Raw genomic sequence first — 60948 nt, 5'->3', positions numbered from 1 at the left:
TAAACTGTATGTTGTCACCCATAAAAAAAAGTTCCCTAGCTGAAGTTCCCTCAAACTCTGAAACCTGTCTGCTCAGGGCAGGTGGGTGGGCCTTTGACACTCAGTAAATGTGTTCCTTCATCATTCCGCCTCCACTGTGGTCTGGCCAGTCTTATCCTGCCTAATAAACATTGATTAGTCCACATAATCAATGCACTCAATGACAATGATTCAGTGCACTGCATAAATGTATCGACTGCAATCAGCTATAAACAGCAGCCCTTTTTTTCATGCATTTTCTGCCTTTTATTAGCCATGTTCTGATGGAACAATAATTGTATGATTCTCTGTAGAGTTAAGAGACATATTTCATTAAGTGATGCCGAGATGAGATAAAAATCTATCGACCATCTGTCTAGATTTTTTTTAATTAAATAAATAATTGTATGAAAAAGCACAGTAGTGTGACCCTTCACAGCCACCACAAGGTGGCAATGTTTAGCTGCTGTTGGCATCAAAGCACTGACAGCTCTTTGTTGCTTTTTTACTGTGAAAGGTTGCACAAGAAATTATATTTTCTGTATCTTAGCAGAGGTGAGTGAACTGAATAAAACATTAACCATGAGAAGAAATCTGACTTTTCCAGGCTTAAGATTCAGTTATGAGCAGGGGGTTCAAATCAGGAAATGAAGTAGAAAAACTGTTGGATATTGTAACACAAAACTAGTTTAGCCACCTGCATTCAGGTTCAACATGTAAAAACACATCTAGTCTGTCAGTCTGGGTGAGGAAAAGTTTTTGGGGATTACCATAACACACCTATCTGCTCATGCACAACACCATCTAAGATCCAAAAGATGTATCATCTTTCACTAAACAGTTGAATTCAAGGAAGAGGTGCAGCAGGAAAACCCCAGTGTGAAGCATGTAACTTTGCCGCTCCTGGTTCCCGTGGCCATGCATGACCAGGTCATGTAATGAATGTTGATAAAGTAGAAAAGCCCGTTTAATCAGGACGGATCACTGTGCAGAGGTGGAGAATGTCAGAGAGAGCAGGCACAGCTGCTTAGTGAGAAATCCAATATTGACTGTCGGGATAAATGTCCTGCATATTCTCTCATCTGTCCCAGGGGCCGCGGTATTATGCCTCTCACGTTAGCACTCCTAATTGGATTAAAAATGGCTTGTTATTGGGAGAAAAATGACTGAGAAAACTATCATGATTATTGCCTCTCAACAATGTTGGCTCCCAAAGCTGAAGAGGTGAAGTGATTGTCATGGTTTTGGAAAATGTCAGAATCGGGCGATGCAGTTTGTGTTGAAACACACAGCTGCTTTGATTGATTGCGTTTTAAGATCAAACCAATGCAGTCACATTCAGAGCCTTATTCATTGTCTTAGTCTGGGGATAAAACATCACATCAAAGTGGAGCATTTATGACATTTACATGCAAAGTTTCATACTTTTCAAATGGTTATATAATCAGCTAAACATGTAGTGTATGCATGCACACATAGCTGTGAATGCATGCGTAAACAGAAATGAAACAGACATATCCATCAGACGTCCACTGGGTTTTGGTTTGTATACCACCAGGAGCACCCATTAACAGAAAATAAATGCCTGACGCCATAAAGCTGACAGTGTCTCATTCATACTGACACGCTGGCTAAATTACACATAAAAGCACTGATAACATCATCATTAAATATTGATTTTAAGGGTGGTTGAAACGAAAACACATCCACACATTCTGTAGATGAGGGGATTTGGATGGGAGTCAAATCAGATTTAGCAGAGTGGTTAAAAAAAAAAAGGCAGCTGCCGTGGCTTCTTGTGGGAAAAAGATGGACAGGAGAGAAGCAGAAGAAGAAAAGGAGAGAGTAAGAAAGAGGGAGAGGAGGTGAAGAGTAGAGGGAGGTAAGGGGTTGGGGGGGTAGAAAGAGATTTAAGGCTGAGGCTCAGAGCAGATGTTAGTGTTGATGATGATGGATGCAGGTTGTTGAGATGCAGAGTTGTTATCATGAGAGGCACTCGCAGCCTCCTCACAGCACACTTTCCCCCCAGATGTCACTGTGTATCTGTGTGTGTGTGTGTGTGTGTGTGTGTGTGTGTGTGTGTGTGTGTGTGTGTGTGTGTGTGTGTGTGTACGCGTGTGTGCATGTGCGTGTGTGTGTGTGTGTGTGTTGCACAGCAGTGCAGAGGGAGATGCTGAAATGAGCATGCCACATGCCCAAATTAGGTTAACACTAAATCTACTTCATCTATGTTGGTTTTTTATGAAGTTATAGATTGAAAATTCTTTTAATGCAAGAAATTTCCTCTTCAGTCTGAACTTAGATCAACTACAAGCTATCAAAACAATAAACAGAAGCAATGAGACACTACAATGGAGAGTTTAGAGACTGATTGTGTCACAGACGATGCTAATGAACAGCTATCTTAACAATAACACTGTATGGCAGGGACATCGTAAAAAACAACTTCCTCTAAAGGCACAAATTGGACTAAGTTGAGGATTTTTCACCTTTATCTCATTGAAGAGACTGTTTTTGCATCACACCTATCACTGGGCTACCACGTACACCCCTGCAATAATCCAGATACACTAAAATCACACACTTGCCACACACACACACACACACACACACACACACACAGGCAGCAGGTGGTGTGTGTGTGTGTGTGTATGAATGGGACATGTTGAGTGGTAACCTGCTCTACACTCTAACCAGATAAAAGGTGCAGGACAGAAACATGTTGGTAATTGATTGCTAATTAGTTCTTTTGTTGTCGTCCATTGTGTCCTGACAGAGCTTTGCCCCGGGCTGTCTATTCAGCCGCAGACTCTGTGGCCTCACAGCAAGGAAATAAGCATAGCCAGTCCATAATGAGACACACTCATGTAACCCCGGCAGACGACAGAAGCCGCTTCTGTTATTGAACTCTTGGATGTAAATAACAAAAGACTTGACAGTGTAAAGGGTGGATTTTTTTTTACCTGTTCACTTCTCGTGATTTTTTTCAGACAGAGAGAAAATGGGTCAAGGAATACCATACTGTAGAAGATGTTCATCTTTTCTTACCCATGCCTCTAAAGTGCTGGTGACAGAAGCACTAGTTTTATCTCACTTTGATTACTGCTCAGCAGTCTGGTCGAGTGCAACCAAAAAAGATCGGTCTAAGCTCCAAATAGCTCAGATAAGGCAGCGAGGCTCACACTGCCCTGCTTGTTAGGTGTGAAGGCAGAATATAGAGAGAATGCATGCCAGTCTCTCAGAGCTCAGAGCTGAGGATCGGCTGGCATGCAATCTGATGAGTTTCTTTAGGAATATCTGTTTTAGTCAACAACCAAATTGTCTACAATAAATTATGTGAGAGACCAAGTAGGGCTGGACGATAGAGAACATGGACGAATTATGAGACAATGGGCCTCTGGGCAAAGACATGCAAAACATCTCCTTCAAGAAATAATACCCAACACATTGTCACTCTGACCTCGTCACATATTTCAATTTTGGTCATGGACTTTTACACGTCCACATACACCATGCAAGGTACCCTGGGTGCGTTGGTTGTTGATGTTCTGGAACACCGTGTCAAGTTCTGCCTGTTACATGCATTGTCTTCTTTCAAAATACACTTCTGTTTTCACAGGATATTTAACGTTTACATACAGTCTCTTTCGAAATAAAAGCACTACGTCGGTACAAGACCTCAAATTGGCGTTTTTTTTCCCTTCAACAGCAAACACACATGGTTGGGTTTAAGCAACAAAAGCTCGTGGTTAGGTTTAGGAAAAAAGAATAGGGTTTGGCTTTAGAATCTTACAGGACACGAGCACTGCTCTCTCAGGTGAAAGTTAGTGTTTGTTGGACCCATCCACCATCAATCCCATCCACCTCAGTCAGACTTTCGTCACCTAAACTCTTGTCCTTGTCCCGCTGTGTTTCCCCCTGATGTCACTTGGCTACATTAAACTATAACAGCAACCAGCCCCGTATCATGCCAAATTGAAAGGATGCCTTTTTTTGTTGGTTTCTGACGCTGCAAGTCATTGCCCAAGTGCCGGATTTCGATGACTTCGGAGTGAGACTGGGCTCGCAAGACCCACAGACCTGTTTTTTGGTTTTGCCTCTTTTTTGTAGTCACTTTGTGTCTCTTTGAGGTCATTTTGAGTCTCTTCCTGATTGGTACATGTTAATATGAGTGACATTTTGCATGTGAAGGCTAGAGGAGCTTCCCTGACACACTGGGCCCGTTCAATAATCTATCCATGAAGGAGAAATCAAACATCACATTATATTTCACCAAATACCATGATATCAATATTGTGACAAAACTGTAGGATTGACTATTGGTGCTTTCACACAGTATTTACATAATGAGATCTTTGATAAATGTAATCATTAGTAATGTGGATATAATGACTACGTGGGTAAAGGCAAATCACACAACAGGTAGAACAGTCCAAGAAAAGACAACACTTATTATGATTTCCAGAATCTATGATATCTAGTTTCATATTACAGTATAAATATAATACATATATAATGCCCAGCCCTTAGACTAACATAGTCACACTATCAAGCAACTTGCCAGTGTGCACTAATTAAATAAAAATCCAGAACAGATGAGGTATGAAAATCAGTAATGTACAGAACCAACATAATTTGGAACAAGTTATCAATGATAACCATTTTCAAGACTGTAAAATTAGATAAGCTTATTCCTTGTAATCAATTTAAATCCTGTTTGACTGACTTAGAGCAGTGTGAATGCGTGTGTTTTTCTGTGAATGGATATTTTTCCCTATGCTGATGTCTCTGTCCATACATATTGTAACCTTTACATTATTCTATTGTTTTATAACTTGCTGATGTGTACTGTAACTTGAACTGTATACTGTAACACACAGCAGGTTCAATATGAGCAAAGTTTCCCTTTATATTCATTGTCTTGTGTGGCGATCAGCAGTGATGTGGTGGTTCACTTTTACACTGTGATCTGTAGACTATAGTTCGGCTTTAGCTTCTAACCATCTTTGTCTTTTTAACCTGTTGTTGCTGCTGAGTCAGTTTGACATCCTGGATATATCCTTCAAACACAGACTGTAGACCCCTCTGTCTGCTTCTCTCTGGAATCACTCTTTCATTTTTACAAAAATACGATCATATTTCCTCAGGTGGTGCAGTTAGTTACAGTGTGGGCTCCATGCTTACTCTGACAGCTTGTCAGACCATTGCAAAGGGGCGGGGCTTAGTGAAAGGTCAGTTGTAGGCCCAGTTTAAAATGCAACTCAATTTTATACAGTATATGAATGCTCTGTTTTCTCCCTGTCTCTCTCTCTCTCAGCTAACAATTCCTTGGCCTAGTGTCTAGTGTGTAGGAATTAGTGGTATCCAGCAGTGGTACAACCGGCTGAGATCTCTCCTGTGTGACAAGCGTGTAGGAAAATATGGATGTGAAAACATGAATGGCCCTGTGTAGAACCGGTATATGGTTTGTCCACTCTGGGCTACTGTAGAACAACATGGCGGACTCATTGGAAGAGGACCCGCTCCATATGTAGATATAAACGGCTCATTCTAAAGTAACGAAAACACAACGATTTTTAGTTCCAGGTGATTTTACACTAATGAAAACAGAGTTATGAATATTATACTCAATTTCTGACCCTAACTCCTACACACTGGACTTTTAAAAACATATTAAAAATAATAACAATGTTAATTAGCTGAACTCAGCAACTAAGACAGATTGCTGTTTGATGTGTTGTGACATGTTTAGTTTTTCACTTGACTTTTACTTGTCTAGAACATATTCTTACTGAGACTATTCTTACTGAGTTTTGTGTTATGTTTTGTCGTATGTGTGGACCCCAGTAGCTACCACCTTAGTGGCAGCTAATGGGGATCCAAATAAAGACTAAAACCTGCATGCAAGTCTCCTTCCGTAACTCATGATGAGGTGATCCATTTACCCCTAAAACTGTCCAGCTGCAGTGTCCCCCCCTTTCAGCTGCATCCTGCTTTACAGTATGTGGTGCAGCAGACTATGTGCCATTTACACTGTGCTGCTGCTATACCCACATCTCTCTCCCTCTCTCATCAGTGCATGAGAAATTACCTAATGAGGAATGGGTCGCACATTTCCACAAACTCATTAACCCGCGAGCGAGTGAGACTAATTGCAGCGTTTGGGTAATGTGATTTCACATCTGTTACTGCAGCCCAGGACACAGTAGTCAGCACAGGGCTGGATCTGGTGGGCTGAGCCACACATAGAGCTAGATTTACTAGAACAACAACACACACACACACACACACACACACACACACACACACACACACACACACAGTGAGGCTGACACTGCTGCAGCTTGAGCCTGGATGGGTGGAGCAGCAGTCAGTTTGGCTGTGGTTATAACATTTGATCAACTGTTGTCATGCGATATCTTGTAATTACATGCCTCTGCAGGGTAGGTGGGCCACCTGCATTCACTCTGAGAAGAATCAGACTGCTGCCAGAGCAGGGATGAGTAGTGTGGAGGTAAATATACAGTATTGGACACATAAGCAATGACTTTGAGTTAGTGGCCATTGTGAAGCGGTCATTAAAATAGGGAAAAAAATAACACTAATTAGTTTTTGTTTTCTCTGTTTCCCATAAGACGTCCATTTATTTTGAAATCCAACGTCAGATTCAGATGGTTGCCCAATAATTCCCCATAAATAAACAGGTTAAACATCCATTTACATCTCTGATTGACACTGACTGTGATGCTCAGTGAGTATAAACCATCGATAATGTGAGTATTTTCCCCCTATACATTCACTGTGACTTGACTGTATGCTTGGCCAACAAAAAAAAAAAAAAAAAAAAAGATAATTTCTTAATTAACTGCAGGTCTTGCTTCTGTGGTTTGCTGCAATTAGTCTAGACTGTACAATAACACAGTGTGGCCTGTTTATGGTATGAGTCTGTAAATGTAATCATAGTGCGATCCTATGTTGTACTGCCACAGGACACACTTGTAAGTAGTTTAAAAAATAATGTTTTTATTGTATGTTGGAAAACTTCAGGCTATTTTATTCAAGCTAATTGCTTATAATGGAAACATAGGGTTACACACAAACACACACACACACTCAATATGAAAAGCACTGAGAGGAATAAATGATTTTTGCAGGGGTCTTGACTTTGGTTGGTATTTTCAATAATTCACTAAATTACTGCAAACAAATTTATGTTAATAGAAAAGGTGGGAACCAACTGTTTAATATGGGGAAAGTAATATACTTTTGTTAATTATGATTAATCCTTTGTTTAACCCCCCTGCATTGTTACAGAAACTCCAATTATAAGTTTACAGGCAGTGGGACTGCTTATGGTAATGCCATATCTCATCAATTACCATCCCGTGACCGTAAATTGGCCTCAGCGCTGACAACGAGATGAGGTTAACACGCTGATTAATTTGAGCTGCTGTGATTTCAGGCTCAAGTTGACACTTATAATCTTTGACACAGACAGTGAGGTCCGCTCACTTTCATAATGGAAAAATTTTATTTACTTCTCTGCGAGCTGCGCCGGAGTTTATAGACATTACATCTCACATCAGGATGATTTGAAATTAAAGTAACGCAAACAAGGTGAGAGTTTCTCTTATTGCACAACTGACGGGCAGGTAATGAGGAACTTTAAATAGGCTAAATGTCAAATGATCACAAGGTGTAAAAGAAATAAACTGCTTAATACTGATAATCTGTATTTTTACTTTTGCTATGACACGTGTGTAATGTAGGAAACACTTGGCCTAATAATAAATCAGGAATAATGAAAACATGTCATTTTAACAACTTCAGGATGACAATGTGTCAGTTTACATTCATATACGTCTCAGAGGATTGTGTTGTCCACTGCTTTAAAAACATATAACTGATATTCATGCGACATCCAGTATTACTGATGCTGTCATTTAGTTTCCAACACACTAATTATACCTTGGACACAAGCAGTTATAAGCTGTATAAAATTTCAAAGTATTTTCTGCATTTTATTTCACTTTACCCTACAATTAACACCCAGCTCAACCTGTTTTAATATTTAATCATCTAGCTGATATGATGCGTCTTGCTTGCTGGGTTTGTGCTCATCACTTTGTGCCAGACAGCTCACTCTATAAACAGCTGTATGTGTTGCATATGAAGAGTGAAGTGACTGAGAGCAGTTATTGATCATGTGTTGTAGGACCAAGGGTGGTGCACAATTTTGGTCACTTGGTGTGAGGGGTCAAGGATGGATTAACTAGGGCCAAAATGGGAGGGGAAAAGGGGCTCAAAAAGCCTGGAATGAAAAGTTTGGTAACTACATCTCTGACTCCCGAGGTCTCTGAGGCCCTTCTCACCCTTCAAGGCGTAAAATGGGTTAGTCCGCCCCTGTGCTAGGATTCATCTCTGAACGCCATAGAGCCGAGTGAGTGGCTGCTTACGCTGTTTCAGCACCTATGTACACTCTTGTTTTTCCCCCAAAAATGGAAATCAGGGCTCCAAAAAAGACAGAAAGGAAACTGACTGTAAAAAATCATAAATAAGTACAAAAGTTGCATGGGAGAGATATAGATAAAAAGCGGATGAGTGGGGGCCCCACAGGGACTGCTTATGCACTGGGCCCAGAATTTGGTGATACGCCCCTGCCTGGTGTAACTCTTGATTATTGGTGTAAATTTCTTAAAAAGAATATGAAGCCAGCATGTGGCCGGTCCATGTAAAAGTCTGTTGACCTATCTGCACATAGAACTGTGTGAATAATAATGTGAAAGCTACACAGTAATTCTGCACTGGGCCATCTTTATATTAAACCACTTTAATTTCACCTTAGTAGCTGTTTGGCCTTTATACTGTGTGTAAAATCAGCCATTTGGCAACTATCAAATAATACTGTTGCTTCCCTGTGACTCCTGATGTAATCAATACAGGAGTGACCTGCAGCTATCAGACTAAAGTGTGACCCAGATACAGGCTCTATCAATAGGGTTATGATGGGCTGAAATATAGTTACCATAAGATTCCCATTTTCATGCCCTTTTGTATTTCCATAATAACCCCAGTTGGGTTTTGTAACATGTTTAGTTTTGCTGCAACTAATCGATTATGTCATTTCTTTGCAGGGTAGGATCAGCCAACTTTAGCCTCCAGATAAAAGCTTTACAAAGGCTGATAGACACTATAGACACACACAGGTCTGTGCCTCCTCCTGTTTAGTTACAGTCCATCCAGTCTGCTCAGTGGGATGACCGTCATGGTTAGAAGCAATGACCGTCACATCACAGCTCTGACATCTTTACCGCTGCTGTCTGCCACACTGGGACCAGTCACCCCTCATAAACCCTTTAACCCTGTCACCTCAAACACCGGTCACTGAGCAACGACCACTAACAAGATCAGTTTGTGCAACAAAATTACATCTTAGGATATCTAAGCATGCCAGGCTGGTATAGATAAAGTAGAAAGCCCATTAATATTTTTGATGGATAACCAAAATAAAATGCCAACAATAACCTACAAGGGCAGGTCAGCACTGAGGGTCACATATACTGTTTTTATAGTATATACAAGTGCCTATAGGAGTTTGTATAAAATGGTGGTTATGATATCTTGTTAACTTGGAGACATAAATCATTCTTGTTTTGACATTCTTGAAAATTACTTTTATTTGTTTGTTCATTTTAAATTGGTACAAACCCGTCAATGTGGTGCATTTCGATGTAAGATCAAACATTTAAGAAATGTGTCAAGTAATAGCACATACAATAAGTTAAAACATGTCACAAAAAAGACCAGCGGGTACATAGCAAGAATGTTTCATCTACACAAAACATCCTAAAACAGCGTAGGCCTACTGAAAGATCATTGTTCATTTTTTTCCCTCTTTAGGTTTATGCTCCCGTCTCATGCAGACGAGACCGAGGTCGCCTCACAAAAAGCACCTCTTCAATCTGAGTGGGCACCATTTTCTCCTTAAATTATCCAAGCGTTTAAATCCACATGCACAGTGCATGCCCGAGACCCAGTTCAATAGGCCCACCTACAGTATGGAGCGTGTGTGGTAGGCTGTTACCAAAAATTTATACCCAATCTTATAAATTACCGTTTGACATAACACAACTTCACCTGAACACAATAACATGTGTGCGTAAAGACACACTCAATGAAAACGTAAATACAACGATTGTTTGGCTCTCAATAATTAGGGCCTATAGTCTAGAGATCATTACAATAGATTTATTATCAATAGTTGATAAAATCCTTTTGAATTAACAAGATAAATAACCCCAAAACCCAAGATATTTTTTCTTCCATTTGTCCATCAGTGTTGTCCTTTTTTGTCATTATGTCTAGATGAAGTCACACACAGTCTCCATTTTCTCACATTTCAGGCCTGATTAGCTCGCTCGTTCTCACGTTTTGATCTAATAGCGGGAATAAAAACAGAAAAAGAGCCGCAGGGTGGGGCTGGGAGAGGGGGGTGAGGAGGAGAGGGGCGCGCTGGGGTGTTTTTTTGAAAAGTCACTAAGTGAAACTCATGGACACTGTGTGCTCCAGCGCTTTGCGCCGCAGTGACGCGATGCTTGTCCCTCTCCACATGTCACTGTCCGGTGAACTACACAGCTGCGGGGAGCCCGATACGTTCGTGGGGCCGGAGAGAGAGGCCGACATTCCCGGGAAATGCGACTGGTAGAGGTGGGACTGCAGACCGGAGCCGTTGGAGGAAAGGCCGTTGGAGAGACCCATGGAGTTTGGAGGCGGGCCTGGACCTAAGCTGCACTGTGACAGAGACTGTGGCATGCCCGGCTGGCGACCCAGGGCCGGCGGGAGCTGCAACTGCGACACTCCCGGCATCCCCGTGGCCCAGCGAGAGTCGTTGGCGTGGAAGGAGCACAGGCTGTTCTCCATGGCGGCCGCGGCAGAGAACTGTGGCAGGCCCGGTGTCGGGAGCAGCGTCCCCGGGGCGCGGAAAACATTGGTGGTCTTCTTCCTTTTCTTCCACTTTGCGCGTCTGTTCTGAAACCAAACCTGCAGGTAGAGAGAGACAGGACCGTGAGCCAACAGCAGGACAGACCGAGGAACATACTGCAGCACTATTAGTTTGTATTACACTGTCATGAGGGCAGCAAGGTGGGTGTCATGGGAGAAAAGCAATATTTACGCACTATAATCTTACTAAAATCTTGCCAGACACATGACTTTAGGGCTCTAATTTGGACATTAGGGTCTTTAGAATATTATTACAACAAAACCACACATATTTAACTGTATTCCACAGCAGGGACAGCAGCATAGCGTGGAACTGGTTAGAGATTGCGTCCTTCTTCCCCTGGTGAAATCCAGTGTGTTTGAGCAACACTCTTTCTGAGGCCAGAATCTGACCTTATATCTGAACACTAAAATAAATTAACAAGACATAAATATAGACCCTCTGCATCAGAATATATTCGCCACCACCAGCCTAAAAGGCAGGACTTGGACGGAGTTATGTCCAATATCGTGTAAACTGCATCAGTTTAAAGGAAGGAGGCTGTTGTAAATACCAACCATCCGGCCTGTGTTTCCAAGACGCTATAGTTTGGACTGAAGCAGTCAAAATGCCAGGGTTATGAATTTCATTGTAAATAAAACACAATACAGGAGCCGCTTTGTCCCAAAACGCAGCCGTCACGGAGGGTTTATTGCAGCTGTTCCGCAGCAGTGGGCCGAACAATTTATCTTTCTAACATCTTATTTACAGGCAGATTAACTGAGTGTTGCCCTAAATATTGTGTGGACTCAAATACAAATGGCCCCGCATTACTGTACACAATCCACGTGCAAATAAAGCCTACCCGTCCACACACGCGCGCGAGAACCACAAACACACCGACCTCAACGTACACAGCCAAAAACGCACGCGCGTCCCTGCTGGGCTTTATAAAGATTTCATCATCTTCGGGCGTGATTAATGCGCGCGCGAGGCCGTGAGTCGATGCCTCCGTATTAAAAGTGAAATCTCGCTCTCATTCCGCTCAGCCATCCGTGAAACGTCGCCCAAACCCATTACACTCGGGGGGAAAGAAAATGCAATTTCTCATTCCATTAAAAAAGTACAATATATTCTTGAGTTCTATTAAGACGTCGCTGATGGAGCATTTTAAAGGCGAGGCTGTGGAGGCACGCGCGCGGGGCCAACACGCCCACTGAAGGCTGCACCTGCACGACCTGCGCTAATGTTTACCAACAGCGAGCAGGAGCCGACCTGCACTGAGCGGTGAGGATCCTGCACCGCGCAGAATAAAGAATTGATTATTAAGGTGACTAATGATTGGACTGGTTTTATTGCTTTCACTGGGATCATTTGCATGAATTTCACATCACTGGTTAATAACCCGTTCACTGTTATAAATAAGACTGAAATTGGTTGATAATGTGTTTGGTTTGTTGGAGCCTGGTGTTCCTGCATGCTTGTTCGAAAAATAAGCAGCCAGTGTAAATTATTTAAAAGTGGTTCATATGTTCAGCTCAGCAAAACATAAATATAAAATAAAATGTCACCATAGTGAGCAAAACACAGTGACACACAATCTCACCCTGTAATTTTGTAAAAATGGGTCATCTCTTGTAAAGCAAATTCTTTAAGATGTAGCCTAGAATATATTGACCATTATTTCGGCTCTTTATTTGTTTTAGTAAGAAATTATCAAAAATAACTATTTTTTAAAAAATTACCAAAGCCTCACTACCAGCCATGTTATCTTATATAATAGCTGCAGGATCCACAGAAGCAAAAATAAATATAAATTAAATTGGGCAAATGTAAAAATAAAAAGAACTTTCACACCTCTAATTTAAACATTTCCAGGTTCAGTCACCACAGGTGGCCTTACGCAATATTTTCTGAAATTTATAAAAGCCACCTGAATATTTTTTTGACTCCATGAGCACCGGGTTCCTGCTCGTGATCCTCACATGAGAAATGTTTCAGCACCTTGGACAGAGCCACGTGTTCGTTATTATTTGGGGCACGGCTTCTTAAAATTAAATACTGCTTACCATCAAGCTAAACTCAAATTAATTATGGGATTTTATAATAATATAATTCAATTAAAATTGGATTGAGTTGGCATATTTTGTAAAACAAGTGTTACGGGACTATGAGGACATTAATCTGTCTTCACACACACGGTGCTTTTTCATGCGAGTACACTGGAGCTAGATATATATATATATATGAGCCTAAATAAGAAAATATTTCCAAGGGATTCTTTAATGTTTATAATAATCTGCACAATAGTACACTTTAGGTTTTGTTTTATTATAACTCGGGCTGCACCTACCTATTAGCTTTGACATTTTAAGCATTTGCACGCAAAACTTACTAACACCTAATGGCCACAAAATTTCCGTGCGCAACAGGAGCAGAGATATATAAGCAGAAATACATTATGATACATAAAAAAAATATTAGAAGTGGCCAAACTATCTTTTGCAAGCGCACAATGAGAACACTTGTACTGATATCTCCTTCTGTGAGTTCAGCCTTTTGCTCACTGCCTTCAGGACTGAGTTAAAGGATGATCTTGGATTTATTTAGCGCTAAAAATCCCTCCAACATCAAACCTGGACCCAAAGCCACACCCTGCTATATCACGCCAGTGTTTGCATTCTGTAAAATCCACACTGCACAAGTGTTTACCTGAACTCTGGACTCGGTGAGGCCGATCCTCAGCGCCAGTTCCTCCCTCATGAAGATGTCAGGGTAGTGGGTTTTGGCGAAGCTGCGCTCCAGCTCGTTGAGCTGCGCCGGGGTGAAGCGCGTCCTGTGCCGCTTCTGTTTCTGGCTGGCGGACTGACCGGAGCTCTGCTGCGGCTGCTGCTGCTGCTGCTGCTTCTCCTGCTCCTTGCCGTTCACCGGCATGCCGGCGGAGTTGGATCCCACAGTGGCGATGTCTTCTCCCGGCAGAAGAGTGGTTCCCTCTACAGAGTCCGAACCAGGGGCCATGTCTCCCGGATGCCCCTGGTCTGGCACCCCACCACCCAGCCGGCACTTGAGAGCCTCTCGGTGTCCGAGTAACTCTGCAGCATCCTTCATCCCTGAGAGGATGAGGAAGGAGAGGGGCATTTAGTGAATACATGGCACATCTCACAGCGCGGCATCTTTAAATGAGCATCACATGAAATAGCTTTGCTTCTTCATGACAACAGGCGTAATTCAAAGAATACAACAAATAAACTCAATGTAGCTCGGCTCGTAATTTTACACCGTAATTTTCGCTGTCAGATCATTCCTGATAAATTACTACAAAGAACTGCTGCAAGCAACGATAAACCACTTAGCTGTTAACACAATTAACTACACAGTCTATCTATCACTTCACAAGGTTAAACAAGAAGTTGGAATCTTACACTGGAGTTTAGGGCCGGAGTTTAGTGATGATAACTCACCGAGCCGAGCATCCAGGAGGTCGGCGTGAGAGAGCATCGCGTACCGCTCCAGGGTGAAATGCGCTCCAAAAAAATCCCACAACTTTGGGCAATTTAAAAAGTATATATCGTCTAAATGAACGAAAATTCGGTTTGTGGTTAAAAAAGGAGGTCCCTTGCATTATAATGTCCTTTAGAGCGATGGGGAGGCGCTTATTAGTTGAAAGAACCCGTGAGCTTCCTCAAATAAGAGCCAATCAGAGCGGGAGCTTGGAAATGTCAGCGACGTGACTCCCCCCTCTTTTTTTTCTTCTTCTTCTCCTTCTTCTTTTTACACACACATACGCACGCACGCACGCAGGCACTCGCGCGCACAGAGCCAAACGCGCACGAAACCCTACAATTCAATTCAATCCTCTGCCATTCCGTCCTCTGATTTATTAGCTTTTCATGCTCAAATTATTCCACGTTAAACATCTTAATGTGTTTGTTTAATCTCATATAGCTTGTGCCATGACAGGAGTCCTGTTTGTAGAGAGGTATACATGTAAAATACTGCAGGTGAGCTCGTGCAAAGGCTGGGTTTATTTCGTCAAAGGAGGTTGGAGCTTGCGGGTTATCTGAGCCAGAAAATGCACCGCAATTAAGTAATTAGCCTTATCAAAATCTCAATTTTCAAATCATTGGACTGTGCCAATTAGTCTGTTTACAGACAATAGCTCTTCTTCAGAGAGGGAGGATTATCAACAACAGAAAATCTATAAATTAAAACAAATTGCGAGTTAATTACTCTTTGTGTATTTATAAAAAAATATATATATACATTAATTTTCTATTGGCTGGCACAACAGATAGAGTGTATTCTGCTCAGATCACAGTCTGCACTTTGGTCATAAAAGAAATAAATGTAGTAGATGAGGAGCCTTATAACGCCAGGCCTCCTCCCTGCACCTCAGAGCCCCACTTCCCTCCCGTCCTTGGATCACAAACAAAACGAATATCGCTCCCATTCCCTCATGGCAGGTGATTTGTGGAGACAAATCGAGGAAATAAATAAATAAACGAGTACAGATGGATTTAAGCTCCGTTAGTGATCGGCCGCTTTAACTCCCATCGACTTTTCATCAGCGCGCGCGCAATTAAAGGTATTTAGGCCTGTTTGGTTCACACAAAATCAGACGTGGTAGACCCTAAACGATTGTGCCCCTTTAGCACTGGTCCATAAGTAGGTCTATTATACAATTAACAGGACAGCCATTGATCTGCGCTCCACTCTTACTCCTCCAGACAGTGCTGGTTAGAGAGGGCTTTTGGCAGATGTCAGGGTGAGCCTGGTGAATAGACCACCGCCTGGGACTAAATAGGTTTCTTTGCAGCCGCACAAAGGAGGCGTCCGAGCGAGGACTCCTCTCTCTCTCTCTCTCTCTCCTCCTGCACCACATCGGCAGCTCATCTTTTATGCTCCTCAACCGCAATCTACCGGGACGCAGGGAAGTAGCCTATATGTGGCACAGCGTGAAAACTTAAGGAAATGGACTGGTGCATGGTCCACTGAGATGAGGAAAGCTGTGACCAGCTCCCGGAGGTTTCAGGAGAAGCAATCAGCAGCAGCAACAGCAGCAGAGCCTCGAGTCGTCTGATTCAGACGTGTAGACCAGGAGAGGAGAGGGACTCTGTGTGTTGGGAGTTGTAAGGCCAACCCTGCGTGTGTGAAGGGCTTGAGCCAGGAGAGACGGTCTGTATGCTTTGGAGGCTGTTTGATTTCCACTTAGTGGAAGCATGAAGACAACTGATGTAATATTAAATAAATAAATTATTGAGAGAAAAAAAATCTAAATTGTTGAAATTAACTCAGTCCATGAATGTCTTTTTTTTTGCTAAAATACTATTACAAATGTGCATTAATAAATATGTGAATAATGAATAATTTATGACAGGCTCTATTATGTAAATTACGAATTAAGTGAATGTAATAATAAATTGCATTCATTTAATTCCAATTCAGTATGATTTTGAGGCCATTATTCAATGAGTGAGTCTAATTTGATGAAATCGTGCGTTGTATTATTTTTAACAATTACAAAATAAACATGTACCCTACCACTATTATTATTATTATTATTATTATTATTATTATTAAAATTGTTTTATTATTTTTTATTTTATTTCTATAGAAAACAGACAAGATAAAAAAAATTATACAGATGTTGCTTTAACAACAATGATAATTATGACAATAATTATAGTTACAACAACAACAACAACAACAACAACAACAATAATAATAATAAAAACAACAATAATAAAATATTTTTAAATTATTAATAATAAATACTATTTAACAATAATGATGATGATAATGACAACATCATAACGATAATAATAAGAAAAATATAATAATATTTTTTAAAAGTATTAATAGATATGCCATAATTGAAAATCATTAACATGAACGCCCTGTATGCATAAGTTAAGGCACGTGTAAAAACCAGATGGTTGTGGTTACTGTTGACTCTTTCTCTGAACACCTACATGATAAATATTGATATTGTGTCTTGTTGCAGTGAGAGCAGCCCGGATAGCAGACATCCCCTCAGCTGTCCGATCCTCAGGCTGTAACTTATTGCTGTAATAAGAGGAACCCACTTGAAATGGGTCTATGTCTCACTCAGTCTCCCTAACTGGACCGCATCAATCTTCCCCCAGTAAAAACACACTCACATACAATCCTCCCGGGTTAATGCGGCGCATCTGAGTGCGGAACGGCTGTTTACACGCGAGGAGACACTTTTAATGGAAGCGCACCAAAAACAAATGCAATTTTGTAGAGCAATTTCAAAGATCAAGAATTCCGTGTCCACCCTCTCCGCGGTTTTTTAGCAATCAAACTGCGTTAAATCCATTGCTCATATGGGCCTTTGCAGAACAGGTTAAAATAATACAAGTAACAGAAGGCAGGTGCAGGGATGAGATCCTCTACACCACAACCACACCGCAACACCAGCAGCAGGCGTTTATGTTCAGGCCTATTGCATCGCCTCGTACATCTGCATCCACATCAGTTATAGAAATCTTAAAAGGGGATCTTAAAAAGGGGAAATCGATTTTGCCGTCTGCTCTCTAGCAAATCACACTGTAGTTTTGTGCAGCTGATGTGATGACAGTCGGTGGAATAAGAAGCAGGCCAATAAGTGCGTTGCATCCGAGCCCGGGAGATGCAGAGAGAGGCGAGAGCGGGGAGCCACAGACAGGCAAACCCATTAGAGGCTCCCCTCTCCGGCCACCCAGCCTGGCTGCACCACCCCGCGCATCTCATGCCCCAATTAGGCCCTCTGCCCTCCGCCTGCTCTCCGTTACTGCGTGATCTGGTGGACAGAGCGGTAATCACGGCTTCAAATAAAATAATCAGCAAAGAAGAGCGATTTCCTTAATGAGGAAGAAGAGGCGTGTGTCACGGAGAGTGTGCTGCGGTGGCGGCGTGAGTGCGTGCGCGCGTGCGTGTACGTGCTTGGGAGTGTGTGGTTGTTGGGGGGTTATTAAAATAGCAGTGAAAGTCACAATAGGCGTCATTAAGAGAGTCTCAGCAGCCTTAAAGATGTCTCATTAGCTTTGCTGCTAACAGTTGACCTCATGCTCAGGTGTGCTATGTTTAGGATCAACTGTAATGAGGAGAAACAGAGTGAACAGCCTCAGGTTAGTCACAGGCATATGTGGTGCATCAACAGTGAGTTCAGCACCTTATACTGTTCAAAATCAAACTTAAAGGTGACAAGTTTAAACAGGGTTCAACAGCTTCAAGGAAAAGTACAACCATGACAGCATCACTTTCCCCATGTAGGTAATATCTTGTGGCATAGGTGTAGATTTTATGAAGAAAACATTTTAATCTCTCAACATAACCACAGTAATCCTAATTCCCTCTGCACGTGAATGCAGCAGGGCCTCTTAAAACATAGTGCTTCATAAAACCCTGCCATATTTGTGCTGTTGTGATGCTTTAATGAATAATAATAGCCTGCTCTCCACAAAGAGACCATAAATATTGACTATTCAGCTAAAATTCTCTTAGTCAAACAAGACACTTTAACATCTGATTAGTCACCTAATTGACTAAAAGGTGGCAGCCCTAAACATCACACACAGTCACTGGAAGTCCCAGCAACAGAAGGCTGGTGGGGCTGCTGATGCAGGTGCATGTATATTTATGATATATACTCAAATGACACATGCAGCTATTAAGTTACATCACTGAAACTCAACTGAGCTGGCTATATGGTGCAAAAAAAATAAGGTAATTTCACAATTGTAGTTTAATTCATAAGGTTTTATTTTCTTTCCTTTAAATGTTTGCTGATAGATGTGAACCCAGAGCTCTTCTCCTCTCCGTCTGAACACTGGACATTTTGGAAATACAGGGTTTAAGGCCAGCAGCAGAACAGATCTTCTTTAAAATCTGTTTTGACAGCTTATTGGCTGAGAGCATCTACTGAGCTTTGCAATACAGTTCTGATAAAAGCTGGATTCCACGTGATCATGAGCCCTGTATGTTTCCATTAGTCCTCACTAGTGTTGGCAGCGTCACTTGAATGTCTATTTTTTTTCCTTTTAATTTCTTCCATCACATTTAAAACAGAAGCAAAACGTTTGACTAACAAGGTTAGAGTATTACGCATACAGCCTGTAATCTATTGTATTTACAGTGTGACCTCAGTCATTTAGGCTCCTCCAGCTGGCCACAGATCTAATTCCTTCTCCTCCCCGACACCTTGACTTTCCCTCCAGTTCTGCTCCAGCTATTAGAATATGTTCTTTCTTAAGTCCGGTCATTAGTTAGGTCCATTACTGTGGCTCCATCATTAGGAAGCTGTAATGCATCATTGAAGGTAATGAGTGCCTTACATTACAGGTGCCAGCGAGCCTTCGACACACTGAACGAGAGCCTTTTTTTTCCCCCACACTGCAGCCTGAAAACAACCAGTTTTACTCGTTTTAAACACAAAGCTGTCAGAGTGAGGTGGTGGTGGCATAACAAGGGCAAAGCAATGATCTGATATAATAGTCAGTGCATTATGAAAGATTTTATTTACATAATACCACCTTGTGAGAGTAAAGATGATTACATTATTTATAATTTAATAATTTCAGATAGAATAACCTGTAGCAAACACACACACACACACACACACACACACACATACACCTCCTGCACACACTCATGCTCCTAAAATACCAGATAAAAGGGGAGGACTTGGGTCAGTAGTGTCTCTGAGTAGCTTGAAATTAGAAACATGTGCTGGTAATTATCAAACTGCAGCAAAGCCACATCATGCAATTTAATGCCTCAGCAAATTAAAGAATAAATGGGATCAGTCTCTTTGACCTTGCTCACTCTGACTTGCCGAACTTGATCTACCTGATACTTCAAGTGTGTGACTCGCTCACTCTGAGACACATATAGGCACACACACGCACTCTCTCTCTCACACACACACACACACCCAGGCCAATATATAGCCTACTGTGGAGAGACAGATACAGATGCATGTGCACATAAACACACATCCTAAAAATGAGCTCTGGTTGATTGTGTGGTGATGGGAACAGTGTGAAAGCAATTCAGTAAAACCTATAAAATGAAACGAGAAAGCACACACACACACACACACACACACACACACACACTTGTTGTATTTCTCTGTTGTCCCTTCTTCCTCGTGTTTCCTGCGCATTACTCACCCAGCCAGTTCAACTCGTCTCTCACTTCACAAATCCCACACTTTCCCATCCATCCATTCTCTTTATCATCCTCTCCTCGTCTCCTCCCTCCCTCTTCTTCTCCTCCTCTCCTCCTCCTCCTCTCTCTCTCTCTCTCTCTCTCTCCTTCCTCCTCTCCATCCACTCCGCCACATATCTGCCGCTTCCCTGCTAAACACGGCGCACTACCCCTCCCAAGATTAATTGATCATCAATTTAGCTCTAATTTGGACCAAGTCAGCTGGTAAATGGGGCAGTTTTCCCTGATTGTTAGTGAAATGTGTGCAAGTACATTGATAAATTTTGATTATTTATCAATTACAACCAAATGAACTAAATCTATTGAATAAATTCCAGCCTGATTGCCATAATAGAGTTTGAAAATATGGCTATTGATAATGATTCCGGCTAATAGTCTTTTCCGGCCGTGGTTGCCGGCTTGTCGGAATGACAACACAAAACTCATTTTTCACAGAATCAGCTGAGTGAGTGCGAGGCCGATCTTTCATTAATCAGTCACATTACGGAGCTGATACGCCGTAATACGCGACGCTTTCCTCAGAAAGACTCAAACACTTTGTCATATTTTATGTCAATTACCAGTCATTTCGTTGTGTTCCATCAAGACATCATGTAATAGTTAACATATGCTAAGGTAAAGCTCCCCTGTCCCGCCCTCCGGGAGCTCCATTGGAGGATGCCGTCTCTGTGTTTGGGGGGGAGAGATGATGAAATGGGCCCTGCTCTTAATTTCTTATTTTCCTGAGCGGAGGCGCTTATGGGAAGGGTGGGGCACGGGCTCTTTTAAATGGACCTGCCACCGTGTTTTCCCAAAGTTAATGGAAAAGCAGCTTGCTGGAAAATAGGAGAGGGAAAAATTGGAATTAGGTTCAGAGGCTTTCACACACAATAACAAGGGATAACTATGAGCCCAGGGCCCGTTTCTGCACAGACATACAAATTAGTGCTGTCATATTCTCACAGCCGCACGCTATTAACTAAAAGTGATCTTTTAGGTTTTTATTTAGAAATTGCAAGAAAGGTGTGTGACACGATTTCTCGCTCTGGAATCGTATTAAAAATGACAAAAAGCCATTAAATAGCCTATAAAGCATGTAGGAAAGCCAGCCCGATATATTGCTCCGTACACTGCTCAGTGATTTGATCTTAAATGTGTGTTACCTCTGCAGCCTGACCGCTGGGAGGAAAAAGGAAAGGAGCTGAAATAACTGCGATATCAGCCTTTCCTTTTTAATCAATGATATGAGCCCCTCTGCACCAATCATGGCCGCTGGAAGCAACTTAATGATCAGCATTTAGACTGGGCAGGTAAACCGCCGCGCTATGGAGCCAACACAGGGGCCAACTGCAGGTGAATTAACCCAGTCCAGATCTAATATGCTGGTGTCAGCTCTGGTTAGTTCATGGCTAACCGCGGCCTGTATTGGCAGTGGCATAGCATCCAGCGTTGTCTCCCTCATATATGCCAGCAGGCAGCTATCTATAATCGATGGCCACTTTTAATTGGACAGGCTGTCTGTTAGTGGACACTGAAGGTTGTGCGGGAGGGGGGCACCACTGTATTTACCACACGGTTATTGTGGATAAATAGGTCGGGGACGTCTCTCTAAAGAGCCAATCAAGGCTTCTGCTGTTGCATGACAGTCAATTATATTTGGAAATTTCACACAGTGACCCTCAACAATTTATTCCAGTCATGAAACTCTATAAACGAACCAGCAATGCATTTATTTATCAGTATTTTCTTTAAAATGATCCAAACTGGGCACGGAATTATCATTGTGTGTCTTGTGTGGAGCCATTGTGCCCACAGCCAAGTCCATCACTGATAAATTATTGCACAGTCAATGACATTATATCATGTGTGCAGATTTTGGTGGGGACACTCAATATGTGGAACATGTGCATTTGTCCCGGACAAAATTAGACATGTACGCAATAAATTAATGCAGAAAAATCACAGATTGGCGCATACAAACTCACCACAATGCAGGAAATTAAATGTTTTATGCTCGAAATTTTCTGGTGGAGGACCCTCAAACCACCCCATTCCCTGTGCCCTTCCAGCATGGTATCAACTTTGTAAACAACCAAGATAATCCAACAGTTTACCATCTTCCTTACTATATATAATTGTTTCCAGTGCTTCAAAAATAAAGAAACTTCCATTAACGCAGATATCATTTAGGCCTAATTGAAGTGAGTGGCCCTGTTATATCCAAACACAACTCATTTTCACTCCTCTAAAAATAAAAGTAGATTTAAGACGTGAAATCAGCAGGTTAGACAGAAATATCTGCACTAATACAGTCAATAAATGAAATCAGACGTCATTAGCCTCATTTCTATACCGAGCCAAGGAGGTCAGAGAAGAGGAGAAATGTGAATTAATTCTCTCTAAGCCGGAACGACCCACTGACGCTGGGTTGAGAGGCTTTTCATTCCGTATCCACATACTATTCATTATTTCCAGAATGAACTCCGCAGAGGTAGGCTACACTGCCTTGACTAATAGGCCTAAGTGACTTTTCCTTTATTTCGCCTCTTGATTTGAAGCTCGGAGGTGCGCGGTTAAAAATACCACCCAGATGTGGCTGCATAAAACTGGCCTACATGTTATTTAGAGAACAGCCGAGGCGCCATCTGATGAACATTGCCTTAACTGTCCTTTCTCATTTCTCCCTCACGGTTGATGATTGCTACCCCCAATCCCATACCGCCACTCTGCTCCATTTTCCCTTTTCTATTTTATTATTAGGCTACTATTTTTTAAAGCGCTGTGAGGAGGCTGGAAGCAGGAGACGGAGGGCCACCGGTGGACATGCTGCTTTTGGCGCAGCCTCTAATTGATATTGAGCGAGCTGCTGGTGAGGAGCGCACAGGGCCACTGCTGGCTAATCTATGCTTTAATCAGCGTGTGTAATGAGAGTGGCGGCACGCTCGGAGAGAAAAGAGACTTACAAGCAACGTCTGTCAGGGTCCGGGGGAAAATATTGGCTCTAATTGTCGTGATTAAAGAAAACTAGAAGACTTTGGGCTGCATCGGGGAAGAAGAAGGTGTGAGGGAGTCTGCTTTCCTTCAGAACCACCTGAGCTGAGTCCTCATGGCGCTGTCCAAGGTGCTGAAGCTGTGCACGCAGGTACCTGAAACACGGCTCCCATTAACTCCCACTTTAAACCACAGGTGAAAATGTCTTTGCGTGTCTCCCCAAATCTGGATTCTCGCAATTACTGCGCGTATATCTCAGAAGAACCTGATCACAATTCTGGTGAGGTAAGCTAATTAGTGCGCGAGGCTGCTATTGTAACGGAACAATCCGTACCGAAGGGAGAGGGAGGAGGACAGGCAGGCGGAAGGCAGGCCGCAGACTGAATAGCAAGCGGAACATTAGCAGAGGTGTGTGTGGGAACACTGTCTGGCAATTAACAGGGCATTAGAGATGGGCGCGCGCGCACTCAATCACATGCATGCACAGGCGTAACCATGCATGCACGCACACATGGGCATACGCATCACATGACACAGCCTCTCTTACATAGACACACAGGGGCTGCATGTACACATCTTTGCAAGTGTTTGCGCGTGTGACAAAAACTGTAAAATGTAATCAAAGTGTGAAACTATAGGCGAAGTATAAATTGTTGTTGCTGGTAATTTGCTGCTTTGCGTTGCATTATTTAAGTTTATCGTGGTTTTGCTCAAATACTATAGGTCACATTTTTACATAATAAATTGTAAAACTCAAATAACTGACCAAAACTACCACTCCATATGTGTAGATTTCAGGGGTCTCCCACCCCCAATAAAAATATGAAAGTAGCAGAGGATTTTTATTTGGATTAAATTAAAGACATCTCCACCATAAATTGGTGCGTCCCTGTTGGAACTAAGGACAGTACTCTCAAGCATTTGGAGTGAGTTAGTTTTGCATGCAGTCGTACAGGTGTTCCTATTTTTCTGGCCACTCAGTGACTGACAGACAGAGAGAAAGAGGGGAGAGACAGAGGAAGAAAAAACAGCGCAGGGCAGCCGAGCGCCATTTTACACCCAGAGCCTCAGCAAAGCTGCCTGACAGTCTGCCTGCGGCTGAGATTAGCCTCATCTATCCGGTGTCAGTGACGGTCGTGTCCAGAAAATCACAGCATAAACGGGTCTGACTGAGGTGTGAGTGAGGGAGAGGAGGGAGGGAGGGAGAGAGCGGGGTCATAGGATTACTCATACAAACAGACTGAAATAGACTTCGGTGCTGTGGGAATGTGCGGAGAGGGGAGGGATGAATTGGGTTTCCATGTGACAGAAACAGAGCACACCTCAGTCTTCCCCGGCCGGGTCCACTTCCTGTCCCCGGTGCCAACACTTTGTCCTTTCATCAATCACACCTGCATGAATTCATATATATATAAACAATGCACACACACTCAGACACACACGCGTACACACTCTTACTTTTTTGTCAGTAAATAACGCATCTGATGCATAAGCAGTGCCTTTATCTCAAATAGATGGGTCGCTTTTATCATCACATAACTGAAGAGGGATTTCCCCCCCTAAACAAAATGAGATATCCACCAGCCCACAAAAGTGACAACTTCTCTAACAAAATGATTGATAGCGCAAACTGGGAAGAAATCATGGCACTTTTTAAAGGTTAGGAGGCACCTGGAATCATTGGCTGACAAAATGATTACACTTGCACAAAGTGGGTCCTGTAAATTTAAGAGATATGACTGATGAACCTCGGGTGCTGCTGTTGTAAATGATATTGTGTATCCAGACTCCTTAGCCGTCTTATTTAACTGCAATCATCTGCAAAATGAGGCGACTACTGGGAAATTTGAAATTAGATGTTGTAATGTGAAAATGTGTGAGAAACAAAATGTGAGGCTATAGGTTCAACCACATACTGTAATTATAATCCAACAGACATTTTACAAGCAGGCATTTTCTTAACCAAGCCAGTGCTTCTGTAGACAATTGTAGACAGTTAATAATTCCAGATCTATAAGCTGCTTGAAATAAATTACACATTTAAAAAAATAAGTTGTACCCTATTTACATTTTTTTTGCCTATTAATATTTTGCCTAAATAAATTGGAAAACAAACTCCGGTCGTTTCCTGCCTGTATCTGTGCTCATCATTTGTAAAATGTCCGGCGGGATGGAGGAATGGAGATATCAGGAGCGATCGTATTTATGAGGCTTTCTGACAAATAGGCGCAGATACGCTCCGCCGGCGCACTGCCTGTTTACATAGACCAGCTCCATTTCAGCGCCAGGCGTTTATGGAGCGTGTATGTGCGTGTGTATTGACGTGCATGAGCGTGTGTATGTGTGTGTGAGGGTGTGTGCTTCGTCCACAGATGGCCTGATGACCTTGGAGAGGGTCACCTGTGAGGAGGTGATGCGTCCCGGAGAGACAGAAGACAAACCAGAGCTGTGTGGACGCAGACAGCTCCTGCAAACCTCCCAACCCGCGAAGCTGCTTAAGTTTTGAAGGTGACTGCGTGATTTCCTTCCTCGTGCATCTGGAAATGCCAACGTCCTGTATGCACTCTGCCTCTCCCGGGCTCCCCGTGCGCACTAACTGCCTATTATGGCTCATATTGGAACGACCCGGAGTTATTTCCTTTACAAATAAAGTGCCTTTGAAAGAGATTAGAGAAATATGTATGAATTTCAGCTTAATTTATTTGATCATTCCACATTACAAAGCAGCGTAGTGCTCAAATGTGATAACAAGTTTTCAGTTCCTTTCATTATGTAAGAGAAATTAGACCTCGATAGGATTTCACTGGGGCGCGGTGGTCCCTCGGATGAAATGTAATTTGTGGGGAGAATTTGTTGTATCTGTCACAAATATTCCCAATTAGCCGCGTAATTATTTGAGGGTTTCTGCAATTACGGCTTAAACCGGTAAATTTGAAGCTGTAGCTGTCCCTAATTGGTCTAGATTTGATATTTTGCATATTTGCATAATGAGGAAATTGGGAGGAAATTGTGTTCATCCATTTGTGAAAAATTCTATGAATTTTATGAATCTGAAAGCCATCCCCTTGCGGTGGGTGACTTTGCCTCGGCTCCCAGAGGAAGCGGGGCGGGGGCGCGCAGGGCACGGTCACGTCTCCATGTGCGCTCGAGACGCACTCAGGGTGAACACAAGAGCTGTACAGTACTCTCTGCAGGAAATGTTGCAGAGATCCATGCCATGTAAATAAAATACTATTGATTATAATAAACAAATGATCCTGATTAATATTCAGCCCATTACAGTACAGAAATACATTAGAATAAAAATACCGCTGCAGCAGGATGAATAAGAATATACATTTGTGATGAAAGCTCTGTAATGGAATTTGCTTTATACATCTGATCAGTGATTTATCAAACATTAGCAGAGGCGCCATGGTTATCTTTTTCATTTTCCATCAGTTAACAAACAATATGGCTGTAGGGTTTTATTAAGAAGTCTTTGATTTTGTCATTAGGTTTATATTAGATAATTCATCCAGATTGGTCTGTGAGACTTAATTATGCATTATCACAGTGTGCTGATTGATATTGAGAAAGCTAAGTGTTCTATGTAATTGGTAATAAAGAAGGTAATTTTAGAAATTTGTCCAATCAGTAATGATTATGAGGCTGTGAGTAGGTAATGATGTTAACCCTAGTTGCCTTTTACACAGTCCACCTCTAGCATATCAAATATTAAATATAATAAGCTCTGCAAAAAAAGAGGAAATACCCCGTTCACACACACATTAACATTATTAGAAATATCTGTAGTTTCAGAAGTTAATGAGGATTTAAAAAATGAGTTCAAGAGGCCAAACCTCGGGTACAGTACAGTGAGACACTTCACCTCTGAGGTGTTTCTCAGAGACAATCTCACAGGAAGGCTCCACCTGGTAATAGTGCTGGTGGAGTGTGTGTCCTCCTCATGTGAGGGCTGTAGCCCGCTGAGAGCCGTATATCAGAAAGCAGTAAAAGAGAGACGCTAAGAGCACTGATGAATGTCTGGGAGATAGATGTGTTAAGTGACCTTGGTACATTACACTCTCCTTCAAAGCCACAGCAATGAAGATTAGTATAGTCTTATCTCGCCACGCCAAGTGTGCTTATGTGTGTGTGTGTGTGTGTGTGTGTATGTGTTTGTAGTCTAGTGGCTGTATCTTATCCACTTCTTATCCACTTCCCCAAGAATATCAAGGTCTTATGTGTGTGTGTGTGTGTGTGTGTGTGTGTGTGTGTTTTTGTGTGATTGTCAGCTTAATGTTGTCCCCCTTTTGCAGGCATGTACTGCATGCATATGTATATAAATGTGTTTAAATGTCATACTTATAATTAACAAAAAATTGAACATTTTACTTTTTATGTAAACTAGCAATGCTTTTTTATTAGCAATTAATTTAAATTAATTCATTTTTTTGGTCTATGAAATGTCAAAAAACAAAATAAAAGAATTGCTCATCACATTTTCTGTCCAACTAACAGTCCAAATCTCAAATATATTCAATCTACAATGATATAAAACAGGAAAAAAGGCAGATTTTGCATTTAAGAAGCTACAAAACTGAAATATAACTGATTACCAAAATAGTTTCTGAGTTATTTTCTGCCTAATTGACTAATTGTTGCACCTCTATTTTAATTTGTTTACTCGTCATATAGGATAATAATAATAATAAAAAAAAATCTCCCTTTCAGAGAAGGTAACATTTACGCTTTAAACACAAAAACATTTGGCTCATGCAGAGAAAATTTTGGATTGAGTCTGTCAGCGGAGACCCTGAATTACTGCGAGTGTGGTTTTATTAAGAGGGAAGAAAGCAAGCCAAAAACAAACACAATCACATTGATTTATGGGAGGCATATCACACAAAATATCCTTCTTTAATATTCGCGGGCAGCTCATAAAATAGGCTGCATAATAATTTCACCATTTCATGGGATATTAGACCATAATGACCACAGTCCACCCATCTACACCCCACAGCCCTACAGGCTACACACACATACAGATATACACCTCAACCCCTGGGCAGACGAGCGCCGGGGCTAATTTATAGGTGAGAATGAAAGGCAAGCTTAATGTAATGGCTCCTTACAGCCGTGAGATATTATTCGCACGATCACTCCATGGGTTCAGAAGGAGGAAGATTTGGAAACAAGGAGGAATGTGGACTAAAGGAGACAGCAGGTCAAAAGAGAGAAAGAGGAAGAGAGGGAGTGAGAGAGAGGCTAAACATCAACACAGGGATTGGAGGGCTCACAGCACACATTCTGCTTGTTTTGTTTTTTTTTCCAGGGAAAAAACAACAGCAGCCATGAATGTGTTCCCAATGAATCTACAACTACAAGCCTGAACAAATAGAATCACACACACACACAAACACAGCGGCAACAACAGCAGCAGCAGCTGAAACTGGCGTATTCTACTCTTTGAGTTAATGGGAATAAAATACCTCAGTGGATGAGTGCAGATGTGTTTGATACAAATAGTCATTTTCCTATTTGCTGCCTCATTGGGCATGATGAATGATGGAAGTCATGGAGGCGGTGTGATAAATGGCAGCACCTTGGCTCTACTGCATGGCCTATTGATTCTCCTTCTTTATTACCCCTCCAACCCAGCTGGCTGCTCTGCCCCCCCTTACACACACACACACACACACACACACACGAGCACGCACACACACACACACACACAGTGCTCACAGAGTGCAAATACGCACGTGCATGCAGCCATGTGCTCGGTGAACACACACACACACACACACACACACACACACACACACACACACACACACACACACACACAAAGCATGCAACACATGCACAATTTGAGATACACAGAGCAAGGGATGGTGATGAGACACAGCAAGAAAAAGAGGCAAAGAAAAAGTAATAAGAGGTTGGAGGAAGGGTGAAGAGAGCGTAGCAGAACTGTGTTTTCATATCTGTGGTTTAACAAAGCCATGAGATGGTTGGCTCGCGTGGAAATCTACATCCAGCAGGATGAAACACAAACTCCCCCAAAAATCTAAGGGGAAACGAAAACATACAGATGACTCAATTAAAGCGTTTTGTGAAGGTTGATTTAATCTTCCTGAAAATGTTTGGTTCATTTATAAAGCCCAATCTGTCAAAGACTGAATAGTTTGATGAGGGATTGGCCCGTGTGTACAACGCCATCAGTCACACAGACAAAGCGGGCAGGATAAATCAGTGATATGACCATCTACTGAGCTCTTCATCATGAGGTAATGAGGGTAATATCCTCCTCTGCACAGTTACATCCACGCAGGTTTCAAATAGACAAACACAAGAGCCCTGACTACCTCTGCTGTACATATTCACACACTCACACAACCACACCGGAGTGACATCTGAGTGGCAGTGACAGGCATATTCTGTGTGACAACATGTCTAAAGGTGGGCCAGGAGGACTACTTCCTGTTGGACAGCAGGAAGTGACAAGGGTCAGAGGGACTAAGGTTAGCTGTTGAGAGATACGGCCTGTCAGAGAAGAATCGAGGTAATGTCTCTATCATCGCTGTCATAAAAAACCCAAAACTCCTTTTTCAGCTTTGTCTCTCCAAAGCAGCACGAAGAAACAGAGTGATCAAACTGCGCTGACCTCTCCGACTTCAATTTACCTGCTGCATCTCCTTGACCTTGAACCACAGAGATAATAATTCAGGGTCTCAGGCAGGTGATAAATAGGTTTGTGTGCATGTGTGCACGTGCATGTGCCTCTGTGTATGTCCATATCTAACTCACAAAAGCCAAAACAAATACAGAGGCAGTGAGCTGGACACACAGAGGCAAAGCACACACACATGGTTAAAAAACACATCTGCTACTAGATTGTTATATAAACTACTGTTTTGCTATTAAGATCAACTTTGTTTTTTCTTTGCATGATGTTGCTCTCCACTTTTCCATCACAGGGGTCTGTCAGTGCTGCTGTGGTTAAACATGGAGGTTTTACTACACTGAATGTTTTTTGGTACCACTCTCTTAAAAAAGGCATCTTACATGTATAAAAATGGCTCCTGCGAGTGGTTTAATAGTGTTGGGAAGGTTACTTTAAAAATGTCACAGGTTATTGATCAGTAGTCTGATTACATTTTGATTACTTTTCTGACAAATGTTTTAAACTGGGCAATAAAACCGAAAAAAAACCCCACTATACTAAAAGAAGGTATTCCTGCGCAGCAAAAAGATGCAAAGCAACAGAATTCATGTTTTATTCTGCATATAAACTTTTACCAAAAAGAATATTTGGATGTGACCTCTTTGTAATCACCAACATCCTGATTAGTAACTGTAATTAAATTACATCTTTTTCCTCAGTAACTGTAACTGATTATAATTACATTAATTATGTTATGTAATTAAATGTCACTAGTTACTCCAAAACACTGTGTATATTATATTACTGGATTATTATTGCTGATGTATGAATGTTTGGGCAGCATTTAACTGTTGTTGAGGCTGATTTGAACTATTTTATATGCTGCCGAGTTGTTTCCTCCATTACATTGAGTAATATTTTATAAGCTCATCATGTTATATAGATTACATTTGGAAAGTAATTTTAAAGTTGTCAAATAACTGAGTGAAAACTACATATTACTCTGATCTCAAATTGACACTTAAAATCAAGTACATGTACGTTAACAAAGTGCTTATATAAAGAAAAAATAATAATAGAAATTAATGATAAATAATAATAATAATAATAATAATAATAATAATAAAACCTTTATTTAGCATGAATAAAGCTTTTAGTTACAACCTATAAACACTATATAAGGGGCTCCTTAATAGAAATATCCTTTTTCAGTAACATGTAAACCCCCATACCCCCATAGCCAGCATTTAGTCTTTATAAGTAGTGTATAACAAACTATAAGGTAGCTGTAAACAGATATAAGTGTTTATTAAAGTATTTGTCCAACATTGCAGCTCCTCCTCTGGGTGTATAAACAGATACTGAATGACGATACAATAAAACTCAGTTGTGATAATATAAAATGTGTTTTCTTAGCAGAAGTTACAAATGTTGACAAATATTGGAGATTAATAAACATTTACTGTCCTTAAATCTGCTTATAACTACACTGTAGTGTGTTATAAACATTTATCAAACAGGCTGATGGATTATAAATACTAAATAAGAGAGTTAAAGTCTTTTTGGATGAATGTATATTGCACATGATGACATAGGTCAACACAGCTTAATAAGGTCAGTCCACCGACAGTTTTTATGCTGACTGCATTTTTCGCTACATGCATGTGTATGTGTGTGTATGCGCGTGTGTGTGTGTAGGCACCACAAGCATGTGCGTGCACATGTGCGGGCTTGATGGCTTCCACCTCACGCTCCCTGCTTTAAAAGTCCATTTGGACTCCTGCCTACAATCACCTTCTCGTCGTCGCTGTGGTAACGGAGCCAGGCCTAATTAGTATGCATTATCAATTAACAAACTTAATAGCCGGCAGATTGATTAGATCCTCAGTTATAGGGGCAGAACTCAGGCGAAACATGGAATGAAAAATAATCATACGCACAGGCCTGTATGCTCACTCTCTCTCACTCGCTCTCTTTCACTCACACACAGCTACACACACACACACACACACACACACAGCAGCAGCTCACCAACCTTCTCCTCCTCCTCACTTGTGTAATTACTGTATGCATATGGTGGTGAGTGGATTGGGAATGAGGCAGTGTGAGGTTTTAAATAAACCTTCAGCTTATAATGAGTCAGGCCGCCATGGCTAGTTTAGCTCTGATTGTGCTCCACTCTAATGAATGACAAACCTTCTCCACTGCACATGCATGCACACACATACACACACACATTCACACACATACACTGTTTAACTGTGTATCAATACAATAAAGACATGTGCAGTATGTAGAGAAATGTATAGGGTGCATCTTTCACTCCCACACACCCACCATGCACACTGTTTGTGTGTGTGTGTGTGTGTGTGTGTGTGTGTGTGTGTGTGTGTGTGTGTGTGTGTGTGTACGCACACATGGACGCAGACACACAAAGTCATACCCACACACACTGAGAATGTAATCAGGCGTTAGGTTTACCCTCCTATCAGTCTAATGGAGGTTAATGAATGATTAGGTCTAATAATTTCAGAGTGGAGCTCTAGCTTAGCCGCACAATGCATCAAACGCCTAACAGAGTGGGAGCAACTAGAAACAAACTCACCGTCGGTGTTGTGATGGTGACATGGAAGTAAAGGAGAAATATCTAATATTAAAAACATTAAATTCAGACCATCTTAACATTTTTTCAAAAAAATAAATCTTTCGTTTTTAAGTGCTGAGCCCCAGGTGTGCTGTCCGTGGTGCTGAAATGCTGGAGTTAAAAGTTGCAAACTACAGAGAAGCTGTTTTACTGGTAAAATAAACTAGATAAGAATATTTTGCATTTTCTCTAATCTCTGTTTAAATGAACTATAAAATAATCTAAAAACAACAGGTGCAAACAGGGAGCCAGACTGTCAAGGGGAGAAAGCCTATAGCTTATCAAAAAGTGACACATTTCCTAGGTAGAATAAAATATTAGTGTTGGTTTTCCTTGACATAATTTATATTTTGGTCACCCAGGGACACCATGATGTGACTGACTTTAAATGTTTGAATTAAAAATCAAAGTAAAATTCAAAGAAATGTATTGTGACAGATTAAAAAACGTGTCTGACAAAACAACCATATAAGGTAAAACAAAATTATTTTAAAATGAATACCCGCGGGGGCGTCGGTGGTGTAGTGGTAGAGCAGGGACCCCATGTACAAGGCTGTTGCCGCAGTGGCCCGGGTTCAACTCCAGCCTGTGGCCCTTTGCTGCATGTCTCTCCCTCTGTCTCTCCCCCTTTCACACTTCACTATCCTATCAATTAAAGGCAAAAAATATCTTTAAAAAATTACCCAGAGTAGACATGATCAGCCTTCTGCCAGCTTCATATTATCACTGGGGAAATAACTGATTGTTCAATGACAACAATAGATCTGACCAGTAGTGTAGTGGTAGTTGATGAGATAGGTGTACCACTGGGTAGATGGGTATGTTACTGAGGAGGAAGTGGGTATAATCTCCTATATGTTGCAATTTGAGTATACTATAAATGCCCAGAAAAAGAGCGGTGAATATGCTGTATACCTGTGTATACCCTCCACTACACCACTGGATCTGACACTAAAACATACTGAGACAGTCTCTACGATAGAAGCCAAGGTATAGCAGGGGAATTTGTTTTAAATGACCAATACTTCAATTTATTTTGGAATACTGATGGTTTGCTGACATGTGTCCTCTTGGCACTCAGATTGAACACAGTGAGGCAACAGTGAACCAATCAGCACGAGGATATGGGTTTCCTTTGTAACCTATGGCGACTAAATGCAAGGCTATAGGCCCCGTATAGAACCAGTGACCTACCACATCAGTGAAAGGCCAATTCATGGGCATTAAAATGCAAACGCGCGCATATTTCACAGTGTTAAATTTTATGAAGCATTTAAAGCACCATCCCTCCAGTAGTAAATCCAAATGGTCTTATTTCCTATTCATAATATTCATACTCGCCTCCTCTAAGCAGCGGCATTAAAAATGTTTGCATCTCCACCAACTTAGAGGTTGAAATTAAACTGAGTTTGGCAGTGCAGACACATACATATTTACACATAATCACACACACACACACACACGCACACATACACAGTGTGACTTTAGTGCAGATGTGCGCCTGGTCTCCTCTGCTGCATTGTGGCCCAGTTTGCAGCCATCTCCCTCTGATGTATAACTCGTTGTCCAAGCCTTAATGTTGATTTATTATCCATCCATAAATTAGAAAAATATGTTTGAGAATTCCGTGGCGCAGCCAGGCTCTGCGGACCGTCTGGGGATTGGCTGACGTGTCAGAGGCGCATATTGGCTCGCCAGGCAGCCTTTTGTTTCCCTGCACCAGCAGGCATTTAATGAGTGCTGATGGCTTAAGGTAAATGTGTTAGGACAGACAGCAACAACAGCCACAAAAACAGCCTGCTACATGGGAGAGAAGTAGAGCCGCTAAGCAGCACAAACCTGCTCCTTTTATTTACAGACGTCTGTGCATGTTAAACAACAGCATGATTTTCATTATATATCATTTGGCTCCTTTTTTTTTTTCGTGAAGAGTCAAATAAAGTTTCACGAGCAGTTGATGACTATAAACTTCATGAGCAGTGTCTTTACACTACCTTAAAGACTGCTTTGCTAATTTTACAAAGCTTCAGCCTTCCATTCAGCAGTTCAATAAAATGCCTCTCCAGAGCCAACTCATCATATTAGCTCCAGTTTCTGCAGTATGCAAGCCTATTTTTCTCTTATCCTGCTATTATCGAATAAGGTTGATTATTACTGGTGATGATTCTCCAGCTGGTCCTGGCTGACTTGTGTACCGACATACATACTAATTCCTAATAAAGCCTCAGACATCTCTCGGGGTAGCATGTTGCAGCACAAACCAGTCTGTGCCACGGTCCTAGCAGAAATGTTTTTGTGCAGTTTGCATTAATCACAGAAGTAATCACAGGTCAAGGTTTAATTTTGTGACATAAAGAGCTGCCGTGATGTGCGTGGGAGCATCGTTCCCCATTTATCCAGAACAGCCTCCAGCTCTGCGAGACACACTGTACGCTGCATAATCAACACACTGAGACAGAAACATCATTGTCATCTTGTCTTGAGCTGACACTGTCACTTCATTGTCATGGCTGTTAGGTCTGCTGTGCTGGTGTCCTGCTCTACTGTTTATGTTACAGATGTTGCAGTAATCAGAGCAGCAGCGTGTGAAGGACTCAGCCTGCAACCCCGACCAACATCACGCCTGCAAAGGTCATTGTGGAAATGCTGGGTGATGGTGATGGCTGGGATAGAATGAGACATGGTTCCACTGAGATAACCCATTTTTCTCACATCGATACTGCCGCCATCAGTGGCTCTCTTAACTCTTTAGATGCTCATTTGTCTCCCTGACATCGCTAAACACCCAGGAAACTAAAATTATCTGACACCCAAAAGCTGTACGATAACTAAATACAAGGACTTTTATTTTTAAAACTTTACAAGCTGCTTCAATGTCAAGTTTCTTGTCCTGGTGGCTCACTGTAATAGCAGCAATTAAGCTAATTCAGTTGGACAACAATAAGGACAGTAAGGTGTGCATGTGTGCTCAATGTTTGTTCATAATCCATTACCATATTTTAATCATCTTGTTAGAATTTTGAACCAATTACAGATCTTGTCACAACATTAGCTGGCCAGTTTACCCTCAAAATGGCTTTATCCATTAGCCGGGTTTCTGAGTGCCTTTTCTCATCTGGAAAACGATGAATCGCTCTCATGGAAATCCATATCAGTCAAGACACAATTGCTGTTTTGATGCCAGCCTGGGTTGAGGAAACAACTGATGTAGGGTTTTTTTTTGTGGGCGGGGGGGGGCCTGTGAGGCACACTCTGAGCATTTATCCTGGGCCATAATGGGGTGCTGAGTTGCTGGTGGCGGCCATTGTTTAATGATCTCCTTGGGCGCTGGGAGTAAACTACTGCGGTAATCAGAAGGGTAAACTCAGCTATATTTCAATTTGGAGAGCCGCTCTTCCGTTCAGAGAGGCCGCTCTGAGACGATAAATAATAGGACTATTTAGCCTATCCCACAGGCTGCCTCTCTGACACCTACCCAAACACACACACACACACACACACACACACACACACACACACACACACACACACACATATAAGGCAGCCTATAACAATTCATGTCCCTTCCATAAATCAGCCCCACTAAAAGCTGGTGATTAGCGACATCATTTAGCCCCTAAAACCCAAACAGCGACAATTGTTTCCTTCCCTGTTTTAGGGAGAAGATGGAGAGATGCACAGATGGTAAATTGGTTGGAGGGGAATGAACTGTAGCTGGATGACTGGACTTGGGGATGTAGAATAAATTCAATGCAGGTTTCGGTTCTGGAGTTGAGATTATTTGGGCTATTTATTGTGGCCAGTGACGGTTTCGACCTTGACTATGACATGTTCGCTGAGGTGATGATAGCGTCCTTTAAAAAAGTATTTTGTTGTTTATAAGAGTTCAACAAAATGTTTACGATGAGGGTGGATGTAAATATACAGACTGAAATATCAACTTAAATAAATCCATAGTTTACATCTAATGGTGGTTTTAAACCAGAGAGTTCCCTCTTATTTCTAGAGCAAAACTACAGATAAACAATTGGATCTAATGTGTCAACATTATGCAGATATATCATTGTGAGAACATCTTTAGTGAGTAATTTCAGTACTTTTAACTTTCCCACATATCTCATTATCTGTCTCCTCTGTTTATTGAGGCACAAATTGACAACATTCAATTGCATAGCTGAGCGTGCTCACCCTTTACAACGTCTAACAGACCCCTGGTGACAAACAAGCAGTTGACTTGAATCATTTTTTAGTTATACAATCCTGTTCCTACAATAATCCCTGGTGCCTGTTGTGCCTTTAAATTTATATCATTATATACAGACAATTGCATTCTTCTTATTTTCTTATCAAGAGCTCAGACAGCCCATATGATGATTTTCTTTATCATCTGTACATCGGCAGTGGAGGCAGTTTTCTAATTATGGTTGACCACCGCTGTAACGTCAAATACTCCTGGTGTTTATTTGCACTGGAGAATGTCATGTTGAGAAGCGGAGGACTTAAAGCTCACAGTGGAAGTGCACATTGAATACAAAATAAAAGCAGCTGATGGTGCCATACTGTGCTTTATGAATGCAATATATAATGCATGGAGTAAAGACTATGAAAGAGATGAAGAGAAGAGATTGTTTTTATGTAGACACTCTGGCCTGCTATGCAGAATAAATAAGTATTTACATCTCTGCTTTACTGTTTCTGTTTTCTGTCTTGTAAGGTTGGTAAATACATTGGGGAAACGACTGTAATAAGCCAAGAGTGTTTGCTTTTCACTGTTTGCACTGTGTTTTCCTCAATTAACAAAAAAAAAAATGATCACAATAGTAGACATAACAAATGAAAACTGCAGTGTAGCGTCACTGAAAAATCCTCCTAAAATTGTGACTAGGGATGTTTGTAACTTCTAATTTCCAAAAGTTTAAACTTAGACATAGCCGACTAGTCTTAAAGTAAGAAAACATTTAGAAAACAGTAAAAATTGAGGACAATTCAAACTACGACGTATAAAGTTATCTAAAAAAAAAATACTGCATATATTACAAGAGACATTTAAAATCATTATCACATCTATTCAATAACAAAAATCGTATTTTAGATGCCGATAACATGTGAGGGACTTTGTACCATGCAATATGAACACTGCATATTGTCACACAAAACATGACACCAACTTGCTTATTAAAAGTTAACAAGTAACATTTATTAGAGCAATATTCTTTGGGAAAATTAAACTTTAGTAAACGTATTTGATAAGTGCAACAGCATTTTCATTGTGTGAACGGAATCACATAAAATAATAAGTTTAATTGACTAGTATTTCTGGTGTCTTCTAGCAAGTGCTGCAACATTTAATCGACTAGTCGACTAATCACGGACATCCCTACATGTCACAATAAATTCTTAAAGATTGATCATTCCACATGCAGCTCATATTAAGCAGTTCTTTAAAAGAAAACAAACATGAAATTTTAATTGGCCCATATTTGTCCACTCAAAAGAAGCAGCTGTTACTGAGCTAAAGAGAAATAAAAAAAAATATTTTCAAGCCAATAACAACCTCTTTTTTTTTTTTTGAGAAACCACTGATTTACACGCACCAATAAAATCAAACCGATTAAGCAACCTAACCCCACAATTTGCTCATCCACCATCCTGCAGTACTGTTGTACTGGTCTCGGTGGAAAAGGATCAGACGTGTGTCTGATGATGGCTTCCTAAAGAGCTTCAATTAATGGCCTGTCACTTATCATTAGAGCCGCTGAAAGGCGGGACACCAGGGAGCATGATGCAAACAAAGGCACGTTTTAGAACGTCAATTCTAAAAGCACCCATCGACTCTCTATTGTAGCGGCCGGCCTCTGAGGCCCTCGTCCCTGCTGGCCCCGAGCCCTGCTGTCCCTCCTGGGGGATTAGAGGGATCTGGAGAAATTAGCCGTTTGGATGACAAGCAGAGGCCAAAGGACGAGCGGGTGTTAATGTCCCCTTTTACGGGAACAAAAGCAGTGGGGATTTTAAATAACATGTCTCCATTGCCGCCTGCGTCCACTCCAGTCGCAGTGTGAGAGTGGTAGGCTACTCAGCGGTGTTAATTGATTGAAGCAGTGTGTCTGATAGCCTACAACATCCTGCATCTGTGGCTCAGAAATCCAGCTTGTTTCCACAGTTTTAATTTACATGACCGGTGCCACTCCAATATTGTGACAGTGTGTATAATTCCCTCAACAATTCCTCAAAAACTGTAAATCAGATTTTTTAAAAATGCTTTTATTAGGAGCTAAAAGGTGCCAACGATGTCAGCATTCAACTTGGAGTCATACAATTCCTAATGTAGCCCAACTACCTTTGGTCTGCCACTAGCAAGGATGTTTACTCTTCATTACAGTTTCAGACAGAGGCAGGGAGATCCTCAAAGAGAACATCCACAACAACATCCTCTTGACTGGGGCTCTGCAGTGCTGCTTTTGTCCATTACGCTTGGCCTCCTCATTGACAGCCAATAAATCATTCATTTAGAGGCAAAGCAGGGAGAGAATCAAACAGCCATTTCAGAGCCTGAGGCCTTTCACTGTAGTGGCTGCTGCAGGCCACAGATCTAATGTAGAGTGGCTAGGCTGCAGGCGGGTGGAAGGGCTCTTAAGAGACAGGAGCGCATTGTTTGGAGAGACGGGAAACGCTGCTCTCATTAGACCTGGAGCTGAAAACCAACCTGAAAGGCCTGCTTCAATTTACCTGCCCTGTGCTTGGAATAAATCACCCCTGTGTGTGTAGGTTTGTGAGTGTGTGTGTCTGTCTTGCACGCATACAAACACATGTACATCTGCTAACACATACACACACACTCATAAGCAGACACTTATAAAGAGCTTTATACATGCCTTTCAGAGCGCACCTCTTCAGCTTCAGAGTTGTTTTAGCGCAGCGCTTGTTAGAGGTAAAACCTTTTACCTCTCTGCTTCCGATGGCCCTTTTGTTAAGCTGCTTTCTCATTCAAATCAGAATCACAATTAAGCTCGTCCTGACTTGTGTTTTTTTTTCTTTCTCTGTCCTGTAGATTTGAGTACGTCTTTGCACAAAGTGATTTACTGCTGCGAAGAGTAGCCTATGCACGAGCAAGACTACAGTCACAGGCGTCAGGCTGCTGTGACAAAAACAGCCGCCTCCAGGCAGATATGTATAAGCTAACAAAGATTTAGCTGTTATCGCTTCCATGGAATATTGCCAGGAATATTCTGGATAATTCTGAACTCAGATTTAGCCTTTGGCCTGTTGCCACACTGAATTTTCACTAGAGCCAAAAACTCACTCAGCGCAGCCAAAGTAAAGAGAATCTAATACTTTACACCAGGTAGTCAGGCACAGCAGGTAACACTCTGTGACAAATTCCAACACACACTGAGACAAAATAAAAGAAAAGAAAGGGAATACATTTCACAGTCAATGATATAAAGACCAGAAAAGGGAATTGGCAGAGCACGAGAGCAGCCTGGTGGAAGAAGGATGGATAGAAGGATGGAGGGATAAAAAGAGCAGAGAGGAGGCAAGCTGGAAAAGTGGGAATAGAGAGTGGGAAGTCTGTGCAGAAGTGTGGTGGCAAAGATGTCAGAATATTTAAATACTGATAAGGCCCTCTGTTGCCCCTCGTCGCTGCTAATGACAGACTCGTCAAAGCCAGACAAAAGAGCTTGCAGCCTGTCACAACACACACACCAGGGTACATCTGTGTTTACGTGTCGGGGGGATTCTCACATTGCCATTCTGTCAGGGTGTAAGGTACCACTGAGAGGTGATAAATCTCCTCTTCCTTGTCAGAGAGTGCTGGCACTGCATCCTTAGACACTCGCGCAACAAAATCTCCACTTGGGTCACTTTCTTTTTCTACTCTCTCCTCATTTCTCCTTTCCTTCTTCCCTCACTCCCCTCATCCATTCGTTCTCTCGGCCTGCTGTGTCTCCACCAGCATTCAAAATTAAGGTGTCACACTAGAGCAGATGGATTACACACACATACACAGAGTCACACACACAACTCATAAATGAGGTGAAATGGAATCAGGCTCTTATTGAATGCCTGCTTGAAAAACTGTGTTTTGTCCGTAAGCACTGCACTCCGTTTCAACCCATATCGATCTCTGCTTGTTGTTTGTTTTGAAGTGAATAGTATGTTTGGGCTAACGGCAAAGTCTTTGTCTCTCGGACTGCTGACAGGAAACAGCAGGTGATAGAGCAACATCATGAAAAGGACGGCCTGCTATAAAACAGGCAATGAGCACCATGAAAACGAGTGCCTCACAAAACACATAAGCCTGTTTGATACATGAACACGGAGTCATGTCAGACAATAAAGCGTCCGTGCAACAGACACTCAACCAGACAGGGGGAAATATATTTGTTTGGGTTTTACTGTGTGACTACATTTCCAATTGTTATTGCAGCTGGAAACTAAACTTTTGTTCTAAATTGGCTTTAAAAAGACATCATAAAACTGTCTCTCCATCTTTCATTGCCTCTCCACGTCGTCTTCTTCCGTCTCCTCTTTGTGACTTTAGCTCTAAAGCAGAGGAGAGTGTCAGCGAGTGTTCTGTTTGATTCAGTGCTATCTAACCTTGCTTTATGAAAGCATTAAATTGATGGTTCCAGACCAGCCCAGAGAAAATGCACATAAAACTGAGACTAACTGAGAGATAATAGTCCTCGTAAACTGGTCTAAGAGCTCTATAACTCACAACGTCCTCAACTTGTTCTGTCTTACACAGCACAAGCTGTCACATCCAAAATACTGATGCGCCCGAAGGCACAAACTGCAATGCAAATGCAAACAAAAGGGAAACCACACTTCAATAAATGAGAATGAGACAAGACTGGAACCTGCTATCACATCCAAATCTATAGATCAGTGTTCAAATACACAAACCAACACTAGGAAAAAACTAAATCTAAGTCTTTAACAGCTGTGATGTTGGTCATTTATTGTAAAAACAGGCATTTACTTTGCATGACTGTCAATCTAAGAAACACAAAAATGCTTATTTACTATACATCACTCAAACCTTTAAAGGAATAGTTTGACATTTAGGGATATACCCTTGTTTGCTTTCTGGTGGAGAGTCAGATGAGAAGATCAATACCACTCTCATGTCTTTCCATTACATATGAAGCTGGAGCCAATAGTTAGCTAAGCACAAACACAAGAATGATGTGTTTCAATGGAAACACCTCTGATGCTCAAAAAATTAACGCACTGCTTGCATAATCCATAACTGTAAAAACAAGCATTTGCCATTTTATGTGGGTTATATGCCAGAAACATTCCAGCATACACTACCTGTAAAATGGTAACATATCGATTTCACACTTGCGTATTTGTACGAATTAAACAATCAAGATATAATGTGTTATTTTGTGATCTTTAGGGGGTGCTGTTGGCTTTTGTCACTTTGGATAGAGTCATTTCTCCTTGTTTTAAGTCTTTATGCTGAGCTAACTAGCTCCAGCTTCACATTTAACATCAGGGCTGTAGTCAACCAAAGAAAAGCTTGGGCGACAGAAATTCTACCTACTCTTCAACCAATTGATTGGTCAATGGGGGACGAAGAAATCGCCAGAGTAAAAGCTCGGACATTCCTTCCGCATTGGACAGCTGCGGTCATGCAGGTGCGGTTCTATCCATAGTAAAATTGAAGGTCCGCATCAGCTCCCAGCAGTAAACAGGAGGGCTGGGAGGTGAGCTTATCGGCCTACTACTGCCAACATTGGCTGACACTGAAACGAAGAGGACACTGCTGGTTCTGGAGTGAATGTCTGTCCAATATCCAAGTTAAAACTAACAACCACGGTGCTGTGGCTGTGGCTGGCTTGACTGCAGTGTTTGGACTGGACTGCAGTGTGGAACAAGAGATTGGAGCATTTGCATTGGGCGCACTTGCTACGTGAACTGTCTGCATGGTCACAAAAAAATGGTCTGCACATAGACATTCACATACAGTCCACGCAGACCTTCACAGACATGAGTGGATGACAACATTTACATCATGTGGACCAAAGCGGACCCTCGTGGGCACAACTAAATGCATTTTTTCCCAGGTAGCTAAGAGTTGAAGTAGTGCTCAACTTCGGGACAAATGTTGCGCTCATCACTGTCACTTTTTACACAGCTGTCCCGTGATAGGAGGAGGGGCGGGACAGATACCAAAAAGACCAACTGTCACATACAAGCGCTGAACAACAACAACAACCGAGGAGAAATTAGAACTAAACCCAGACTGAGTGGCGGGTCCGTCTTCTCTCTCTACATGCTTCAGCCTTCATCCAGGGCAAATACTCTGACTTGTGCTGACATTTTTCCTCCACAGATAATGACAATCATATAAACTAGACGCAACCAAAGCATCTCAGCTGAAAAAACTCTGCTCCCAACACACTGTCTAACATCAGGGATTGTCCAACCAATGCGACTTTGGTCGGACAAGAGCATATTGACCAAGTAATTGACCAAGAACGTGTCAGCCCTATTTGACAGAAACACGTGAGTGGTGTTAATCTTTTTATCCAGTCCTGTGTTGAGTACGACACCAACTGCTCTGTTGTATCACTAGATTCTATCAATAATATATATTATACAAATATATTTCACCATAATGTGGAGACATATCGTATCCCTGCATACACACAATAGGATTTTTCTACATTCTTTATCTTCAATTAACATGACGACTAGAAATGTATGTGACTGTGTGTGCAGCAGTAGTGGTAGCAGCTGCTGTCAGCTAGATGAGTGATGAGCCATGTAAGGGCAGCCTTAACTGTGTTTGTGCGCGTGAGTGTGTGTGGTAAGAGAAAAGAAGATAAAGACATTTTCCCCTCAGCACCAAACACTTTCAAGGTCCACTCAGCTCCCATAAACCAACTCTGCTTCTGGATTCTCGGCCTCCTGTGCCTTAAACCTAACCATTCCCTCCATCCTCCACCTCAATCTACCTGTGCAGGACAACACAAATCAAACAGAGGATGCAGGGTTTTATAGGCTGATTAAAATTTTACAAAGCCCAAAAAAAAAGGACAATAAGTGCTGTTGTATATGCAGACAACAGGTATGGTGCGCATTCAGTGCATGAGATCTGTGAGTCTATTGTACATCTTTGCAGGTTGCACAGGGTGGTAATGGATGGCCGGCGGGTGCCCGCTGACGTGTTATTCTTTTATAAAACATTGCCTCTGCGTACCGGAGCGCAGGGGAGAGCGTGTCACGCTTGTGATGAATGACCAGAGGGTAACATCTTCACTCCTGACCCCTAACACAGGCGTGCATGCTCACACATAGACACAGACGTACATACATAAAATCAAGCATGCACTCATGCACATTCAAGTTAGTAAACAGATTTTTTTTTCCACCATGAAGGCACACATAAACATCTGATGCGGTGAATCCACTAAGCAGAGGGTGATCCACATGCAGGGTAGTGACCTCTCTCTGTGTGCCTTCTTTTTGAGTGCATGGTGAATACAGAAAGGCTCCGTCTTTGTACTCTTTTCAAAGCTCCTGCTTGAATTTGTTTCATCGCTTTATCATTTTTTTTATTTGATCACAAATCCGTCATTAAAAAAAGACTTTTTCTTACTTCCTCTCATTTATCACACAGCCTGACTAACAGGCCTGCGGCCATCAAAGGTATCCTCAGCTATGTCTCCAAACAAAGCATGAAAGAACAACATCAAAAGCAGCTCCTATTAACACTGGCAGAGCTGGAGCCGTACTGGACAATGGAGGAGCTGGAGAGGTGAGTAATAAGCGGTGACCTTCTGCTTTTACATGCACACACACTTGAACACAGCACAATCTAACAAGCAGCAAAGAATGCTTAAACATCAGAGGGCTGGAGCTGCAATAACTGAAGAAGTGCAGCAGCAGAAAGAGAAAAGGAAGAGAGAGACAGAGAAAGAGATAGGAAGAGAAGGAGACATGATAGGGAGGAAAGCGAGACAGAGGGGATGAGGAGGGAGACAATGAGACAAGGAGACAGAGACAGAGTGGGTGAAGGTGGCGGAGGAGGCAGCGGAGGTTTGGCGGGGCGGGTGGGGAAGGGGAACAGGCAGCCAGTCTATTATCAGGGGTCTATAGAGAAGCATTTAGGGACAAATAGGACACCACCCCCCTGTCACCCTGAACCATTCAGCCCCTGTCAGCCCAGGCCATTCAGCCAAACCCCAGGGGGAAGTGGCAGAGGAGGGACAGAGGGGAGGAAGCAGGACCAGGGTGGTGGGGGGGCTGAAGATGGAGTACCCTGGTACCACCCCTCCATGATGCTTCAGATGCTGTATCTTAGCAACGGCACTCTGGGTGTGACCCATAGTCATATGGCGCCATTCAGTTTCACAACTCTTGAACACACACACACACACACAGGTCCCGCAGTGCTCATCAGGAGCCAAAACAGGCTCTCATGTACAACAATTAGCACAGATCATGCCCCCCACCCGACTCGCCCCAACCTGGCCATACCAGCAACCCCACAGGGAGCAAACTTAATTACCATCAACAGACAGAGGGGAGTTCATCTTTACACACTTAAGATGATCCACTTTGCACACAAATACACACGGCCGAGCCATCCTATACAAAAACTCTCTATTTCAGCACGCTGTCAATCACATGCTAATTAAAGCAGCGTATTGATGGCATTCTTCTCTCCCCGATTTTCATATGGAATTAGCATTTAATGAATTGTGTGCAGATTAATTACAACATAATGATATTTAATTGTTACCAACTAATTGTTGTGGCGCTCTTTGTTTTGCAGTTGTCGGGAACTTTGTTTGGTTTTAGTTCAGAGAGGAACAGTTGGCTGGAGAACACTTCATTGAGCAACGTTTACACTTGAAACATTTCAGTAAAAAGAGCCTTTTAATCACAATCACGATTTTTGTTTCATGAAAATGAGCAAGTAATGTTTCGTGTGAGATAAGTGATGTTACAGATCGAAGGTTGGGAGGCATGTTTTTGGGTGAAATGTGTTAATAAACATGCTTTGATTGCTTGGATTCATAGAGACAGTGCTTTATCTCTGCTGTCACCTTTACAGCGAGAGACAGGCGCTCACACACAAAGGGTCTTAGTTTGGTAATCCCCCTTTCAGAGGGATAAATGTCTTTATCAGGCTTGTTCGGGCTAATAGATTTATATACCCCATCTATTATTTATCCAGGGATTATCACTGTTGCCTGAAGGTAGTGATGTACAATGTTTACCATGACCTTGGGCCACACACACACACTTGTGCTCATACACATACACACACACACACACACACACACACACACACACACACACACTTCCAGCACACTCAATTTGCCATGGAATTGGTGAGTGATAATAAACAGGCGTGCAATAATTGTCCCAAAGTCACTTTGTTCTTTTTCAAACTCCGAGGACCCTTACAAGCCAATTCTGAGGCCTATTGAATAAGATTGTCTACTGAGTCTTTATGACTACTCATTAAAACACACTTTTATCATTTGTTATAATATAGCACACTCCTCTCCAAATGACATCATTAAACATAATTCAATCTTTACCTCTTCTTCATGTGTGCTGGTTTTCCTGATTTATCCCCACTTTTATTTCATTTTCTCTCTCCGGCTCCACAGCGGCTGCAAACTGCTGCACTGCCCCTCTGTGGATGGTGATGGAGCTGCATGTTTGCCGACACATAACTACACAAAAAAAAGAAAAGAAAAGAAAAGGCAAAGATCACTGAAAACCAAACTGTCCACTCAAACCAAATTGATCTACAATATTACTGGAATACAAACAGACAGCATCAAGTTTGCACAAATGTTGCCGGGCACAAACACCGGGCACATGCACACAGAAACACACACTCACAAACACATTGCTCTCTGTCTGTATATATACACACACGCATAGGGCAATTTAGTAAATGTCATCAGGTCTGCAGAAAGAGAGGGAAATAGGCCTGCCTCCCATCTTTGTATTGGGAACACAGGTGAGATTGATGAGTAGCGTCTGTTTATGATATCGGTTATTCAAGATGAAAGATGAGGGTTTGTAGAGGGGTTCCTCCCATTCACTGTCATTGATTTACACACACAAACACACACACACGCGAGAACATACCCACAGTGAATGTCCTTGCTTTGTCAATAGTCAAGGTTATTTCATATGCAGTGGAATATTTGACTAATATCAAACACAGCAAATAAAAAATACTTTTGGCTGTGATTGCAGAACAAAGACTTCTTAAGGGACGTATTCTCACCGGACAAGCAAGTAAGTACTGAGTGAACATCCATCAGCGAAGAAAGAACATAAAACTGTGGTTTAAAAGCAATAAAAGACGGCAGGGAAATTTGTGAAGAGCAGTCAGGGTGGAAAACGAAGCACTCAAGCCAGAACCAATTCTGTTCTGGTGAATTAAAACCTAAACCCCTTTCGCATTAACATCCACAGAGAGACAAGTGCTGCGGTAAGTGAATGTGTTGCCTGTGTTTGTGTCAAAAGCCTGTTTTTCTTCCTCGGCCAATTAGAGGGACTATGGCACAAAGGCAGCTAATTTTGTCAAGCTCCTGTAAATGGAATGATGGATGCTGACGTTTGGGGGGAGGGGGGTGGAGGGCCACTGTGAGTGAATGTACGCCTCGTGGTTACCCAGCAAGGCCTCCTTCATTAAAGCTTCTTCTAGAGACAGACACAGTGAGAGAAAGATGCACAAACATTCCCTATTCAGGATGAATTAAAAACCCACAACACACTACTTTTCACAAGAGAGCATTCATTATGGAGCCCTAATGTAATGGCATAAAGCACAGGAGCAACAGCCTATCAAGTGCAGCAATTTGGCTTTTTTCACTTGTGCTGTTTCGTTGCTATAGGGTAATTTGTAGCACTCAGCAGGGCAGGGTAAAGTGAATCAAGATTAATTTACATGCAGGCGAACACTTAGGCAGAGGCAGAGCGGTAAGCAAACGCACCGTCTCTGCGGCTGAGCGGGAAAGAAGGCAGCAAGGCAGAAGAGGGGGGAAAAGTGTCGGATAATTAAGGAGCATCAAATGTGATTGCTGAAGGCAGTTAAAAGGCCACAACATGCCGACTGTGGTTGCTCTCAGAATGCAGCCTTCGCGTTTTCTAGTGCAGCTGCATTGATGGAAGCATGGATTCTAATGGGAACAACAGCTGTAGAGCCAACCAGCCACTCCGGATTCAGTCTTCATTAATTGTGCTTTAGTGTCTTCTCCTCTAAGCATATTATTCCAATACATTAGTTTGTTTTCATTTAGGGAAAAGAGTGCCGTGCTCAGTGCTGCACCAAGCAGGACAGTGCACTGCTGAAGCCTCTGGACGAGTCAAGGAAGCTCCGTATGAACCAAAAAGCAAGAGGTTATTCAATTGAAACACTTGATTTAAATAACACATCGTCGTACATCACGGTGACACAAAGACAAAGCAAAGAGTCCCTGAAGATGCGAGTTTGAAGTGACAAGGCTAACTTGGACAAACTGCCACAAACATTCACACAAATGCAACTACAAGAGCAGCAAGCAGAGGGGAATGAAAATGCTAAATGAGCTGTTTGAGGTGGACACACGTCTCGGAGAAGCTGAATCCTTGCCCCACTGAACAGACTCAACATATCAGAGAAAGAGATCACTGGGATGGGATAAAAAGAGAATAGCTGGTAGAGTTTCTCCCCTCTATCGCTCAGTGGTAATGGACCCTGGACCAAGCCAGTGGCAGGGGAATCTGATCAAGCATGCTATCCTGGAGACCCATGCGCGCACTTCACATGCACGCACGCACACACGCAGTCACACACAGAATCATTCTGTCAAATCTGAATAAACACAAACACACATCGGTTGGATTGTGGGGTGCAGCTTGGGGATTCGGGGCGAGCGTCTGGCATATTTGGCCATCTCAGATCTCCTGTCAGGGTCTGAATGCAGGATGACAGCAAGAGAGAGCCCGCAGCGTCTGGAGACCTGTCTCCATCTATGCATCTCTCACATAAACAAATTCTCCCATCGCTGTATTCAGACTAGCCTCTCTGCTCTATTACACACAACACACAGCTGCCACAAGCACTCAGACACCCAATCAACAACCACAGAGAGAGAGAAAGAGAGAGGGAAGAGAAAAGGAAGAGAGAAGGGGAAGAAAGAGAAAAGGCAAAGGGGGGAGAAGGGCAGCAGAGGGAGATGGAGGAGATGGAGGAGAGGAGAAAGCGAGACAGGAGCAGCATCGAGGGAGATGCTGAGATGAGAATGTTGAGAGGAGGGCCAGCGCTCCGAAACTGTGCTCAGCGTTCTGTCTGGCTGAGCAGGAACCTCCTAAAAGCAGGACGACGACCAGCGTGGATGAAAGTGAAATGGGCTCTAGTGGGATGAGGAATAGACAGGGGCAGGAGCGGGGGGCTAAGGGTTGCAAACACACTGAACGCATGAAATATTAGGACCACCTGCTCTTTCCATGAAATAGGCTGAGCAGGAGAATGCAACGGCTGAGGCTGAATATTAGGAGAGTGATCCTGGTGTTTTGTGTACTCTGCGGGATCGGGCATAACAGCTCAGTCGCCAGCACCCAGAAATGTCTGTTTCATGTGCATGTTTACATGTTTGTTTATTTCCTCCTGAGTACTTTGTTCTTATTTTTCACAATTTAGTTCATCATCAGCTGCAGGGTGCTGCATGTTGTACAGACTTTAAAGGACTACGGGGAAAATGTGCAACTCCTCGGTCGAAATGACATAACCCTCATGATTTAAATATAATATCTGATAGCTAATACTGAAGTTTTTATAGGGTTTTCATAGCTTGAAGTACATTACATTAAAATAAGGTTGTAACTTATGATTGTTTTCATTTTTGATTCATTTCTCAGTTATTTTCTTAACTAACTGTTTGTTCAGGAAATGTCAAAAAATAGTAACATCTTCAAATAGCTTGTTTTCTCCAACCAACAGTTCAAAATCTAAATTTATCTATACGGTGATTTAAAACGAGGGAACATGATTTTTTGACATTTTAGCACAACAATTGACTTGAAACATTAATTAAATTGTTAAAATTAGATTTGAGTGAAGTCAACTGTGTATTAAAGTCTTTACGATCTATCCAACATGCAACACCTTGTATTCTCAGACTCTCAGAAAAGGAAGTTCAGAAGAGCAAGAGAGAAAGGATCCCTCTGTCAAACATGCAAGAGGTGTCTTAGAGTCAATATAAGAAGTGGCAGTAGAAAGAAACAGAATAAGAATATTGAGTAAAAAGATTGTTGTGAGGTCATTTTCTGTTCATCAACTGAAGCACTACATCAAAAAGGAATTCAATTAAAGTTTACATCGTAAAGAAAAATGCAATGGGCTCCTCTTTAGTAATCGTCCAGAATCACCACAGAGATCGACTTAAAGAGTGGAGTTACTCGAAAAATAAAGTCATTTAGCATTTTGAAGCTTCCGGTTCTTTAAAAGGGACTTGTTGTACTCATTTTCAGGTTCATACTTGTACTTTGGGTTTCTCCTAGAACATGTTTACATGCTTTAATGTTAAAAAAAAAAGCTATTTTCCTCATACTGTCCGTGCTGGAACACCTGTATTCCCGCTCTGTCTGAAATGCTCTGTTTGTCTTTTTCACCCTCTACCTTAAAGCGACACTTACTTTTCTGGAAAATGTATGCTTTTCTTTGTTTAGGTTAAAATGCTATTAATAAGCTGATGGCACACTAAAATGTAAATGAACTCCAACAGAAATAAAAACTCATAATTATTCTCGTATGGTTCGAAGAAAACTCCGACCAATCATAGGTATGAATGGCCGAGCGTCCTGTCTGTCTTCCCCACGTGGAGGCCTCTGACTGACGTAACCGCTCGCGTAACAACTCGGGTCAACATCGGCTCTGCTTTCGAGCGATGGCGAAGACTGATGCAGCTTCATCCTGCGCTAAAAAGGGACGAGATGGTCGCAGACCTGTCTGCTGGACAGGTATTTTTAGTTTGCCTCTAATGTAACAGACTGTAGGCCTAATGTTATATATGACAACACAGCATCCAGTTGCTAATGGATAACGTTAGCCTATTGTAGCGTAGCCTCTGAAACATTAACGTTATCTTCCTTGTGTGTTTCCACTTACGTTAATGCTACTACCTAACTTTAGCATTATAACCTTATTCTAGAACTCAGTCATCACTGACTCCGGTTGAGTTTTAAAACTCTGGGGTTGCGTTTGACTGTCTTGGTTGTAACGTTACACTCGCTCTCCTCTTCCGTGATTCTAACGCTACCTTGCCAACGCTTACGTCTCTATGTGAAATACAAGAAAGAGTAGCTTTAAATAACTACCAATAAAAGCTTCAAAACAAAAATTCTTCAAATCCAGACATGTTCCAGCAGCAATATGATCTGACATCGGGGAGAAATTAACAACCTCAGCTACCAAGATTACATATTTCCCTGACGTTAGCATGTGGCATGCTAATGTCACTAACAAACACTTTCAGTAGCAGGCCTTGAGCAGATGACCATATAAGAAAATTATGAGCTGATGTCATCTTGTCTCCTAAGTTGAAAAAAGTGGCTGCAAACAGAATATTCACAACGGTCTGAAGCCTGAGGTTTTTGCTCGCAGGGATTCTTTTTACACACGTTTACCTCATTATTTGAAACTCTGGCACATTTATCATGAACATCTGACATTCTCACATCTTATATGACATAAAATAAGGAAAAGCATAAAAGGTCCCCTATAAACCATCACCAGAAGCTATAAGAGGTGACAGAAAACATCAGCTAACATTTATTTATTCATTTTTCATAACTGCTTTTCCTGTTGGGTTTGGGGGCTGGAGCCTATCCCAGCTGACATTGGGCAATAGGTGGGGTACACCCTGGACAGGTCACCAGACTATCACAGGGCTGACACACAGAGACAGACAACCATTCATGCTCACATTCACACTAATGGCCAATAACGTAGCCTGGTCTTCGGATTGTGAGAGGAAGCCGGAGTACCTGCAGAAGATCCACGCCGACAAGGGGAGAACATGCAAACTCCACGCAGAAGGGCTCCCCCGCCCCAGGTTCAAACCAGGAACCCTCTTGCTGTGAGGCAACAATGCTAACCACTTCACCACAGTGTGACTTCAGCTAACAGCAGCTCATTAATACCAGATGTGTCTCTTACTTCCTGTCATCTGGTTACTCTACTCTTATGTTTTAAATACCAGTGGATCTCCTGATGTGTAGGCATTGACCTAATTGTCCAACATCCAACTCCACGGCAGATTTCCTTTTCTAATTGCCCAAAGCTATGAAGTTTGCATCGGTATGTGTTCAACCTTTGGTCGATTAGCAACTTGTTCAAGGTGTCATCATGCCTTCTGGGATACACATTTGCCTCTAGTGAAACTGAATCAGACTACAAGAAGTGTGTGAGAATTTGTAATGACTGTAAGCCCCTTCTGAGTCCAGATTTGTGTCAGGCAGAGGAGCACCTGAGAAATTAGCTCAGTGGCAAAAGTTAAAATGGGCAGCACAGTGAATGTGATAGGTGGACTGAAACACACCCAGAGACTGTGCTGTTCAGCCAGATTGATCTCCCACATTACAAAACATCCCTCCTCCTTCCTCTGCATCCTTACTTTCTCTGCTCCCACCTCTTCTGATCAGAGTATCGATCCCCAGACCAGTCGATCGGTTGCTACTCTGTGATCTGGGCCGGGCCAATTACTTCAGTGAGTAATAGTGATTAGTTTGTGTCTAGATCAATCCACACTGATACAGGCAGAGAGGCTGCTAACGGGGCCAGGGGAACCACTGACTATTCACATCAGCAGCACATTTGTGAAACAACAACAGTGTCGTAGAAGGATCCTGTACTTACTATCTTGAATGTAATTGTTTCATCATGCCATCAAACCTCCACAGAGTACATATCTGTGGACCTGCAGGTCAGTTCAAGACCTGCAGAGGCTGTCTAGGTTTGCAAAAAGTTTAAATGTCGTACTCCACAAAGAAACAGACAGATACCGCGCTGCAGCCACACACACACACACACACACACAGACACACAAACCCACCACATATAGTTAGTGCTTAAATCTCAGCCTGTGGCATTGGTGTGACATTGTACAGGTCATTAAAGGAAAACTAGTACTAATGTAGAAGGCAAATCTATTTATGTTGATAGTATTCATGGGCAATCTTTCCATAACATTGATCAACACAGTTTGTCTAATAGGAAAATAATAAACAATTACTCCTGCAGACGAGAAGGGTAATTGATTTTCTTCTGTAAATTACTACCACCATCAGCCCTGCGTACACAGAAAGGTGATCATCTGCATAAAATCAATGGGATATGATCCTATCTGTATGATAATCATGGACTGTAACCAAGGAGCCTTCATTAGCTTCAGAGAGAGAAGGGAGCGTGGAGGGTAAAACAAAGAGACAGACAGAGCGAGCAGTAAGACTTTAAACAGATGGCTGCATAAATCTTGCCTGTGTCATTGCTGCTGGAGAGATCTTCGACATTTTTGTGCATCAGACATTAGAGTACGATGTGAGCTCTAGAATCAATGCTGCATAGATTGTATATGACATTTACGAAACTGTTAAATGCTTTGGACCAAAGCAGATCACCATAATGCTCTCATGTGTTGAGCCTCCCTTGAAACCTGCAGTCACACTGCGGCCAAACAATATGATGCTGTATGAATTACGTGAGAACTGTACGGACTCGTGAAGTAGTAGAGATGAAGGCAGCATTTAATCTCCCTGATTAATTTCTGATGGGTGCTCACACCACCCCTGGTGTTCCCAGCCAGACACTGACTTATGGTGATTAGTAAGCCCACCACCAGACAGCTGTATGTATGACTGTGTGCAGGCCTCCAAATCAATATGGCCACCAATATTAATATCACCACATACGTCAACAGGAGAGTATCTGCCTGCAACAAGGACAAAGAATGAATGGAATTGCAACCAGTTCTCATTCCCAGGTCTCCGAATACAGACACTTCGTCACGCCCTTCGACATCTCATGGAGACGCACAGGGTACACTGTAGTGTATCTAAGCAGCTGAAACACACTGGAGCACGTGGTTAATGTTGTGAAATGGTCATGGTTTGATTTAGGCAACAAAACTACTTGGTTAGGTTTGGAAGGAAAGAAAACATGTTCCAGGTTAAAATAAGTATTTTTGTGTGACATTGCGACCATTAGTAAATTGACTATTTCACATTAAAACATTTATTTTGGGCCATCAATATCACATGCTGAGGGACATGACAAAGCGGTTTTATTCGCCTCCCTGGGGATGAGAACTGGCTGGGACATGGCTTACTAACACTATCAGTTACTTAATTCACAAGACCATAACAAAAGTATGTAACCATTCTCTCACTCTTCCATAGTCACACCAGATAAACATTCATTCATTTCAGTCATTTTTTGTAACCGCTTATCCTGTTGGGGGTCACAGGGAGCTGGAGCCTATCCCAGCTATCACTGGGTGAGAGGCGGGGTACACCCTGGACAGGTCGCCAGACTATCACAGGGCTGACACATAGAGACAGACAACCATTCACACTCACATTCACACCTACGGCCAATTTAGAGTCACCAGTTAACCCGCATGTCTTTGGACTGTGGGAGGAAGCCGGAGTACCCAGACAAAATCCACACTGACACAGGGAGAACATGCAAACTCTGCACAGAGGGGCTCCCCCAGCCGGGGTTCAAACCAGGAACCCTCTTGCTGTGAGACGACAATGCTAAGCACTTCACCATCATGCCACCCATACTACATAATCAGCATTGGTCACTTGTTAAAGCACTTAAAATCACTCATGTTTGTTTTCCTGACGTTTACACATCCTGGAGTGAAGTTGCATTTTGCGTACAATTAATAAGGTAGATTCCAGCATTTTCAGGCTCAGTTTGTTTAAATTTGACAAGTTTTAAGCCAACAAAATACTGAATCAATGTGTCTGACATTGACACCAGAGACTAACCATGAGCACAATCCTTCCTCAACCTGAACCAAGTAATTCTGTAGCCTTGACAAACCATATTTCAATCTTACAGATATAAAAACACTGATATGACAATTTTTGTGGCAGTCATATGGGTCGTTTTGGATGGCAATAACAAACAACAACTTTGACATTTAGGTATGAGGACATAGCCTGGCTTCGACACTTACAGCTACTGCAGGGCCCGCCCACCATGGGGGAAAATTAGCCTTTGGGCCACTACCGACACCATGCTTATCCTGCTTTCTCTGTTCAAATACCTGTTAAGTGCATATCCCAGTCTTAACATGACATTATATTTCACCTAAAGACACAGTAAACAACTACTTATCTGTATGTCCATTAAGATTTGATGATACAATTTTATTTCTCTATTTATTTATTTATTTATTTAGTCATTTTAATTTAAACTTATGCTCCACATGCAGCCCTGATCCCCAGAAATTAGGTTTATATTCAGCCAATTTGAAACAGCAAATATGTTTTTGATGGAAATGTCATGCCGAGTGACTTAATGAGTAGGAGAGAAAAAGAAGAAAGAAATATACTTTTTCTAGGATATTTACTGAACCATACCAATTTTTTTACCAGTATTATTTTTTTTCTTAAAGCATTTTAGTTATTTCATTTACTTTACGCCCCTTTATTATTTATTGCGATAATCCTACGTATGTATGTAGGAATGTATGCATGTATCCTTATATTATTGTCATATCTATTTTATTATTATTCTGTTTATTTGTTTTGCTTGTTTTTGTTACTTGAGATGGGATGGTGGGGTGGGACGGACATACAATAGCTACTGACGTTGTCTTTTCCTTTTGTTTCTATAAGAAGTAAACCAGCTGCTGTAAGAGAGTATAATTTTGACAAATAAAGAGGATTAAAAAAAAAACTTAATGAATAAAGGGTGTTTATCAAAATAGCTTGCAAGTCACAAAAATGTTGATACTGAACATATGATCAAAATGTTCTGACAATGTGTTTCATTTGTTTTTTGCCAATAGGCAGTCTTGCTATATACTATCCGGTCGTAGGACTACAACATTATTTTTTTGTTATTCCTTTTTTTTTTTTATTAAAATTTAACTGAAATGATGAATTTTCCTTACCATTACCAAAGTGCTTTTGTTGCCTAAACATAATCACAGACAGGAGTCTGAACGTGAACCCTGGATTCAGGTGTCAAAGTCCTGCACTTTGTATGTCCACCATCCACTTCAACCACCTCCCTGTAATTCCAGCATGGTAGAAAAGTGTAGCTTCATTAATTCAAAGTAACATTGTCCATGAACATAATCCAGACAGTTATTATGTTATCACCGCAACATAATCACAAAAACAATTTAGTATTATGCAAACATAATTTCTAGGAGACATGGTTGCCATGTGAAGACTATGTCGCCAACAAAATCAAGTACTTAAAATCTGACTTGAACTCTGGGCTCTGGACTTTCTTTGGCTCCTAAAAGCCTCAGCATTTCAGTTTATACGATGCTTCAGATGTGTACTGCAATTTACAAAGCTACTAAAACCCAAATAACACAGTGAACCTCGGCGTCTGGGGCAGTTGCCGGCTTCGCCTGGTTGGTAATCCAGCCTTGAGCTACTAAAACAGTTTACAAACAATCCACAAGGTCTCCACCAACTCTGCAGCTTGTTTAAGGTGACCGAGGCGGGTGATGGGTTTGACAGCGGAGCACAACCTACAGCACGACAGATAGCTTTTAGTGTGATTACTTTACTGCACCTCCATATCTCTACGAATCAGTCTTTCCTGTCTATTCAGAAGCCAAACACAGACATACTGTATAATGAATCTATTTTAGGCACCGACGGCACTCAAACCCTTTTCATCCTGTGTTTACTGAGGAAAATGTGGTACCCAATATTGTAAGACCCTAAAACCAAATAGAGGCCTTTTCAATAATAAAGGCTTTGGGCTTTTAAAGCTGAGAGAATGAGTAGCTGGAGACAAACAGCAAGGAGAGGCTTTCAGTATATTAGCTTCTCAAATCAAATCACTGTGAAGGGAAGACAGAACCAGCATTTAACATAGTAAGGAGGCCTGGACACGGACGAATAAAGTGAATGCTCTGTTTGAATCTGTCCTCCCTTCATAGACTTTAATGGCCTATGGTAAAGTGAAGTGCGTTAACACTTGATAACTACATTAGCCCCGGACTATTTTTTAAAGCACAGCGAGGGCTTAGTCCATTTACCATTTCCATTTGCATTATGCTGTAAATTGCACAGAATGAAATCAAAACCTCTGGCACACTCAGCCCATACCCTGTTATCAAATTATATTGATTTATTAAAACTAGTTAATTTGAGACACTAAGTGCAAATAAAGGCACGGACTAATATGTAGTGGCCACTGTGCATAGCCAACACACCGCCTCACACTGCAGCCAAGTTTGCAGGTTTGGATATAGTAAATATACAGCTGAATTATAGTTGCTGAAGAAGTAGCTTTGTCCAGATTGATGTCCTGCTTTCGTCATGACCGGCTGAAAGGCTGGGATCACTCAATACTAATCAACAGGCTGGACACGAGCTGGTCTTTATCACTTTGTCCCCTTTATATGACTCCCAACCTTGGCTGCGCGACCAGTTGCCTGATTTCTCATTTTGTTGCACTGCGACTGACAGTGAGCGGCTCTGATTGAGGGGATCCATTAGGGATCAGCCTGAGGAAAGCCTGTTTGATGGATGAGACCAGCAGTCACCTTCAGAGCTTGCTAACAACACCTGTATCCTCTCTGTCACACATACACACACACGCGAACACACACTTTTGCTGACATATAACAATTCACACAGTGTACTGTGTAGAGAGTGAGAGACAGAGAGATTTTAAAAGATGAAAATCTATACTGTCTTATCAGCGGTGACTGCTCAGGTCCACCTGTAGCCAAAACTCAAAAGTGATGAAACTACACTTGTTAAATAAGAGAACTACTTTGAAACAAAACATTCAAAGCCTGAGTCCCAGTTTACCTGATGGATGAAAATTCTTATTTAATCATTTAAGTTTTACACAAGTCCTGCAACATAAATACTATTTAAGAGAGATTTAAGTTCAAGGAAAAGTTTTCTGTTTCCATATTTCATCATAAACAAAACCATTCAGACCATCTGTTATGAAAAATGTTTGGCAGACAAAATTTCTCACAGACATGGCTGAAAAAACTGACACTAGACACCGAGACAAAGATAGCTGTGACAAAAATTTTAGCAAGGCCATCTGAAGTACTGGGAGGGAATACACTTTAATCAACATATCCAATGTAGATTAAACACGTCCTGTAAATGGCCATCTCCTAAAGATGCTGTACCTCCAACAAATAAATTTTGCAACTCAAAACTACTATATTAATAAGCTAGAAAAGTGCACTCAGTAGCGTGCAGATCACCGCCAGGCAACCGCAGGTCACAGCCACTCTACACACGGCACAGCTGGATCCAGTGGAAATGTCCCTCACACCTTCCTTACAGTCAAGACAGCGGCAAATATAACCACAGTTTTTCCATCTCATATCTTTCCAAACTTTCATGGATAATAAAATATCGGGTATGGAATTAATATGCAGATGCCCACTCAAAGCACTTTAACACTACAAGTCACATTCACCCCTTCACACACACATTCACACTGCTGGCCGAGGCTACCATACAAGGTGCCACCTGCTACTCAGTAACCATTCACTGGCACTCACACATTGATAGAACAACCATCGGGAGCAATTTGGGGTTCAGTATCTTGCCCAAGGATCAAACTGCTGATCTTTTGATTAGTGGACGACCCACTCTGCCTCTGAGCCACAGCCGCTCCAATGAGACCAAACTTTGATATCAGTTTATCAGCCATGAAAAAGGCCAAAATGTGGCCTGCAGCAGATAGTAAGGCTTCTTATTTTTAGCTGAGCTGATTACGGCAAATGTCTTTTGCTCTTTGCTTTTGCTACGTGATTTTGACGAGGACTTGTGACTCCTACCTGCAGGTTAAGAGGTCAGCAGTCAATGACGGTATAAAACAGACAATAAAACTGGTTTTTCAACAACTGTAAATAACTGCAACCTGGAGAGGACTTTGATGTCAGTCAGAAATGCACACACAAAATATTAGGCTTATGGTCTAGTAGTTTGCGAGATTAGCTGCGGATTGACGAATACACACTCATACTTGCATAAATGCAAACACAACAAAATGCATGATTAATAATCAATTAATCAAACAACACGCAGTTACAGATTAAACTCAAAAATATTAAAGTCCTGTTACATTACATCAATAATTCTCAATAAATAACTGAAAGCTGAACGTTAAAGTCTTTATCTATCTTTCTTGGATGCAAACTACTTAAATTACAATTTCAAACAATAATTATAATTACGTCACACTTTAACTCTCCTCTGTCATGTCTTTGGGGCTTATTTGGCATAATTTAGGGCCATGGTTCCCAACTGGTTCAGCCATGAGGTCCAGATTTCTCTTTGGTCACTAGTTCAAGGTTCACACAGTTTGAAACATTCGGCATCATACTTGTGTTTTGCCATGCTGTTAAGCTAATTTGCTGTCTCTGTCAAGTAGCTGTCCATTAGTCACTCACTCAGCAGCAGGAAATGGTACTTCAAAATAATAAGTCTGTGCTGGAAATTCAATGCACTTAAAAATAAAGTATGGTTTGTTTGTTTTTTATAAATTTGACATGTTTGCGAGTCACTTGCAGTCCATTCAGAATGGGCCGCGACCCACCAGCTGGGAACCACTATTTTGAGGGCATTCCTTCCAGTGCCAGATAGAAACAGGCCAATGTGTGAAGGAGAAGTTATTATTTTCCATTTTAAAAAGGGACTGTTGCACCCAAGACAAAACGTGCAACAGTGGTCACAGACATTAACTGTATTATGTATGTATAAGTATGATTAATAAGAAAACAGAACAGGTATCTGTGGTGTAGGAGGGAGATATCACCACAGCCTGTGACAGCAGCATGTAACAGGTATGAGGACAGTCTGATGTCACCTGTTTAAATACTGGTACATCGTGTTTTGAGTTGCTTAACATCATCAGGAAAATTTTAGATGAGCTGACTGTCAGCTGAAGCAGTGTGCAGGACATTCATGTGGTCACATTTTGTTCTCAGAACAGCCCTTGAATAAGTCATCAAGTCATAAGTATCTTTTATTTCGCCTGTAAGTGGCAGTCATTTTCTCCACTCAGCCACATACAGTATGTTTATATAAATGTATGTATACACCTACTGTATGTGTGTGAGTCTACATGTGTTAAATAGTCTTCTGTGTGTCTAGCAGGCTAATTGCTCTCAGCAGTATTATCTCATTAGGGCCCATCAGCATTTGACATTTAAATACAGAGCTGCTAAAAGCCTCTCTGCTTATTTAATATTAACATTACCATCCATCACATCCTCCAGAGAGGCAGGGCAGGCACGGGCCTTGGTCTTGTTAGCTCCTTTTCTCCTGACTCTCAGCTCTTGAAGCATCTGGGTATTTTTTTTCTTAAATCACCAATTGATGCATTTAATAAGAATAATGTTGTTAATAGCTACAGCGCGAATGTGGCAAAAGGGGAGAGCACAATCATATCACATGCACAGTCAGTGAACATGGTGGGAAATAAGGAGGGGACACCGAGATGAGTGAAGGTAAGCAGGAAGGTGAAATGGAGGATGAGAGATGGAAGAGTGAGGAGGGATGGGAGCGGGTGAAAGAGAGGGAGGGAGGTCAGCAGAGCGGTGTTAGAGAGGGGAAGGTAGAGCCTGATGGGCACCAAATGAACAAATTATGACGGGCTCCATTTTGCAGGATGGGGTCACACACCCCCCATCCCACCCTCCTCTCTCCTCCACTCCTCCTCTCTTCTCTTCTCTCTCTGACAGTTCAATTTCCCCCTCTCGCCTCCCTGCTCCTGCCTGCTAATTGTGAGTGAAGCCTTATCATTGGGCCCCCCATCCACCCTGGGTCCGAGGCATCGCGGTGTCTGTGAGAGGAGACTGGAATGTCAAAATGTTATCCGAGACAGCAAACAGCCAGAGAGACGGAGGTCACACACAATAAGACCGGACGTTCATCTGGATGCAGAAGCACAGGCACCTTTCACAGGATGCACAGACAAAAGGAAACCTAGCGATGTCTCTGCAGAAAATATAATTCATAAATTCATTTTCATTTATCTCTGCTGTAAGTGTGTGAAACAAATGATCTCCACATGCTTTTTCTAGTGTTTAGCTTCTTGTCAGTGGTCTGAAAGATTGGCTGCAGTGAAGGATAACTGAGTGCCAGGTGTCAATCAAATACAATCATGAGAAAACACCTCCGTTACACCAGGGGCAATAAAACTGTGATCCAATAGATTCTGTTCTGAACCATATTGGA

General features: G+C 41.9%; 1 protein-coding gene across 2 annotated transcripts; it reads right to left on the bottom strand.

Annotated features, from left to right (window-relative positions):
- Positions 1-9733: 9733 nt before the first annotated feature.
- LOC125889880 (homeobox protein orthopedia B-like) lies at positions 9734-46092 on the bottom strand. Of its 2 annotated transcripts, none has more exons than XM_049578128.1 (3): positions 46065-46092; positions 13712-14109; positions 9734-11058 (listed from the first exon to the last, which is right to left on the bottom strand). In XM_049578128.1, the coding sequence occupies exons 2-3, from the start codon at positions 14105-14107 to the stop codon at positions 10555-10557; spliced, it is 900 nt and encodes a 299-aa protein (XP_049434085.1). In that variant the 5' UTR covers positions 14108-14109; positions 46065-46092; the 3' UTR covers positions 9734-10554. The 2 variants fall into 2 exon arrangements, with proteins under 2 accessions (XP_049434085.1, XP_049434084.1); XM_049578127.1 differs by lacking the exon at positions 46065-46092 and adding an exon at positions 14461-14601.
- Positions 46093-60948: the final 14856 nt, after the last annotated feature.

The sequence above is a fragment of the Epinephelus fuscoguttatus genome, linkage group LG6, assembly GCF_011397635.1.
Source record: "Epinephelus fuscoguttatus linkage group LG6, E.fuscoguttatus.final_Chr_v1".
In the NCBI taxonomy this organism is placed as follows: Eukaryota; Metazoa; Chordata; class Actinopteri; order Perciformes; family Serranidae; genus Epinephelus; species Epinephelus fuscoguttatus.
The sequence above is the reverse complement of the archived record's forward strand: the minus strand, read 5'-3'. Positions and strand labels throughout refer to the sequence as shown.

Bases quoted from the DNA above. Each gene is read 5' to 3' on its own strand.
- LOC125889880 (XM_049578127.1), bottom strand. From the start codon at position 14,497: ATGCTCTCTCACGCCGACCTCCTGGATGCTCGGCTCG. The intron at 14,110-14,460 runs GTGAGTTATCAT...TCATCCTCTCAG, and splicing joins CCTCCTGGATGCTCGGCTCG to GGATGAAGGATGCTGCAGAG. The intron at 11,059-13,711 runs GTAAACACTTGT...CTCTACCTGCAG, and splicing joins TCACCGAGTCCAGAGTTCAG to GTTTGGTTTCAGAACAGACG.